The sequence below is a fragment of the Epinephelus lanceolatus genome, chromosome 11 (assembly GCF_041903045.1).
Source record: "Epinephelus lanceolatus isolate andai-2023 chromosome 11, ASM4190304v1, whole genome shotgun sequence".
NCBI classification, from domain to species: domain Eukaryota; kingdom Metazoa; phylum Chordata; class Actinopteri; order Perciformes; family Serranidae; genus Epinephelus; species Epinephelus lanceolatus.
The window spans coordinates 32687177-32758611 of record NC_135744.1 but is presented as its reverse complement, the minus strand read 5'-3'; the positions used below and the strand labels follow the sequence as shown (position 1 = coordinate 32758611).

At 41.3% G+C, this 71435-nt stretch overlaps 4 protein-coding genes across 5 annotated transcripts; 3 read left to right on the top strand and 1 right to left on the bottom strand.

The window, feature by feature from the left end:
* Positions 1-25736: 25736 nt before the first annotated feature.
* ubtd2 (ubiquitin domain containing 2) lies at positions 25737-38621 on the top strand. Its single transcript, XM_033610664.2, has 3 exons — positions 25737-25925; positions 28678-28914; positions 37206-38621. The coding sequence occupies exons 1-3, from the start codon at positions 25856-25858 to the stop codon at positions 37715-37717; spliced, it is 819 nt and encodes a 272-aa protein (XP_033466555.1). The 5' UTR covers positions 25737-25855; the 3' UTR covers positions 37718-38621.
* A 3615-nt stretch (positions 38622-42236) lies between these two features.
* On the top strand, positions 42237-47536 carry il12bb (interleukin 12B, b). The gene is made up of 9 exons (XM_033651266.2): positions 42237-42386; positions 44474-44567; positions 44707-44808; positions 44914-45096; positions 46176-46281; positions 46384-46553; positions 46701-46861; positions 46957-47075; positions 47176-47536. Exons 1-9 carry the CDS (start codon positions 42285-42287, stop codon positions 47201-47203), a joined length of 1065 nt encoding a protein of 354 aa, XP_033507157.2. The 5' UTR covers positions 42237-42284; the 3' UTR covers positions 47204-47536.
* Positions 47537-47655: 119 nt separating this feature from the next.
* ublcp1 (ubiquitin-like domain containing CTD phosphatase 1) lies at positions 47656-53914 on the bottom strand. Its single transcript, XM_033636860.2, has 11 exons — positions 53773-53914; positions 53143-53430; positions 52652-52743; positions 51740-51825; positions 51520-51635; positions 51055-51153; positions 50448-50485; positions 50164-50262; positions 49848-49964; positions 49619-49746; positions 47656-49354 (listed from the first exon to the last, which is right to left on the bottom strand). Exons 2-11 carry the CDS (start codon positions 53294-53296, stop codon positions 49327-49329), a joined length of 957 nt encoding a protein of 318 aa, XP_033492751.1. The 5' UTR covers positions 53297-53430; positions 53773-53914; the 3' UTR covers positions 47656-49326.
* A 1046-nt stretch (positions 53915-54960) lies between these two features.
* On the top strand, positions 54961-69191 carry LOC117267768 (RING finger protein 145-like). 2 transcript variants are annotated; one of them, XM_033643774.2, is made up of 12 exons: positions 54961-55137; positions 59050-59301; positions 62394-62502; positions 62796-62887; positions 63660-63895; positions 64070-64245; positions 64399-64539; positions 64642-64824; positions 65102-65249; positions 65522-65644; positions 66244-66477; positions 67046-69191. In XM_033643774.2, the coding sequence occupies exons 2-12, from the start codon at positions 59118-59120 to the stop codon at positions 67724-67726; spliced, it is 2307 nt and encodes a 768-aa protein (XP_033499665.1). In that variant the 5' UTR covers positions 54961-55137; positions 59050-59117; the 3' UTR covers positions 67727-69191. The 2 variants fall into 2 exon arrangements, with proteins under 2 accessions (XP_033499665.1, XP_033499673.1); XM_033643782.2 differs by lacking the exon at positions 54961-55137 and adding an exon at positions 57920-58041 and having other exon boundaries at positions 67046-67872.
* The last annotated feature ends 2244 nt before the right edge of the window (positions 69192-71435 follow it).

Sequence of the window (71435 nt, the reverse complement as noted above, 5' to 3'; positions counted from 1 at the left end):
ACACAGTTTGTTTGAATGGATGCTAATCTGATTCTTCCTTTAAACAGTGCCAACTCCTGCATTGTAGTTTTTTGTCTTAGCATTTGCACACACCAACTGAATTTGTGATTTGTCAAGTGGCCAGATGGGTTAAAAAACCAAATAGTGTGACAGGCCACGAGCTGCATGCTGTTGACAAAGCAGAGCATTTATCCAAAAACCAAATGTAATCTCATGTGGCATGTAAGAAATTAGCGTAACTCTGGAAAAGATGGAAAAACATTATTTCAAAAGGCTCTTTGTCAACAAATAAAATGAGATCAGGAAATGTGATTCTATTTGCACCGCAACTTTAACCTTTTAAACGAAGCCCGCGGAACAGAGACTTTTTGTGCTTGTTCAGTCAACCAGACTCGGCTTCCCTGTTTGCATTCAAGTTAAAGTGTGTGTGTGTGTGTGTGTGTGTGTGTGTGCGTGTGTGTGTGTGTGTGTGTGTGTGTGTTTGTGAGGCAGGATGTACAGTGACAGGTGCAGGCGGTCACAGCAGCTATCAGCTGCTGCAGAGGAAATACAATCAGCTATACTGCCTCAATACACACACAGCGTTACGGGTCGATGGGAAAACACACTGAGCGCGTCGTGTGCGTGTCTGTGAATGTGACTTGTTTCCAATTTCGGTATGTACTTGTTGCGTGTCATATGTTTGTTGTTTCTATAAGTGTCTTGTCTTTTTTTAAATTTGTGTTTGTTGTAAGTATTAAAATCTGCCAACAGATTGTCCTATGGATGTTTGCAAGTTCTGTGGATTGTGTCTTTCATTATTTAACACCAAGCACCTTTACTGAAGTCTGCTGCACCTGCAAGCTCAACCTCCAGGGCTGAAAAATGGAGCCAACATGGAAATGCCAAAAACGGCAGTTCCTTGAACGGCCACATGGGGCTGGCTCCAGAAGCGGGTCAATCCCCATGGAGTTTACAGCCTGGTACAATAAAACTGTTTTGGTCTCTACAATTAATTTCTCCCTTCATGACAAATTTATATTTCAGCCTGGTCTCTACTGCTAATTTTAACATTCATGACAACTGTACAGGGAGTGAACCTTTATATAGCTCGCCTGTTTACATTTTATTAAGGCTTAAAGTTACACATAATAAAGGGCCAGCTGCTTTGAGTGACAGGCTGCTGCCAATAGCCTCTTGCCTCTGGTTACCTCTGGCTCCAAAAAAACAAGATGGCGACAGCCTTAACTCGAGGCTTCAAAACAACAGTCCACAAACCAGTAGGTTATGTCTCAGTAGCTACATCCATTATGTTTACAGTCTAGTGTTCCTAAAACATACTGAGTGAACTTATACATCACTGCATCAACATGGAGTTTTTCAGCTGTGTTACATAACTCTTTAAATTTGTGGTGAAATTTTCTGCTGAAGTCTAATTGCTCTGACCTCAACTTTGGAGAGGATCTTGTGCAAAAAATCCCCCTCAGGAGTTTGATTACATAAAATGATTTTTCCTAGTACTGAGACTATTTTCTCTGAAAACGTTTATATCCTAATTAAGCCTTTAATTAAATCTCAGTGTAATGCTCTAAAGTTTTATTTGAATTTATAAGACTGAGGCTGCAGATTTTAAAAGGGAAAATGTCAATGTCCAATCAGATATTATGGTGTGCCTATAGCTATTACTTTGTTGGCCAAAACAGAGTCTGTACACATGAGACCCTAAAAAAGAGGGTGGATCATGGGTAATACCAGAAGTTGGTCCAGGAGCTTCACCTCAACAATGCCATCAACATGCCAAGTACTGCACTTAAATACTTCCACACCTGCTGTTTTCCACTGAAGATCATGTGGTTTTTAAAGTCTTATTGCTCTAAGTATCTATCAAACTGCTACCACTAGTTTCTCCTCTCTTGTTGGCCAAATGTAAACTTTTTGTCGTGACCACCACAGAGGCCCATCTCTCAAATCATCCAATTGGACAGTGGGAAAAAAAAGTGGAGATGACGTGGGGCGCTTTTCCGCTCTGAGTTGGAGTTTTTTCAAGTCGAGGAGTTAAGTTCGCAATGGCAAAAACACCAGGGGCCATATTCACAAACACTCTGAGAATACTCTCAGAGAACTCCTAACTTAGTGTAAAAATTTTTAGTAAGCTCCTGGCTTAGGAGTGATTTAGAAAAGTTCTCAGAGCAACTCTGAGCAAGGAAGGGACAGAAACCTTAACCTTAGTGAGGGGGTGTGGTCGACCCTGTTGCTAGGTGTGATGCTTGCTTTTAACAGATGTGATTGGTTGTCAGAGACACGCCCTTTTGTGAGCCTGCAAGGTGTGGACACTCAGTGGAAATGAAATGAACTGCTGACCGTGAAAGTGTTGTCAGTGTTAGTGTGATCACTGCTGATGGAAGGTTGAGACAGACCCAAGTCTTAACTGCTGCACCGTTGCATTTTTCCAGTTTTTCAAGTATCTTAGTGAGGTGATCATTTTATTTCTGCCATTATAATGATATTGTATTAGATGGGAAAGGCGTGCATGTCCCTAATTAGATTGACACAAATATTATCCCTGCACAATCTAATCTATGGCATTTCATTTACTCCCTGTCATTCAGTGTTTGGAAAATAATTCTCCGACCTCTTTGTGTTTCCACCATTTTTATTCCTCTGATTAAGAAACTCGTAAGCCTCTTAAAAATCCTCCTCCCTGCTCCTAACAGCTTTTCACCTTAGGAGCTCTTTTGAGGGCTAAGATGGTTTGTGAATAACTTTTATCTTTACAAGGACCTAGTCTTAACTTTAAGGGGAAATTCTAAGAATTTTCTTGGAATTTCATCACTAGGAGCAACTCTTAGTACTAGAAAGCTTTGTGAATACGGCCCCAGGGACCTAGAGCACAGAAATGCGAGGCACATAGCAAAGCAAACAGTTTAATTCCCATTTAAAACAATTATTAAGAGCCGCCTATAGCTGGTAAAACGCTTTCTGTGTGATCAGGGCCTAAAGCTTCCATGCGCAGCAGGGCTAACACACACAGAGCTTTGAGAGATGTTTAATTTTTAACATGAGGGACAGATCCAACAAGAAAAAACTACATGGCATTATGTTAAAAAATTCTGTTTAGAAATAAACAAAATAAATACCTCATTGTACCAGAGGCAGTGTGATCTAGCAGAGCAACCTGGTGGGTGTATTTACATTTTACATTATAATAAATCAATAATGTCAATGCATCCTGTGGTTAAAACGATCCACTTAATTAACACAGTACCAGTTGGCCTTTATGCTTCCAAACCTGCATGCACAGCTACAAAGATGGAGTCTGTGTAGTATGCTCCACCTGCCTACATGATGCACCACGTCTGTATTCCATGTACTTGGCCATTATGTCTAACTTGCGTCACAATTCAGTTATTCAGTGCTGTGTAAAATATTTTATTGTCTGTGTCCTCAGTTCAGATTTCAGTGGGCATATTCGCTCAAAAGATGCTCTGTGCTTTGGCGCTTCACATTGCCACTTTGGAACATACAGTATGACAAGACATGATGACTTGATTAAAAGTTCTCTTCAATGTTAACCTTTTCTTTTTCTTCTAAGGGCAATTTGAGCGAAGACACTGCCAGTCAGTGTTTGCTCTCAGCAGCTCAGGCTCTGGAAGGTCCCTGCCACTGGCAGGCCGCCGGCCATATCCTCTTGCACAGCTGATGCAGCCTCAGCTTCTCTCTGCTGCATTTCTTCAAGCGTATACTCTGACTAGAATAAATATGGGTGAATACATGCCAAAACATAGTAAAATGCCATTTGGGCTGTTGGTAGCTAGTTTGCAAAGAGAACAAAGAGTAACCTCTAGGTCTTTCTGCATCTAACTACGTCAGTGTCACATCAAATAACGCTGCTGGAAGCAGGGAGAAAAACTGATTTTGCAGCTCTCTCAGTCAATATAGCACACACTGAGGAATGTATTGCTTCAGTTGAATACATTTAACATCAACACTGAGTGGGCATCCACATTAAAGGTGGCAAATTTCCCTTTAACACATAGATATTAACAACAAGTACCATCTTTTCTCTCTGTTTGCTACTTAACCCTTAACCTTTAACCTAATTCAAACTCACATTGTTGCGCACATTTTTGCATTTAAATCAGTAAAGAAAAGGACCAATTTAAAAGAGGCACGCTTTAAATGTTTTACATCTTGCCCCCTCTCGTTTCTAGGTGTCAGTGTCTTCCCTCACTTCACTGTCAATTTATCTGGGTGTGGCTCTGTTTTATCCTGTTAAGGGGTGTTAACTGGCATTATATAGCTGACAGCTCATATATGCTGTGTGATCACTCAACCACAAAGATACAAGCATTTACATGCGAGATTACAAACACACACACACACCCCTGTTGACAGGCAGATGCAGTATAATCCATGTAGATCAAGAGAGAGACCCTCTGGGCTGTGCCTCAGGCCTCTGTACACAGCTCATAGGACTGGAGGTATGCCCTCTAGATAAACACACACACACACACACACACACACACACACACGTGTGCGCACTCCCCCCATCTGTCGAACGCATATACATACTTGTGAAAAGGCACAGACATGCAGAACAGCTACAAATGCACCATGCACACACACACGTGTAAGCAACAGCATGCACAGACGCTCGCTCAAGTCATATGTGCAAACACATGCAAGCACACGTTACCACACACACAAACACACACACACCCATGCATACACTGGCTATGCCGAATACACATGCACAGATACACAATGTCCTGAATGTGTGTGAGAGAGAAGTGCCAAGTGTATCTTATGATCACAGATAGTTTATAGAGGGTGAGCGTGTGCTGCTGCCTGAACTGAAGCCGACCCGACATCTCCTGCCAAAAAGCAAGAAAGACAGTGAGAACAGACAGATATTCTGTCTGTGTGTTTGTCTGTGTGTTGGTGTCACACACATACAAACACACCGCATTCCTCAGAAAGTGGTATGAGACCCAAAGGCTGTCTTGTATACTGTAAATGTGCAGTACATGATGTGGGGCTTTGCAACACCTGAACACAGCGACCCTTCTTCTCAGATGTTGACAACTGCACAGTATCTCTAGCTGCAGCACATGCACGTCTATATAGTAACTTTCCTTGAATGAGAGGGTCAATTTGTACCTTCAAATCACACAAGGAGTTGCAAACAGACAAGAAGAGGCTATCAAACACAGCACTAGAGTTTCATTGACACTAAATATAGCAAGGTAGGAACACTTCTGAGCCAGCTTTCCTCCCATTTCCTCCTTTTCAAAGAATGTGTGTGCAGGTGCCTGTAAGCAACTGTTTGTGTGTGTGCATCTCTGTGCACGTGTGGCCCTGGATGGCTGCTCTTCTACAGTAGTGGGCTGTTGTTTGTCACCGAGACATTACATTATGTTTGTCTGTCACTGGGTGCTCAGGAGGAGGGATCGTTGCTTGACGCAAGGGAAAGAGCAGATGCAGAGAAGCACTCGCAAAGCATCTGAGAAATACAAACAAATTTAAAATCCATAGTTAAACTTTTGACCTGAGAATGAATAAAGGAAATAATAATTAATAAAACCTTAGACACAGAGGTCCATGGCCTTTGAAATTCAACTTATTCATAGTTGTGCACAAGGCATAGGCAGCAGATAATTAAGGCTAGGATACCCTATGTTTCCCGTAGTTATATAGAGAGGTATATTTCGATGTGTGAAAAATGTAGCAGATATAAATCAACTTTAATTAGTGAGCTTTGAATATATTTGTGTATTAGCCTACGTTAGCTCACAGTGTTTTCAGCTCAAATTGGCGTAGTGCTTGTTTGAACAGTTTGTAATGTTGCTACTTGACAGGTTTCCCCCAAAAACTAACCTTTACTCTGGACTTCTGCTCGAGTGGCAAAATGAACAGCAGGCAGGTAAGACTGTGAGTGGTAAGAAAGACAGTGTGCCAACTCAGCCTACCCTGCCTGAATATTGAGTTTTTGGGAAACACAGATGGTTGTTTTCATCTTTTCGGCAGTTTATTAATATCAGCGCTTGTGTCAACAGGTGTATTAAAAAAGCCTTCAACTCTGAGACTCAAGGACACATGAGGACATGAAGCAGCCTACCCATGATAAGCCCTGCCTTGTTATAGTGGCTGCTGCAGGCTCCACGCAAGTGAACGAAATCCTGACCATATGTGGGATCATCAGTGAAAAAATTATTCTGATTGCTAAAAAAGGAAAGATTGACTAAGAACTCACAAAGTTTTTACACCAGGTGACGCTTGATCTCTGATTACAACCTTTGTAACTTCTCTCTACCTTACCTTTTTACCCACAAAAACAAGGAATCACAACCACGCACGTCAGTGACGGGAACAAACAGGACACTGTATCCAACCACAACATGACTCAACACTACACTGATCAGTACTGGTAGCTTTGGTCTATAAATAAGGCCTCTCTTATCTTGCTCACACGTCATTCTACGGTAACACACTGACCAGGCGGCTAACTGTAAATGAGACCCTTGAACTGGTTTTAGATCACGGCCCTGATCGTTCCAGCAGGAGTTTCTGTGGAAGTGAGGGAGCGGTGAGTAATTTTAATTTACAGCTAAAGCAGCTAGCAGATTTTTAACCAGTCAGAGCCTGACTAGCTGTGTCCCACAGCTAAGCTAGCTGTCTCCTGGGCCTCTAGCTTCTCATCTAGCCCTTGGTAAGAAAATGAGTGAGTGTAGGACCAATCCAAGATAGACACAATAGATGATAAACATAGAGAACATTGAAGGTTAAGCATGTCAAGGGACACTTATGCTGGGCTGCACCATATCTTACACACTATATGTTGCCTCAGCAACAAGTTTGATGATCCAGGTTGTTTGAGAGCGAGCTATGAAGCACTCCAGCTGTCAAGTAGGTTACTGAACACGCCGCAGACCATATACAGTCTATTGTACAAACAGACAGAAACTGCAGATCCTTACCATTGTTCAGAAGTAGAGATGAAATCCCAAGAAGTCTTTGTACTGCACAAATCCCTCACATCAACCATCAAACAAAGAGGAGCCCCGTGTGGATGGTATCTGGGGCCTTTGAGGTATTCTGGGACTTAAAAGTCAAACAGTCCTCAGCTCAACACGTCGAGCCTCCTATACCCTCTGTGTAGATTAACTTGACAGATCCATATGTTACTGAGGGGAGCAGGCGACCTCATCTGGCATCACAAGCTCACTGGGGAGAATTTTATACAAAACTCTGCGACAGTATTTTTATTTCACTGTGTATATTATATTCCTTTCAAAATGTTGGAGGCCCCTCAGGTACCAAAAGATTAGTTCTTTTCTTATAAAAATGACATAATAATCTGACTTTTACGTGCCCGGACAAATCTTTGAGAGCCATTTATGTGTTTTGATACATGTTCAGGGGAGCTGCTCCATTTAGCTGCTAGCTTAATCAGTTGCTACACTGACCACAAAAACATAAGAATAAAGATGTTGGGGCGCCCACCAGCTCACCTAGTAGAGCGGTTACCCTATGTACAAAGGCTATTGTCCTTGCCACAGCGGCCGCAGGTTCAATTCCAACTCTGGCCCTTTGCTGTATGTCATTTCCACTCATGCCCCATTTCACACTCACACTCACTTTTTTATCTAATAAAGGCAAAATTGCCACAAAAAAAGAATAAAGATGTAAATTTGCTGCCAATATGTCCCAGTGACCAACCAGGGAACTGACCCCCAAAGGAATAATAATAATTAATTATTAAAAAAAATACATCTGTAAAACTTTGACAGGACAGCTGAACGTGTAAACAAGATCAATCATTACTGTTTCTCTCTGATCTATCAAAGTTTTATGTTTGCGCAACTTCCCTAAAGTCCAGCAAAGCATAAATGACCTCATCCCAATGTCAATTCCATGAGCTGAATGATTATTTATCACATGTGCCCTATGTAAACAGAACACTGTTTACGGAACAGTATAAACATGGTGTCACTGCTTAAGATTGTGGATCTTGATGGCTTAGTCACACACTAGGTGCCACTTAATTGTTGAAGAGGAAAAACTGATATTTACGTGTACTTTCCTGTTGTTGAAACAGAACCTGCCTATTTCCTGAGCGTGTTCGATGCTTCTAACAGGTTTGTTGCAAACCGACAGAACACTTGTGGTGCTGCCAACGCTGCAACATATGGCATCACCCCAGCTGACTGTGCAGCCTTGGCAACAAGCTGCATGCCTGTGTCCGTGTATGTATATGCATATTCATATGTGTGCGCAACTATATTTGTAGCTTGTGACTACGAACGTGTGAGTGTGACACATGCAGCCACTGTGTGTGTGTGTGTGTGTGTGTGTGTGTGTGTTTGTGGTACAGGTCCAGCGCAGCACAGGAAGTTAAATATTCTTGATTGTCCTGCTGTCGATCTGCATCCTATTTGGCAAGCACTCTTGGCTGGTGCGTCGTCCACTATCCAGCAGAGATCTGACCTGCAACCAGAGGATCACTGTGATGTGTCCCTACTCTTCATACTTTGCCACTTGGGCTGAAACCCAGGGAGATATCAAAATGATGCCAGAAGAGGTCAGCAGTAACAAGAGTTCAGTAGTTAGGTTTAGGCATCAAAACTACTTTGTTAGGGTCAGGAAGAGACCATGGGTGTGCCTGAAAAACAACCAGTGGCACAAACACAGCAGAAAGAAGGAGTCAGCTGTTAGGTTTAGGCAACAAAGCCACCTAGATGAAGTGAGGAGAAGATGGTTGTTAACCCAGGTAACATGAGACAACTCACATAAGGGGGCGGCGGTCAGGTTTGGGCAACAAAACTATTGGGTTATGGTCAGGAGAAGACCAAAGATGTGCCTGCAAAAACAAGCAGCGGCACAAACACGGCATTAAGAAAGGTCAGCGATTAGGTTTAGGCAACAAAACTACTAGGTCATGTTTAGAAAAGGTTTGTGGTGGTTGCCAAAAACACCTGGCTTTGAGTGCCAGATAAGTGTCTGGAAAGGCAGCGGCATGTCACCAAAAAAACACCCTGTTCTGAGTGCCACAAATGCCCCGACCGATTTTGTTTTCTTGGTCTTAAACGCCACTCTCCAAAGTCGAATGTTTGTTGGACCTATCCACTTCCCTTAATGCCCACTCTGAGAGGACTTTTACACTCTTTTTTCTATGCCCGTTGCTCTGAGTGTCTAATAGTGATGAGGATGGGTTTACATTGGAGGTGGTGTAAAGTCCAGTTTGTCCACACAGACACTGATCTTAACTATACTGCAAATAACTGCAAGTATTTGTGAGTTTGATTTCATGGTCTTCTCAGAAAAAGATTCATTAACTTTCTCCCAGTACAAACTAAGTGATACAAATGAACCAAATTTTATGGTTATCCCAAACACCAGCTCTGAAGTGAGGCTCACTTTGACAAGAAAATAAGGTCTACCTAATCCTACATTTTTTGTTAATATTGTCAACAGTTTTCTTATAGTGAATGAATATATACCAAACTTACTAAACACTCTCTTCATGTTCATGTTAACAAAAAAAGGGGCCACTGGTGCTTACAACTCAGAAGTTTTCTGTCTTCAAGTCTAAGAAATCCAATCACTGCACATTAACAGCATCGGATTACATTACATCAATCCTGATTAGATCTAATCAGATTAGGATTAGATCGTCATTTAGACACCTTCGTAGCCTAGCAGACAAAGAGAAGCGAGACCCAGCCACTTTAATTCATGCCAGCTGTCTGAGGCTGTCGTTACTCCTGTCGTATTTAACGTGACTTTTATTACCCAATCATGCCAGGGCACATTAGGAGACGACTCTGATACAAAAATCGAATTTGACTCACACTGCTGCCGAACAATCCAAACAAGACATGGAGGTGTCTCACTCTCACGTTGTGATCACATTTCTGTGTTCCCTGGAGGCAATCCAGCTGTGACACACAGGATGGCAATGTGAACATGCACAAAGAGAGAAACATGGGAGATGGATTATAGCCATGGATGTATCATAGCCACTCTCAAGCCTCCTGTGAATCAGAGCTTAGAAAAAGTACATTGGAATTGAAAGGTTAAGACCTCCATCTTCAGAGGTATGTACCAAGCTACCAGTTGGTAGAATATCTATTTAATCCTCCCCTTGTCAAACAGGAGACTCTGCTGGTTTATTTCATTATGTTGCTAACTGCACTTTAAGCTTTGCCAAAGCCTGCTGGATTTTTCCACAACCAGAGTGCATTTCTCGTTACATAGGACACTTGTGGAGGTGGAGTAGAAACCACTTAGTAGAAATGTTGCGATATATTTCTCAAGGAAGGATGAGGATTGCATTTTGACCTCTAATTTTTCATATAATTAAAAATATGCTTAGACATGCTGGTATGAATTTGTTATGAATGCCCTATGAAAGCACTGAGTGCTATCTCCAGTCCTTCAAATCAAATTTCCTGCCTTTTCATGCGATGCACTGGCAATGGCAGAACAACATTTATTAAATGTTTAAGGCCGCTCAAAAGCCATCAAGATATGTGACATAACTATTGATATTCTATTTATTCCAATATGAAAATATACAGCTCTTCTCTTTGTGTCCCCGCTGATGGTGCCAGGAGCTCTACTGATACAATCAGGGTAATGCTGTAAAAGTTGAGCAACCACACAAAAAATTACTAAAGAACATGTCGGTTTAATGGCCAGACTATGATTACATTTGTGTCCTTGTAAGAAGTGATTTAATCGTCACAGCATGTTATGGCAGACTGGGCTGTTGGATCCATATTTCACAGTGCAGCTGCTGAGGTTCATCATGCAGAAACATTTTATCTGACAAACTGAAAGAACAGCGACAGACTGAAGCAGTAAAACGTGAAGTCATAATCCTTTTCTTAGACACGGTCAGAATCTTTTCCACATAAATGTCCATTTTCTAACAGTTGTTTACTGACCATTGTTTCAAACCGAAGTGTTGACATGTTGTTATGGAAACTGTTCTTTAAACAAAATGGCAATGGTAGTGTAGTGTCTGATATTTGCAGGCACAATAGCATGGAGCAATGGTTTCCAACTGGTGGGTCACAGTCTGAAAGTGGGTCATGGGTCCATTCTGAATGGACTGCAAGACTCGCAAACCTATCAAGTTTGTAAAAAAAAAAAACCAAAACACACACTTTATTTTAAAGTACAGTGAATTTCCAGCACAGAGCTTTTATGCTGAAGTGCTGTTTCCTGCTGTAGAGTGAGTGTACAACAGACAGCTACTTAACATAGACAGCAAACTAGCTTGGTGACATGGTCAAATTCAAGTTTGACACTAAATATATTAAACTGTGGGCCCTCAAACTACGAGTAAGTAGAAATCTGGACCTCGTGGCTGAACCAGTTGGGACTCACTGGTATGGGGCACAGAAGCTGCCAAAATCAAAAGTAGATGCACAAGTAAAAAGAAAATGTGTGAGACAATAAGAAAGAAAGAGAGAAGTTGGTGAAATAAATGGTGGGCAAACAGAGGGAATAAATATATAATAACAACTATAATGTTTTTTTGCAAAAAATAATTAATTTAAAATATATTAAAAAAATAAATAAATAAAAGGGATAACTAAAAAGAAAAATAAATTAGGAAATTAATACAAAGTTCAATAAATAAAAAAGCAAATTTAAACAGAAATATTAATTTATGTCAGATTTGATCAATTAGTCGATGCCTACTTTCATTTTTAATATTATTTTTGGTAAATTTAATGACATTTATTTATGTATTGACTAATTTATTTATTTTTTAAAGATTATCTTTGGGGCTTTTTGCCTTTAACGGACAGGACAGTGTGAAATGAGGAGAGAGTGGGGGGACGACATGCAGCAAAGGGTAAAGCTGGAGTCGAACTTGCAACCACTGCAGTAAGGCATCACCTCTATACACCTCTATCCCTAATTTATTTATTTGTTTATTTTTAATTTTGGTACCGTCTGTCCACAGCAATTATGTTTAAAAATAAAAAAGTAAAGCTGGTAAAAAAAAAATAATGGAGGGTGCCATTAATATTGTGTCTAGTTTGCTTTTATTTGTTGCAGTGAATACAGCACTACTCAACAAACCTGCCATAAATATTCTTCACACAGTGTTTTCAAATACAAATTTTTGACTTTGACCTAGAAATGCCACCTAATAAGTCATTTTCTTAACTTTCAGACTCAGCCACAGCCTAATGGTGACTTATTTGTTCCTAGTAGGAATGAAAACCGATACAATAGCAGATGTGAATTGGCAAGGCAAGGCAATTTTATTTATAGATAACATTTCATTAAAAAAGGAAGGAAGGAGCATAAAAACAACATGGAGCAAATGTCATGTAATGGCATACAATAAAAATAACATATGAATACATACCCATAATACCAAAACACACACGCACACAATTGTTCATAGGCCCGAGAAAAACACTTTACACATACACACAAGGTTTGCATGCACAGGCACACACACACATACACTCTGACATTAATCATAGGCCTGAGAAAACAGGAAGGTTCGTAGCTCAGCTTTAAATGTAGATACAGTATACTTACAGAGCACAGCTCATTAGGTAAACCATTCCAGAAGACAGGTCTTCAGCATCTTTACCAGCTCCAGATCTTGTTCTGGGTACAAATGAAAAGCGACAGTATGAAGACCTGAGAGGTCTGACTGTGGCTTTTTGATTGTACCCAGAATATTAAACAGGGCAATAGTCCTCACCTGGATAAAGTGTGAAATAAGACCACAGAGTCTACAGCAACACCAGTGGCACAGTGAGGCTGTATTGAGCTAAAAGCTAAAATTAGCACTCTGTCATGTTCCCAATTATACTGCTAACATAATATGTTAAGTAAAATGTTTACCATGTTCACCATCTTAGTTCGGTGTGTTGGTATACTAACATTTGCTGTAATTAAGAAGATATGCTTCATTAATCCCTGAAGGGAAATTCAGTTTTTTTCCCTGTTTGTTGTCGTATACATACTGTACACATGCACAAACTTGACCTGTACATGCATAAAGTGGAGAGATGTCAGAGTGAGGGGGCTGCCTTGGACATGCACCCTGAGCAGGTACCCCAAGCTGCCTTGACTGGGGGCACGTCAGAGCCCCAGGGGGCGAGCTGGCACCTCTCAAGCTACCAGTCCACGCTCTGTGCTTGGTCTGTACAGGGACTTGAACCGGTAACCCTCTTGTTCCCAAACCAAGTCCTTATGGACTGCCCCAACTTAGCATGAAACACGAAGTTCAACTAAAGCTGATGTAAATGTCATTAGATTTGCAGGTTCATTTGTAAACGAAAGTATTGGACAAATTGAAATTTTTACCTGATGATGGAGCTTGAGGAAAAGGTGTCACGGTGTCACCAAAGTCAGGCTATTACAACTCATCCTGAGGGGAATGTGAATGATTATCAATGCAACACAATCTATCGTAAAATTGTTGAGGTATTACAGTCTGGACTAAAGTGGTGGACTGGCGGACAGACATCGCCATGTAGGCTACACAAGCCTGACTAAAAACAATATAGTTGTGACTAGCATTACTATAAATGGGTTCAAAAAGAGTCCAAACTTTTATATCTGTCAGCCACATTCCTAAATAAAATAAATAAAAAGAGTCCTAGTCACATAATTGAATTGACCTATCATAACTCTTTTGAACACTTTGGGTCTTTCCCTGAGCCTTTTGCATTTATTTAGGGACAGTTTTGCTCACTGGGACATATCAGGAGGAGATTTGTAGGTTGGAATTTCACTGTTGAGTTCACTCCTTGAAATACTTCACTGTCCTAAATCACCAGGCAGAGCAGTGAAGTTATGTAACCAGATTTGTCTTGGACATCAATGATACGCCGGTTGTGAAGATGCACCGACAGTGGAGAAATGTATCGAGCGTAAAGGTTTACAACAAGAGAGATTATAGCTGTTTATAGAGCAAATGGAGCATACAGTAGGTGGTGTGCAACGCAGTCAGCGGACAGACTAATCTCCATATGACGGAGCTTTACCATAACAAGTCAGGGCTGTGTGTGGGCTTTGCTATGTGTCTGACGCACACACTCACACGCACACACACACACACAAAACAGAGGAGACAGACTCTGGAATGATAAGATATATGAAGCCACCAGTGCCGCAGCAGTAATGACCAAAATTAGTAAGACGGGGTCAGCTCTTCCATCTAACTCTCTCCCTCTTGTAAAACTGAGTCAAACACATTTCAGCTGTAGCAATTATGGTAATTTTATGGTTTAATTATGGTTGTGTTGATGTATTAGCACTGAGGTTCTCCAAAGGTCTCATGACTGAGGGCTACTATCCTTGTTGATGTTAATACAGATAACATATAGAGTAAGAGTCTAATAAAGCGTCCATTATGTTACATTACACCCCCCTTAGAAAGGACATAGTACACCTCTGAGTTCTTCTTTTGTGGTGCCGCAGCCTGACTTCAAAGCGGATTAAAGTTTAGATTCCTGTCAACACTTCACACAAAGAAACTCTGATTTACTAAGTTAAAATGTCGTAAGATTCTTATAAATCTCCTGTAAGTTAATAAGGTCTCAGCAGTTTAAATGCTTTGCAGAATCATCTTTGGTTTTAGCAAATCATCTGTGTTGGATTAGCCCATCTGGATTTTAAAATACCTAGATTATTCATTACAGATTTGTCCCTGTTTGGCCTAAATTTAAAAGGGGTTTCCATGAGCAGCTCATCATCTCAGTGAATAGTCGGCCCTTAGATTTTCAAAGGGATTCCAGTCTGGGCTTGGACTCAAGGACTTTAACATTCTTGTTCAAGAGCCAGTCCAGTGTTGAGCTGGTTGGATGGTAGGGTGGTTGTCGTGTTAGAACATAAATTTTGTTCACATTCATAAGCAGGTTCTACTCAAGAAGTGTCCTGCGTTTGGACTCAGTCAGTGAGTGCTTACATGGACATAGACAACCAGTTTATGAGGCTTTTCCCAGTTAAGATCATATTCCAGTTATGATATTTACATGAGCAAAGAGATACTGGGTGATTCATATTTCCTGTATATGTGAAAAATACTAGTAACTCGGTTACTGAGTACTGCAGTCTGTTTACGCATGCACTGTGACGTTTACAAAAACAAACTTGACAACAGAAGAAGAAAGCTACAGGAAATTTTAAACACTACACTGCACATTTACTGAGGGCAGCATGGTGGTGCAGTGGTTAGCAATGTCACCTCACTACAAGAGGGTTCCTGGTTCGATCCAATCCAGGGTGGGAAGTGTCAGCGTGGGTCTTCTCCGGGTCTCCGGCTTCCTCCCACAGTCCAAAGACATGCAGGTTAATTGGTGACTCTATATTGCCCATAAGTGTGAATGGTTGTCTGTCTCTATGTGTCAGCCCTGTGATAGTCTGGTGACCTGTCCAGAGTGTACCCCACCTCTCGCCCAACAGAATAAACGCTTGCTCTGAGCCCATCTACGTCCATCTCTTTACCTCTCTGTCTCAACCGCACACCACACCACAGTGATTGACCTAACATCACTCCTGAAAGCAGCTACGCTACTCTTATAACACTGTCCTCCACACAGGGGCCAGACCAGGCCCCAAGGATGTGGCTTTCAAGCCAATTTTTAGTGTCCAAACAGTGACGTTACATCCGTCACATGATGCCCTGTGGCAGACTTTTTCCTTCACACTTACATGGTGAAAGAGGTAGTAGTTACATTATTTTGAGCATCACAAACACAAATAACTCGTTTCACTATCCAGGCTATTCTTACAAACCCTTTGTATGCTTTCCTAGGAAAAGCAATTCATCCAAATTTGTACATAGGCTATCCCATGTTCTTTGAATGACTGCGATCCTGTGACCAATGCACTGATGGGAGTAAATAAGGAAGCAACCCCAGGCAGTAGGTTGGGGTGGTGGATGGGTCACAACTCTCTGAACAGTCCCCTGGGTCTTTCCCCTGGAGTCACGTGTTTGGAATTGTGTAAACTTCGAGCGAACTTAGAATCATTTTAAAGTATGTCCTCACCATGTGTCTTTTCCTAAACCCAACCTCATGAACCTTACTTACCTAAACCCAACCTCTGTAACATTATGTTAATAACTGTAACTCTACATAAAGGACGTAAACTCATTTGTGGGGCACTGATTTGTAGGATAACATACATGCATTTTTCTTTGGATATCATACGAACCATTCTACGAGACTATGTTTCACTATCAGAATTGGAACTACTCAGTCCAGTAACATTTGGAAAGTCTAGAAGAGCTGCACGATTTAATAATTTTATCCCCATTTAAGTTAGCAGAGCGCTAAACTGGAAGCAGCCAGCTAAGTTGGTGGGAATCTCCAGTGAGCCTTCTCTGTGGGCCGCACAGTGCAGAAACAATGCTGACCATGCAGGTGATTTTATACGCAGCAGTTTAACATTTTTGGCTTCATGTGCCACCTTTCAAGCTTTCATAGAAATGAATGCGGCCCCGCCTCCAGTGCTGTATCCACTTCTCTTTATACATCCATGGGTCAGATTCTCACTGTCACTGTGTGTGGACAAGGGGCAGTGGCGAACAATTTTCAGCCTCTTTTATTTCCGAAAGACAAAACTGTGTTTCTTCATTGCTCCAGAAGTAAAATGCTGTTGCAACCTACAATTTTTTTGTATTTCTGTAACATCACTTTGCTGAAGCTGCACCTGTGCAGGTAGTCGGCAACTCAATAACTGGAATAAGCATGCAACAGTATCCTGGTGTCTTTCAAAGTACAAGTACTTAGCATAATTTTTTTTCAGTTTAGTCATGAACAGAATAAGGGCTTATCCAGGTTTCTGAAAACGGGATATGGTGTTTACAAGCTCAAACACATAAACGGGATACTCCAAAGGCCCAATCATAATTGGGTTATTCATTTCTATGTAAACGCACTCCCCTGCAGGCTCAGAATTCCCCTTCTCTCCGCAGCTGAAAAGCCCACCGCCATGAAATGATGCTGCTCCCACACTTTACAGAAAGGCCTTTGTGTTAGATAAAAATGTTTAGCCACACATACTGTGCCTCTTTGTTTTGTTTCAATATTTAGCACACCACAGACTTTCGCTTTTATGAGGAGACTAATAACCTGTAGGTTATTAGTCTCCTCTCTGGCCAGGGTCATTCTTGCCAAAACCAGCTTTAAATCTTGGTAGCTCCACATTTTTTGCTGCCATTTGTGCTCTTGTAAAGTCTCAGCAGTCATACTGGTATGTTCCCACAACACAGCCAATATTGCCAGAAAATAAAACAGAGGACTTGATGAATATGTGCACAGATGCTAGGAATTAATCAGGAATGGGGCCGAAGCACATAAGGTGAGTTGGGGTCACTTGCCACTGTTTTCCTCATTCCTCCACATTCTTCATCAACATTTTTGCCCACATCGATTGCCATTTGGGATAAAGCATAAATGGCAGGTTAAGCTCAGCGCTGGTGCTATCCTGTTCACTTCACACTTTCACCAGTATTCCACAGAGGAATTTTTGTTTGATCAGGGACAAACTATGGACAGTTTTCTTGCTGCTTCTTCTAAATCAGTGGTTCCCAACCAGTCCAGCCATTGGGTTAGTCTCGCCACCAATCAGAGATCTCTGCCTTCTGATAGTCTGGGGACACTCCTTTCTAAAGTGTGTTTAACACACCAGCGAAAACGGCCAGCAACAAAGCAATGCCTCTTGCATTTTTGAAAAGGACACGCCCTCCCGGAAATGTGCGCTCCCCCTTTTCTCGTCCGCAAGGAAACAAACACACAGAGAGCTTGAAAATGGATGCTGAGAGATTTAACTCCGTTTTATCAAACGTGTGCTCAGTCCACAAGATTGTGGAAATGAAGGACTTACAGCGACTTGAGACATTTTGTACGGCTGCGTGTGTTTCTAGTCGGACTATGTTTACGAGCACAAGAGTTCAGCGAGCCACCGAAGGATCGCCCTGTGGATTTACTATTGGTTCTGCAACGTTGGGAGTTTCTTTTAACTCTGAAATTGTATCCGCCCATCTATCAGGGAGAAAGTCATCAGTCTTTAGTTAAGCAAAGCGTCTAAAGACTGACTTGTGAGTCTACCGTTGGGTCAGAATTTCTCCTTCGTCTGTAGTTCATGGTCCACACAGTTAAAGGTGCTGTATGTAAGAATGTGGCTAAAACGGTTACTGCACTCAAATTCAAAATACTGCCACGAGTCGTGTCCACCCCCCTCCCCTACAGATTTGAGGTTGCTGGACAGCGGCACGCTGGAGACTGATTTGTTTGCCCACGGGCGGCTGCCGTGGCAGGGCCGCGTCGCCGTGTCCTTGATCTTCAGTTTTCCAGCAGACCGTTCGAGCAAGTCCGGCTTCTCTACTGCTAATGCTGCTGCCGGGATACAGCTGAGGAGAAGCCAGCTGCTAATGCTATGTACCGGGACACTGCTAATGCTGCTTGCCGTGCTGCTGTAGCTCAGTCGTAACTGTAACTGATGCTGAGACTCTACTGACTGCGTGACTGGTAGACGGCGGTGGGTGGCAGGCCAAGACAGGCCAAGACACAAATTCAAAACATAAACATGATTTGCGGACTGTAAAAATGTTTTTTAAATGCGAATATTCTGGCTGTACTATTGTTGTCGGTGAGATCAGTATGTTATATGAACATTATTCCTTAGTCTCTGTGACATATTAGGATGATTTTTCGACTATTTGCTTTAGATTTCTTACATATAGCTCCTTTAAATACATTCAGCATCACACATGTGCTTGGCCATGCAGTCAAGCTAGTCTCTGTCAAGAAGCTGTGTAATAGTCACTCACTCTACAGCAGAGAATGGCATTTTAAAATAAATGCACTGTACCAGAAATTCACTGTACTTCAAAATAAGGTGTGTTTTTTACAAACTTGACATGTTTGCGAGCCACTTGCGGTCCATTCGGAATGGACCCCTGACCCACTTTTGGACCGCGACCAACCAGTTGAGAACCACTGTTCTAAATGGTCTTTCTTGTGCAACACAATCACCAGAATGTTGGCACTGTTTACGTTTGTGTTAACCACGGGCACATTACATTTGCATGTGATTAGGTAGCAGAACCACAGCACTGTGGTTAACGTGTGGTCAGGTCTAGGCACAAAAACCACTTGGAAAGGGTTTGGAAAATTTAATTATTTAACTTAATATAACTGGTTTTGAGGGCACAATTCAGGTAGAGAAAGCACTGATATCTTGGTGTAAAACAACCACTCCCCATAGCACTATTGCCACTTAGTATTCACACTCAGTGTTCACACTGAGAAGTATTAAAAAAATGCAGTGCACCATGAGTATCCGGATGGCGCACTCAAAACGGTCAAGAAGTTGAGTGTGGAACTATGGACACTTCTCACCCTCAATGGTCGCCATCGTGGCTACGTAGCGGAAGGGGAGGGACCACTTTTCAAACTGGAAATGGCGGCTGAGGACTGTGCGACCGTGAACGTCGCTGCATTGTACAAATACATGTGTTTTTTGCACTAAGCACCACTATACTGTTGTCAGGTATAAGCTAGCAGTATGTTTACTGGGTTAATTTAGCAGTCTGTAATGATTTGGTACCGCGAACGATAACACAAATGCTAATGCTAGTTTGCTAACTAGCTAATTTGCGGTTGTCATTTCTGGTGAGTGCACAATGGCCGTGTTTGGTTTGAGACAACACTAGCCATTTCGAAATTCGCGGACTACGCCAATAAGTACATAGTGCACATATGGAAGTGTACTAACGGAAGTATGTGATTTGAGACACAGCAACAGTCACACTGTAGAAAAACTATGTGCTCCTGTGCTAATGCAGCTCTCTCTGATGTAAATTACAAAATTAAAGGTAGTGTCATCACCAAAATTCAACATACATGCATTTTTGTCCTTTTACATTTTTATACAATATCTAAGTTTTATATCGTGTCTGGAAATGTATTTTGTATGATGAAAATTTAAATTTAAATTGACTTACACATTGTGGCTCTTACAAACTCTACTTGAGAACTCGTGGTATTGTGAACACTTTTTGGAATGTGATTTTGCAGATTTCAGCAAAACAAAAATTCAAAACCAGAGCACATACACTATGTGTGTGAAATAAAAGTATTTACAAATGCACACTCGAGGACCATAAAGGGGACTGACAAACATGTCCACACTAATGCATATTATTCTGGCAATGCACCTTTTTCTTTTGTCCACATCTTCACTATGGTCACAAAAAACCTTTTAACCACCTGAAAACTGGAACAAAAGCACAAGCTGTCATTTCTGTTTAACTGTTTAACATTTCTGTTTAATTTCAATTTGCAATAAAATTGTTAAATCTTAACAAATATGTCTATCTTGCCCTATGTCCGTGGATAATGTTTCAGAAATCTGCACAAATATGAATAACTGAATTGAGAGTCTCAGTGCACCAGGATGTGATATTATTTTTGTGTACAACACTGACTACATTTGTTCCACACCATAAATACAGATGAAAAGATGTCTAGAGTTAACTTGGAAAAATAAAATATAACAGATGGGACCAAGCTAAAAGAAGTGGCAAAGTGCTGAATGCCACTTTTATCCTCAGGGTCAACTTGACCTGAATTTCTTACAATCTGGCTCTCCTGTGTTTGCTCATTCAGATTTTTAGCCTTCATCTTTTCATCTTATTCCATCGTCACTTTGTCCCATTTCCAACAGCAGGGGGGTTGCAGCTTTGCTCTGACAAAGCAGGTAATTGTAAATCATTGACAGGACAATCAAGTGTGCGCTGTGTGCCAGCCTCCTTCACACACAGCTGGATGTGAATGATTTTAAAAGCTTCAAGCCGCCCAGTCTCTCTAGTCATCATCAAATACAGTCTGTGGTTATATGGGTTGAGGGGATAGCGCTTGACAGATAACAGTAAATCAATGGATCCACTAGCAGCCCTATCTTCAACACAGATGGGGCAGTTGAACATCTTCAAATGGCCAGACAATTGGGACCGCAGCATCAGATAGATAATAGGCCAGATGTAAGGCTGGAGACTCTGCGCCAGCGCAAGAGCCAGGCAGTTAAGAATAAATCAATGACAAGCCTATTAACCCCTGTGTCAGCTGTTCTGTTGGCAAGATGAAAGAGGAGGGAGGAAGATTGTCTGCTCAAGAGGAAGAAGAATAGGAGAAGAAAGGGTGTTGATAGTGAAAGAGATAGAGATAGAGATTAGAGAGAAATGTCGGATAAAGAAGGGTTAACTTCAAAAGTCTATGAAAGGCAAAGACAGGTCAGTGTCTGAAAAAGTGGGGTTTTTTTCAACCTGAAAAAGGAAGCCTCTTGTGTGATTGTTTGCCTGCAGAGCAGACAGACAGCTGAGCAATTACTGACCCGGGGGCCGGAGTGAACAACCAGTGTGGCTATTTTCTCAGTGTCCTGTTTTTCAAAACATTCACCATAATCATGTTTTCTTTTTCTGCTAAGGTGCATGTGTGCGGTGCCAAAAATGTCCCACAGAAATGCTACAGTACATGGACAACATCAGATATGATGACTGACAGAGAGTGCTGATAGTGACTGTGCTTTATTCACTCAAAGAAACTCCAATAACACAAATAAGAGAGCAAGCTTCTGTTGGACAACCATTGATGGTGTGTGATTACACTTAATCTTTAGCACACGGACGCTCCTGACCTTTTGCCTCCTTCACATCACACACTCAGTAAAAGTCGTGTCAATGTCTCTCTGTTGCTGTCTCTCTTTCACTGACACACGTGTGAAAACACACGCACACACACTCACACATGCACAGAGTATTTTGATACCACAGTCTACAGTTCAAACTCTCTGACTCCATCTACTGACTGGGCCGCGTACTACAGAAGACTGTACATGTATGTATTGCTGCAAATATATGTCAATCAATGGTTGACTGATGATTACACTTTAAAATAACAAGTTGCAACACACAACCAACTTTATAATTGATTTATAAAGAAAACTGGTCATATTCTTGTTCATAACATACGAGGAAATCTGCAGAAATCCATGCAGTCATTAGTGGAAAAATGTCCTTTTACTTCTGCTGTGGTATACATAACATTTACTGTATAACATTGCATGCACATGTAGAGATGTATCTGATATTTTCAACCAGACTGTGAGTCTAATGTGAAACATCCGGGACGGACATTTTAATGCTGCACAAATGTGCTTTCCTAGCCCAGATACAAGCACTGTCAACAACAGTGGTTGCCAACCTTTTCCTCTTTTGATCCCTGAAGATAAAGCTGTGTCATCTTGTGACTCTGCGTCGCGTGTTACAAATTTTACACTGTAGGGACCTCTCCTACTAAAAGAATGATTTTTTTTTTCTCTTTAAATTCTTTCATTTTATGAAATTACCCAGCAACTCATGAGCAAAATCACTGATTAGACAAAAACCTGAAAAATAATTTGGTGCAGCACAACCATATTTCGTCTGATTTCCAAATCTATTAGCTCATGACCTCTCAGATTTATCATGTGACCCCATGTGGGCAACCGACTCCCTGCAGCTGGGTCAGCCAAACTCTCTTCTGGTCTGATTTAAATAAGTTGAAGTCCGGCACAATTTTCCAATAGTTTGCATGAACAAAGCAAATATTAAAATAGCATCTAAATAAATTATCCTGTTTGGCGACCCCTCAGATTTATCACAAAAATAAATAATTTTGCCATTATAACATTTAATTCTCATCAGGGATGAAACACTAGAGGTCACTGCAGTTCCCAGAAATCAACTTGTCACACTTTCCATGTGTGTTTAGTCAACAGCCTATTCTTGCCTTGAACAGTGTGGGTAACATTTCACAGCTTGCTGAGGCTTCTAACAAAGCTGCATTGAACAAACAACAGTGAGCCTAGGACTTTAATTGGAACCATACAACCACATGTTTTTACAAGCCTAACGTTTCCTTTTAACCTTTTTAGGACATGTCCAATGTAACAATGTGGGTTTGAGATTTTATAAAGCCTCAGTAATCTCTGTATAAACTGCACTGCTTGGTCCCAAAAAGAGCAACACTCCTAAAATCACTTCCCTCAGGCGTCACACAGTAGCACCTCCTGAGCAAAACGCCCTCATATAAAGGCAGATGTTTAATGACTTGTGTCATGACGAACGGGAGTCTACACAGAGAAGATAGCACAAAAGATTGTGCTGAATCTCCTGCTGTGACCTTGATCACAAAATATGCAGCGATATGTCAAGTGTATTCTGAGCAAGTTGTTACATCATATTACGTCATTCAGACAATCAGAAAAGGGTTTCCAAGTAAGCTCTCCGCTGCATAAACATGGCTTCTCTCAGTTCCTAGCAATGGGAAATAATTGTAATTCCAGACAGCTTTGTTGTAAAATTACCCTCCCTATCCTGTTGCTATTGTGTGTGTTTGTGTCTCTGTGTGTACATGAACACATGAGTGCATGTGTGTGTGTGTGTGTGTGTGTGTGTGTGTGTGTGTGTCAGTGCCAGTGTGTCAAATTACACTCAAGTCTCTTAAGTCCTAAAGATAGTGACCAGGCATGAGTGTGTCCATCTGGTGTAGCATTGCAGCACTCGGATGCAGAAATAGAGTGAGTAGAAATACTACGACAGAGAAGATAGAGAGAGAAGAGAGAAGATCAGGCCTACAGTATGCTGAAATATTATGGATCAGAATAAAACTGCAAAAAGAGGAGAACAGATGAGAATAATAATTTAATTTCATTGTGTATCGTAAAATCTGAACAACCTGCAACAAATGTGTGTTAAAACCTAAAAACTATTGATAGCATAATAAAAAGCCCAGCTGCAATGGTGCACAATGACTTAATTTAATCTGCAAAATAAAATAAATCTTAAGTGTGTGTTTGTTTGAATCAACAACCTGCTTAATCTAACCACTGAGACCCAACTATGCATGAGAGGATAGAATACATTTCACTCTAGTATGATAAAAAAAAAGCCTCTCTGCAAGAAACACTAAAATAGAATATAATAGTCATCATTATGAAGTAAATTTCCCTCTATATTATAAAATCAATCTTCCTGTGATCAACCTCTGCAACAAATGCATGTGAAAACGAGAAAACTACTTAAAGCATAATAAAAAACAATGTCTCCAAAAAAAGACTAAAATAGAATAGATGGTTGAGATTTATGTAACAGACGATGCTCCTACACACATTCATGTGTATGAGCACATACGATTAGCTATGTGGGTATCATGGGTGTTGAAATCTGTGTGTACCTATGATATACCTAGTTGTTTTTAATTGTATCCTCTAACTTAAGAAACGTATGGGTCTATTTAACTATATCCTACGAAATAATGCACAAGTATTTAAGTTTCTTAAATTTATCATCATATATTATTGTCACTTACTTCCTATTATTGTACTATCTTTGTTTGTTTATGTTTTACGTAGGTATTTATGTATTTTCTTTTTTCTAGGTTACCCTATCTTGTTCGGCCTTTACATATGTTAAACAATCCTCAAAAATGCAATAAATAAATAAAAGCACAACAACTAAATTTCACTCAGTGTTTTAAATCAGATTTTTATCTGCAAAATAAAATTTAAAAAAAATCTAAAGTCTAGCCACTGAGACCTTACTACATGCGAGAACAGAATAGAACAATAATACCATTTCACTCTGCGCTGTGAAATGTGATCAACCTTTGCAACAAATGTGTGTGAAAACAAGGAAACTGCTGATAGCATCATAAAAGACTATCTCAATCTCAGACTCAAATAGAACAGAATGGGACAAAATTGGCAATAACTACATTTCACTCAGCGTTCTTAGTTTATCTGCAAAATAAAATTAAAAAAACCTAACGTCTAGCCACTGAAACTCTTCTGCGTGAGAGAACAGAATACAACAATAATACCACTTCACTCTGTGTTGTGAAATGTGATCATCCTTTGCAACAAATGTGTGTGAAAACCAGAAAACTACTGATAGCATAATTAAAATCCAATCTCTGCAAGAAAGACTACAATAGAATAGAATGGACTAAAACAAGCAGCACAATCACTAGATTTCACTGTGCAGTTTAAAAGCTGATTTTTATCTGCAAAATAAACAAATGAATAAATCCAAATTATGTGCCTGTTTGAATCAAGGACCTAATCTAACCAGTAAAAATCTGCTATGCATGAGAGAATAAAGCAGAATATAATAGAACAATAACACAATCTGATCCACCTGTGCAAGACATTTGAAGTATAGATAGATAGATAGATAGATAGATAGATAGAGTAGAGGGCCCTGCCTACATGAGGCCAGCAGTAACAGCAGGAGGCTTCTTTGACATTCACAATCACAAGGGTAAATTTGATGTGTCCTCTTCAGGGCAGCAAACAGCTTTTCTGAACACAAAATATAATAACACGTGTCACAGTGCATTATCATCATCATCATCATCATCATCACCACCACCACAGTCTACAGTCTAAAGGAAGCATTTGCTGCCCGAAAGAGGACGACATCCTTTTCTCTTTTCTTTGACAGTGCACTTCTTCTTTGTTCCTCCTCTCTCCCCCTCTCCCGGTCACCTTGCACCGATGCGAGCCCCCTATCTGTCTCTCCTTCCCCACAGATGAAGAGGAGGATGCCCGCTGCGCCCCGCCACTGCTGCTGAGAGGAAGAGGGGAGGGAGGAAGGGAAGAGGAACGGGAGAACGGGAGGGAGCGAGGAGCAAGGAAAGGACGGGAGGGGAGGAAGTAAGGGAAGAAGGGAAGGGGAGGAGGGGGGCAGAGAGAAAACCGAGAGAGAGGGGCTAGTAGATGTAGCTCTAGCAGTGGGCCGGGGGGTGAGCTACCTAGCCCGGGCTGCTCTGCCGAAACATCCATGGGTGGCTGTGTCGGGAGCCACCACGACTCCTCGGGCAGCTTAAACGAGAACTCGGACGGCACTGGAGGTAACTTACACGGCTTATCGGCGTCTGTGAGTGCGCACACGCTCGGCTTTTTATTCAGGGGGGGCTTCCTGGAGGCTTTCTGCATGTTGTCCTGGCTGGAGGTCTGCTGCTTCCCTGTCTTTATACTCGAGCCAGACAGAGCCGGAGACAGACACGGCAGCCCTCCCGGGTATCTCCCTCCACACAGCGGGCCTTGAAGCCAGAAATGACGCCTCTTGGCTACTTTATAAACTGGGGGATATTCACTGTGCGACGATGCCTCCCTTTGTTCTTTGGGTTTTTTACTGAGCTAGCCGGCTAAAAATGTAGCCTAGTTAGCTTGCTAGCTTTTCTGCATAACAAATATGGGTCACAGACGGCAATGGCATGCAAGGGAGTGATACAGTCTGATTTTAATTATGTCCTGACTCTCAGGCGAGGTAGAAGACACTGTTTTCCCAATGCAAGCTGCACTTATGATTATTGTTCGGCTGTTTTTTGTATGAACTGTTTTGTATAAGCGAGGTGTTGGGGCATGTTTAGTGCTGGGAAGTGTTGGGGGGGAAGAGGAGGAGTAGGAGGTGTCAAAACTTAAAGGGTGCTTCAGCGTTATGATAAAGGAAGTGTGTTTTGAACAAGGCCCGAGTGCAATGAGCACCATGCTGCCCATCCACCATGAGCAGACCACAGTTGAAGGCTGAAATAAATTGGGTTTATTGTATTCAATCAGCAGTAAACAGTATTGCATGCAGTGCCTGAGATTATGGAGCATGATAAACTGTAAAAAAAAATATTTGTGTAAGCTGTTTCTGGTGATGCTATAACTAAAAAGTGCATTGAATGTGGAGGATGTGCACTGGTGCAGTTATGTAGTTTACAGGAGACACTGTCAGTGTACAGTAGATGGCAGACAGAGATGGCTATGTCATGCAGAAGTGCCCCTGGCTGGATTTGAATCAGCGATGTTGTGCTTAGATCTCAACCACAAGGCCCCTCTTGCAGAGATCGTTATCAGGCTGAGGTGCTGTAGACAAGTTTGTACTGTAGTTTCCTGCTTTTCTGGTCCAAGGAGGGATTCCACCACTGGCCAGTGAGTTACTGTAAGCACAGATGCGGAGATGGGGGGTGGGGATTGACCACTTAAGAGATGCTGAGATACACCCTGGTTTCCGTAATGTCTTCCTTTTTGCCGTTACATCCCTCTCGACGACTTCTTCGGACTTCCTGGCCGTTTAGATGTCACATAAACAGGTTTCAGAGATCCCTCTATCTGCGAAGGAGTGTGTGTAGTAACAAGAAGCTATGCAGTGTTAAAACAGATGCAGACCAGCAGCTGTTACTCGACACCCTTTTTGATGAGGAGAGAGACGAGACAATTAGACCCAAACACATGTAAATTTATCTGCAGGTGTTAGAACTAGGTTTACTTAGTCCAAGCATAGTGATATTTTTTTATTATAAAATCATCTTTTTACACATACTGACCCACATAGGGAATTACTAAGAGTATGAACACATGGACAACTAATCAATTTGGTGTTAGCATACAAGTACGTACACATGAATCCACGCAGGGATCTCTGTCCGATAACTTTTTTGAAGTACATTCTGTTTTCGTTTGAGTCAATATGAGCTGCTGCTGCTGCTGCTGCTGTTGTTTACATAATCACATGTGTGGTTAATGGTGTTTATATATGCTATTATCTGTTTGAGTTAGACATCTAAATTTCCCCACAGGCACCACTACGGTTTGTCTTATTTTGTCAAACCAAGGACCTCATTTACCTTCCGTCCCTTGATTAAGTGTCATAATCTGCTGGCTTTATGAGCCATTTTAAAAACAGAAAACTCTTATAGCAGCGTATAAATCTTGTATACAGGTGAATCATGACATTTTCCACCACCAAAGAGGGAAAAAGTCAAAGTAAGCGTAAACAGTCTGTCTGTTTGAGCACGTATTTACTACAAACAGTCAGTTGAAGGTTGGTGTTATCGGACTGTGCCATGTGATCGTCGGAGTACATGTGTACCAGCAGCAGGTGTAACTCAACACCTTGATCCGTCATTCTCTCCTCTCTCTTCTCCTCTGTCTCTGTGTTGCGCACACACAAACATACACACACACACACACACGTACGCACCATCCCGTACCTGTTGTCCCCTTCGGTGTTGATCCAGATGGTGTTATTCATCAGCCATTCTGCTGCAGATGGAGCACTGTTAGATGCTATAACCCTAACCTTGTAACTAGGTTTAGTAACACAACACTTCTAGCTTCACTTCTGCTCAGTCTGAGTGTGTGCTCTGTGTGTTTGATGGTGTAGGCTCATGTTTTATTTGTCATCTGAACTTAGTTGTGTACTTACGCAATCTTACAAGAGTGCTACTTTGTTTAAGATAAACCCTAACTCTTTGTATTCCCCGTTTCAATTAATTTCCACCTCTACCTCTCATTTTCATCCTCTGTGTATTCCCCCGTCATCTCACTCTCTCTATCATCTTCCACACTGCCTCTGTCTGCTTTCTCTTCCCAACATCCCCATTTGTTTCTGTTTTTCTTATGTCCTTATCTTGATTATCCCTTCCTTCCACCCCCACATTTCTTTCTTTTCTCACATCCCTCCATTTGCCCCATCCCCACTCTCATGCTCTGTGTATATTTGTCTATCTTTCCCTTCTCTGCTCCTCTTCTTCATCTCCCCTCCCACCGTCCTGTCTTCTACCTCTCTTTCTTCTCTCTCCATCTCTCCTTTCCTCTCTCTCTTCCTCCCAGTGGCTCTAGGGCGTAACCAGCCCCTGAAGAGAGAGCGGCCTAAATGGAAAAGTGACTATCCGATGACTGAAGGCCAGCTGCGCAGCAAGAGAGATGAGTTCTGGGATACGGCGCCAGCATTTGAGGGCCGGAAGGAGATCTGGGATGCGCTGCGGGCTGCGGCCAGCGCCTTTGAGAGCAATGACCACCTGCTGGCTCAGGCCATCCTCGACGGGGCCAGCATCACACTGCCGCACGGTAACACACATTTCCACAGTGGTAGATGTAGCAGATACCTCTCTGAATACTCTGTTTGACTTTATGTAGGACATTGCAGTTGATGATTACCACCTCAAGAATTTCAACGCCCTCTTTCTCAAGAGAAAATCAAACTCAGGATCTCAGCTGTAGAGAATTTCCTTACAGTCTCACACTCTGTGTTTTTTTTGGGTTTTTTTTTTGGTGAACTTTTATTTTCATTTTTTCTGTTATGATTAGGAAGTAGTTGATTGCAAGTTAATGAGAGTACAGGAAACGACAAGCATGCATTCTAAGAGAGACCAAGCAAGGGACTGAAAGTAGAGACAAGCTCGGGCAATTCAAAGCAAGTTGAAGTATGCACGGTGTTCACACTGTAAAGAATTACAAAATACTGCACACTCAGAGCTCCTTTATTTTTCGTTATGCTGGTGATGTAAATCTGAAACGATTAGCAGATTAATCGATTGCTCAGTCAACAGAAAATTAATTAGAAATTAAATAGAATAAATTTAATAATTGTGTCAGTTGTTTAGTTAGGCAAAAAATGCCAACATTTGCCAGTAACGTCGCACATGATGAAGTAAATTGAATACTTTGAGTTTTGGACTGTTGGTCAGGCAAAACAAGACATTTGAATACAGAACAGAAACATTTCACCTTTTTCTGGCATTTTACAGACAAAACTGTTAATTGAGAAAAGGTTAATTTCACTCCAGGAGCAACTCAGAAAGCTACAAAAAAGGCAATTAAATGTTTGGAATACCAAATTTTAAAGCAGATTTGTAAAGTTTAATTGGAGCAACATTCACACATTATTTGGTGCATGTAGTGTATTATTTCTTGTTAGTTTAAAACAGGAAAGTGTGTGGATTTTTTCTAATTGCAAAAGAGTATGAGACAGTTTGTATGTGTTGACTTTTAACAATAGGAACGTACCAAAACAAGACACTGATGGACGAACAGGATGAACTTGTTTCAGACACATCCAGTCAGTGATCTGTTTATCTTTGGATTCTGCAATCCATTTATTCACAGTTCAAAATACATACGCTCGCTATAGCTTAGGTTGATTGTAGCATTGTGCATATTCGACTACAGTGATGTTTTCATTCAGCAAATTCAGACTCAAGCACGGCAAGCTGACACACTGACATCCTTACACGTTCAAAACCTGTTTACTGTTCCACACTGCTGTTAGGAGTGCTTGAGGGCTTTCTACCAGAATGACTTCTCTTGGTTAAGGTTAAGAAAAGAGTTGTGATTTGGATCAAAATGAATAAATTTCAGTGAGAAGAATGCCTACGAGGAAACTTCTCCCATGTGCGTTCCACACTCCACATTACCTGTAGTTTAGCTATATGCAGTTCCTTTATCAGTGCTCCACCCTGTGTTCAGTGTCAGAACTGCATGTGTATACATGTAGCCACCTCATGTTTTAGATAAGGATAAATAAAACAAACAGAAAACTACATTATGGCTCTAGCATTTAGAATGTACTATATACAGTTAGTGTGAAGTGTGAAACACTTCCTTTCCACCTGCCAACTATCAGTCACAACTGTTAGATTGAGACGTGGATAGGAAATGAAGCATGTTGCTGCAACTGCACAGACAATCTCTTGCCTCAGACATGTTCAAAGACTGATTTCGGTTGATAGTTTCAGAACAGCCTTTATGTTTCTCTGGCTTGAAAGGTGTAAATAAAATACATTCATCTCAAGCTGCATCTTTGGCCCTCAAAGACCACAGTAAGAAACGCAAAATTAGTGAGGTGGCTTTGCCAGGCCATGACATACATTCCTGCCACCAGACGGCATCCGTTACCACTGGGGGGCCACTGACTATCAGCTCCCAGATATTAATAGGTTACATCAACAGAATTCGAGTTGAGAAGCCAGAGGATGTAACAAAACTTCCTCTGGAAGTTATCTTACACATCCTCCGTGGTTTCAAGTGCCATCTGATGCTGAAGTTACATAAACAGGAAGTAAACCTTGCCATACATGACTTTACATTTCTGTTTGGGTGAGTGGCTTCTGCACGATAATTGAGTGTTTAATGATTCCAAGCAGCTATAATCATTTACAGGATTCAGCCTGCAGTTAAAAAGAGTTTCAGATGCTAAACCTCTAAGTGTATCTCAATGAGCACATTGTGATGTTTAGACTTTAGCTATTAGGAGGTATATGCTGTATGAGGAATCAATAAATAATAAATGAAAGGGGGCGTGTCTCTGCACTTTTGAAAGTAAGATTTAATGAAGTAATTGCTTACGTTTATATAAAAACTTACTGGAGTGCATTCTCACAGAACAAATCAATAAAACTGGCTCAGATTCAGGAATCCCAGCAACTCCACACAGTATTATCAGCTGCTTGTGCAGGCTTTTTGTGGATGTGCGTCATTCTCTTGATTCCTAATTCATATCACCTCAGAGTCATATTACCTCAATTGCGGAAAGGAAAGGTTACCTTTGTCCTGTTCAATGATGTCGTGGTGAGGTTTGGATGGTGACACATCATTTTGTCTCGATGATGGCGTTCTCGGTTTCACCTGACTCTCCAGACTTTTGTGTAAGAGTCTAAAAGTGTGTTTTTTCGCTTTCACCTGTCTCTCTAGACTTTCATATAAGAGTCCAGAAGTGTGTTTTTTATGTATCAGTGAAAGTTAAATCATTAACTGATAAAACATAAATTCTCATTGTGTCGAAACTACAACTGCAACAGTTAGTTAATTAATCAATCGGTTGACAGAAAATTTATCAGCAACTATTTTGATAGGTTTTTTTTTTTTTTTTTGGTAGTCTTTTTGTTGGCAAAAAACCCATTTGCCAGTAAATATGGGAATTTGGTGTTTTTATTTGTCATACCTGATAATGAACTGAATCGCTTTGGATTTTTGGACTGTTGGTCGCCTAAAATATTATATTTAAGTCTGTCAGTTTGGGCTCTGAGAAATTACACAGGACGTGTATTGTGGCTATTTTCTGACAGTTTCTTGACAAAACAATTCATTTAGAAATCAAAGGGCAGATGAATCAGTAATGAAAATAGGTAGTTTCGGCCAAAGTCAAAGGAAAACAAAGGTGGACATAATTATTCCGTTAGCAGGCCAACAGGGACACTAAATCTCAAGGTCAGCTCAACCTGAATAAGATTTGGGTATATCAGTTACGAACAGACAGACTTATTATGCATGTAAACATAGTCAGTGTCTTGTCCTGCGCCATTCCCTTTAGTAGTTTGGCCAGGTCAGATCAGATCCCGCTGGGCTGCAGCTGTGGATTCCCCAGGCCTGATGTCACCATTTCACTAATCCAGCACTCCAGTACAAAGAGCAGCCAGGTCACTTAAATATTTTTATTACTCACAACTTTATGCCTCTCCATTGCTCAGTTTCTTTGCTTTCACCATTTCAGTTTCAATTTGGTACTTATGATGTTGCATTCACATGCTCTTCAGCTGATCCAATTTCCTGAGTTGGAAAAGGGTTCTTCCAACTGCTGTAAGTCGTAATGTGGAATCAACGTGGACGCTACAACAAAGATGTGTTGTATTTTATTGCTCAGAGCATTTAAAAACACATTGATAACAGTTTGAAGCTTTATACTACAAAATGATTATTCCCAGATTTGTTGCTGCACCAGTACATCCCCTAAAACTATTAAAGTATTGCTTTACCTGAATAATGCTAATAAATAACTTATCCAACTGATCTAGGTCTACGTGGACAGCAACTACAGCTTACAACGTAATACTGTCGTTCGAATTGCATGTGAGCAAACAATTGGCTCACAATAGGTGCATTAATAAAATGTTTTCCATCAACCGAAGATTTACTTTTGCCCACCCTGTGCTCGTATGCCAAATTTTTTGCTCACTTTTCGAGTTGTTGTCCTGACTCGATATGGTGTTCGTGTGAATTTTTGCAGTCAGGACCTTATTTTTCCAATTATTCCAACACTACACAAATGCAGGGATGGGCACAGTGGTGCTTTGAGCTAAAAGCTCAGCATGCTAACATGCTCGCAGTGACAAGGCTAACATGCTAATAGTTAGCAGGTTTAGTGTTTACCATGGTCAGAATGTTAGTTTAAGGTGTTAGCATGCTCACTTTTTCTCATTAACACAAAACACAAAATACATCTGAGGCTGAAGAAGAAAAGTCAGGGTATCAAAGAGGACATGAATGTGTAGAGTTTCTAAATTTTTAATGGCAGTCCATTCAAAAATTGAGACATGTCACTCACAACCACAAATGTGGTGTCCACATGGTGCACATGAAGTCAGTTTATCTCCAAAGTTGATAGGATTCATCCTCTGGGGACTGAATATCTGTAAATAAAGTTTCATGGCAATCTACGCAATAGTTGCTGACATTTCAGTCTGGAGGAAGGTGAAAAATATTATGTCACTGTGGGACTAGTCGGTTAAGTCGCGGCTTTCTAAGAAGCGATCCTGCAGATTCTTTTAACTGCTTGAATTACCTCCATTACTGTACTAACACATATTATATAATGTAGACTTTGTTGTGGCCATTTAGAAAATGGAACTGGGTATTTAAAGTTCTTTAAAACTCCCACTGCATTCATAATAGAGACTTTTCGATCATTAGGGATGCATCAGTTAATGGGCTCCTTTGTCCGTGTGTGTAATTAGATTGGAGAACAACTTGATCTGCGGTCTTCAAAAGTGACACTGTGAAGCAGAAAATGGGAGCCATGTAGGATTCTATCCAGCCTGCAACAAATGAAAACGTCATGTTCACTGATTCACATTATTATTATAGGCTTTATGTTTTCAACTGTAACCAGTCAAACTGCTTTTTGGGTGGCCATGCGAAACAGCACCAAAGCATCTCTCAAATAAACAAATGTTTTCTTGTTTTGATCATAAAATTTAATCTCTTAAATTCGGTGCAAGGCTGATCCCTTCTCTTGCAGGGATGTTTTTCCAATCTAAAGTCTTGTTTAATGAAATCCCACAACCAAAGGCATTAGCACCACCTGGAATCCATTAGCATTCTGCAGCTGAAGGATAAACACTAAGGTGGAGCCAACTGGAGAGGAATAAAGCAAGTAAGATACACAGGCATCGAGATCCGTATCCAAATTGTGTTTATTGTTTGTCAGTGAACCATGTGTAACATTTATCTTGTATTTACATTAGCTTTCTGTGACATTGGCTGGTTGTAAGCACCTGGCCCGTTTGTTTTGGAGAAGAAGAGGCCTCTGCAGATAATTTGGTTCCTGATAAAAACCTATCAAACAATGAACACTGAAGGAATTCTAAGCGGGATAAGTTTCAGGCGGTTGCTATGTGCAATTCTGGCCACTAGATGCCACTATTCCCCCCTAAAATCGAACACACTTCTTTTTCTTTTATACATTTGTGATTAAACTGGTCTACAGAACAATTGGCACATCCGAATGCAGTGAGGTGTGCTGACATATCTGAGATCAGATAGCTCATCTGAAGCTGGTGAATCCGAATCCCTGGATTTATTTGCACATGTTGATATTTCAGTTATGCTACTGGCAAGCAGAGAGAGAAGATAAACCTTTATTGATCGTCAGAGGGGAAGTTTGGTTGTTAAAGCAGCACAAAGACAGCAATAATACAGATAAATAGAGAGTAAAATAATACATAACAATAGGAGCTTTAATACATTAAAAACATGCTTACCAGTGATGTCACTGTCAGTATGCCACCAAATTATTTGGCTGCATAAGTTTGAAGAGTTTGCCTTTGCAAGTGGTTTTTGGTGAGTGCAGTTGTTACAAGGCACTGCACACTTGTTATCCACAATACTACACATTTCAGTAAGTGATGCTCTTTCTTTCCGCCCCCTACTCTCTCTCGCTCTCATATTCACTCTGCTAGACCGTGTCCTGTGATGCAGCGTTGCCTTAATGTCCTCACCTTGACCACAGCAGTCATCATACAGAGCAGAGAATAGCGTCCTGTGGGCTTGTGCTGACTCAACTCACTCTCACTTACCACAAAACTCATTGTCTCTCTCAAGCGGCTCGTGCCTCCGCTCAAGTCATAAAACAACACGAGAGCGGTGCAGTGACCTTTCAAGCGTTGTTTATAAAAACGACTTTAGAGGGGCCTTCTTGGGTTTGTGGGGAAAGTTTTCACCTCGATCTTTAATTGTTTGGATCTTATTTTAAGACTGTCTTCAGAGAAACATAACCATCCTTTAAAAACCATTAAAAACACATAACATTGGGGAAAAATTGGCTGTTCATGGATTTTACTCATGGTTGTATTTTACTCTTAAGCTACCCAAAGAAATAGCTAGGCCCCTGAAAGTGTCCAGTGCTTTTTATTGGTGTTTTTTAAATTCATTTTTGTAATGGTTAAATATAACAAATAGAAAATGAAAAGGGACTGATACCATTTTTATAGGAGGGGTTAGGCTACATTCATTCTTGGAACCCATCAGCTGTATTTGGCGTCTGACTTCCGGCAGACGGCGATATAGCCTCTGGGGGCAGATCCCCGATTTTTTGGCAATCAGGTTTGATTTGGGCGGAGGAGGCGAATTTCCGTTTCCGACTTCCGTTTATATATAAGTAAATATGCTGAACCATTGCGATGGATTCAGAGTTTGCAGTGACGCCAATTATGTTCCGCCTCGTTAGTTCACCGCACGGACCGTTTAACCTGGCAACAACTGCAGCTGGCTCAAACGTGATCGGTCAATATCACGCGGACTACAAACAGCCTACAACCGGAAACCAGGGCTCTTCCGCTCTTCTTCCGGAGGCAAGATCTTCAGGGTTTGCCTACAGACTCTACATTCACTGAATGCAGAGTCTGTATATAGAGACTAGGCTACATTTTACAAAGGTAACAATACATACAGTGTTTATTTTGTTGCTTTAACAAGTAATAGTGATTATTTTGGTTCAAAATAAAACGTGGTTATCATAGGATGAACATGATGATCTCTGGCCTTCATGGCACCCTCACATCCCACCCCAGTGGCTGGGCCCCAGAGAGGTTTCCCCTTCTTAGCCACCCATTACCACAAAGTAGCTGGTGTTTTCAGGTGTGAAAAGTATTGACATTAAACTATTGTGCACTGGGGGACCTGTCTGAAATCCCCTTGAGGATCACTGGGGGCCCCCCTGTGAATACCACTGTATTAAGTTTCTGTCTGTGGAATACTATGACCTCTCCACTACATCTTATCCCCCCCCCCCCCCCCCACTCTCCACCAACTCCATACTCTGGGTCTGAATCACAGCTGGTCAGCAGTGACATAATGTCTTTGAATGTAGGACTCCAACAGGAGCATGACATTCCCTTTTCTCCTGGTTTCACTTTTGTATCCTTACAGTCTTTGTTTTGAGTGAGTCTGTCTCTCATTTCTCCATTTCATCTTACAGGGAAATGTAAACTGAAGGTCCTGTTTTGGTTTTGTTATATGGTAAAATGACAGGGCTTTAAGTTTATGAGTGCAGTAATGAAAACATACAAAAGAGCATGGCTATTTAAATACATTATATGAATGTGCCAAAAAGTTGTCAAGCTCAAGCAAAACAAGGTACCAAAAAACATGACTTAGACAGACCTGTTGTTTGAAAGTTAAAAATTAAGTGAAAGGTTGAGGGTTTACCTGAAATGATCACTTTAGTTGTTAATCGCTTTGTATTGGAACTTCCCAGTTAAACATTTACCTAGTGTACTGAATATAACTATGCGCACAGTTATGTTTACATAGGTATGCCAGTCACAGAAAGCTGCTGCAGATGATGGTTTATAGCTTCCAGTATGTAGACATGATAAGAAGTGTGTATATAGCTGTGGTAAGTCCAGCAGACCATTACAGCAAACTGAATCCTGACGTAACATGGCGATGTTTCGCTTCACTTTTCACTGTGAAATGTGTGGTTTACATTAATGGGTTAAAATAGACTTGTTAAAATGTTCTGTGTCCCACCAGACTCTTGATGAGTACGTTAACATGGACGGTAATATTCCGCTATTATTCTGAATGTGAAAATATTTTGAATTTGATACAGACAGCATATTTCATTTGAATATTCCAAATTAGGCCTTTTCCTGAATGTAGCATTTGCCAATTCAGAAGTGGGATAGGTTGGGGCCCTAACATGTTAGGGCATGTTAATCGGAGTATACACAGATTTGTGTAAATGGGAATATTAGTAGAATATTGTTTTTCATTACCCAGCCTAGTAGGAATATTACCTTTTTTTGGAATAAATTAAGTTGTAATAAAGGTAAAAGTATTGACATATTTTCCCATTCTTCCAGGAGCTCTGACTGAATGCTACGATGAACTGGGGAATCGCTACCAGCTGCCAGTCTACTGCCTCTCTCCTCCCGTTAACATGATCGAGGAGCGCTCTGATGAGCCGGACGGTTCAGATCCAGACTCCGGGGCGGCAGACCCATCCACGGGAAGCGCCAGTGACCCTGGCTCAGGAGGGGAGTGCCAGCTTCGGCTCCGGCTCTCCACGGGTCGCGACCTCCGCCTGGCGGTCCGTTCCACGGACACAGTGGGCATGATGAAGCGTCGTCTGCACAGTCAGGAGGGTGTGCCTGCTGCAACCCAACGCTGGTTTTTCTCAGGTCGGCCGCTGACAGACAGGCTGCGCTTGGACCAACTCAACATCTCCAGGGACTACGTAGTGCAGGTCATCCTCAGCCAGCCGCCACAGCCAGAGCCGGTATCAACACCAGGACACACACCAGAGGCCTGTGGGCCAGTGGCAGTGGAAGGAGTGTCTGCACTGCCGCAAGAGCCCATGCCGGTGGAGAATTAACTCTTCCCAACCTGGCGGCCTGGAGGTGGGCAGTATAAAAGAAGGAGGATAACAAGGGAGAAAGAATGAATGAAAGATTCTGACTTTTTCTCTTTTTGATTTACTCTCTTCTCTTTTCTTCTCTTCTCTTCTCTTCTCTTCTCTTGTTGGCTGTCTGCCAGAGCAAAAGGACTCTTGAATTGAGAAAAAGACTCTTAACTTTTGGTTTTACACGTTGAAATTTTGACCTTTTTGAAGTATTTTTAACTGTTCCTATGGAAACCAAACAACAAAAAGAGAACTTTGTCAGGTGGCGTAAAGGGTTTTCTTAGCAACACTGATGTTCGAATGTTTCTGTGTTTCAGTTTTCGTTCAAGTTCTGCTATCTGGCAAAGCTCGGTCAGCAGGAGTCAGTTTATGGGGCTACAGGGTTATACATACATTTTCATTACAATACAATTCAACACGGGACGTTCAGAAAGGAAGGAATAAAGATAGTTTAACAATCACGACAGTTACTCAGACAATTCTTCCTAATTATATGTGAATCAAATCAAGAACACTTTCTCACTCGGGGGTTCAGTCAGTATGCTAACAGCTGTAAAGCAAGGTTGCTAGTTAGTTAACAGATGTGTTCTCCTGCCTGTCAAGAGGTTGCAGTCGGGGGATAGGACAATGTGTTAGCAAGCTGCCGCTGGATTAAACGCTTTATTTCACTCTGCTTCACAGAACAATCATGTAATAAACATTAAGTAGTCAGTGTGTGTGTGCGTGCGTGCTAGCGAGTGTGGATGTTCATATATGATCAAGACACAACCACACTTACTCATGTGGCAAAAGGATGGAGCATCAGAAACACAGTTGCATATTTTGATTAAAAATAGAATGTTTTTAATTAAAATTGATCATTGTTTCTATTCCTCGATCTCTGTCTAGTTTTTGTTTTGGTCATTTTCATATTTTGATGAAGAGGCAGGCCAAAAATCATGGCAGTATGTCACAATACACTCACTGACCACTTTATTAGGTACACTTGCTAGTACTAGGTTTGACAACTTTTGCCTCCAGAACTACCGTAATTCTCAGTGGTATAGATTCAACAAGGTGCTGGAAACATTCCTCACAGATTTTGGTCCATATTGACATGATAGCATCACACAGTTGCTGCAGATTTGTCGGCTGCACATCCATGATGTGAATCTCCCGTTCCACCACATCCCAAAGGTGCTCTACTGGATTGAGATCTGGTGACTGTGGAGGCCATTGGAGTACAGTGAACTCATTGTCATGTTCAAGAAACCAGTTTGAGATGATTTGAGCTTTGTGACATGGTGCGTTATCCTGCTGGAAGTAGCCATCAGAAGATGGGTACACTGTGGTCATAAAGGGATGGACACGGTCAGCAACAATACTCAGGTAGGCTGTGGTGTTTAAACCATGCTCAGTTGGTACTAAGGGGCCCAAAGTGCGCCAAGAAAATCTCCCCCTCACCATTACACCACCACCAGCAGCCTGAACCGTTGATACAAGGCAGGATGGATCCATGCTTTCATGTTGTTTACACCATGACACCAAATTCTGACCCTACCATCTGAATGTCGCAACAGAAATTGAGACTCATCAGACCAGGCAACGTTTTTCCAACCCTCTGTTGTCCACAGGTCAGCCTGTGTGAATTGTAGCCTCAGTTTCCTGTTCTTAGCTGACAGGAGTGGCACCCAGTGTGGTCTTCTGCTGTTGTAGCCCATCTTATTGCTATCAGAGTTACTGTTGCCTTTCTATCATCTTGAGCCAGTCTGGCCATTCTCCTCTGACCTCTGGCATCAACAAGGCATTTTCGCCCAGAGAACTGCCGCTTACTGGATATTTTCTCTTTTTCAGACCATCCTCTGTAAACCCTAGAGATGGTGGTGGTGAAAATGCCAGTGGATCAGCAGTTTCTGAAATACTCAGACCAGCCCGTCTGGCACCAACAACCATGCCATGGTTAAACTCACTTAAATCACCTTTCTTTCCCATTCTGTTGCTCGGTTTGAACTTCAGCAGGTCATCTTGACCATGTCTACATGCCTAAATGCATCAAGTTGCTGCCACGTGATTAGCTCATTAGCTATTTGCACTAACAAGCAGTTAAACAGGTGTACCTAATAAAGTGGCTGGTGAACGTATGCTCTTGCAATATCGATTTACAGTCTCAAAGACTTTCAATGCAGGTTTGTGGCTGGTAATCACTGTTTAAAAGGCTGAAAATTGCAGTTATCTGTGGTATCTTGGGGCACAGTGTCGTACGAGAATCATGTCATTCACTCTAATTCAGACCAGACAAAATTAACTTATCTAAGATTAAGATTTATCTTTCTTGCTTGGAGTTAGAGATTGACACCACTTTCATGTCGTTACAGTAAATATGAAGCTGTAACAAGCAGCCAGATAGCTTAGCTTAGCATTACGACTGGAATCGGGAACAGCTTGCCTGGATCTGTACATAGGAATAAGGGTAAGGCTACCTGCACCTCTGACACTAACTAATCAGCGCAGAATATCTTGTTTGTTTTTTCCATACATAAACAGAAATGTTAAAATGGCAGGTTGTGGGTTTTTTGTGCTAGAACAATTTCTTACTGTCAACAGGCCACTATAGGAGAAACCTCAGGATGATACCAGCCAGGGTAAGTAATAGTCCCAACACATACAGCTCAAATGAGCTAGTGGGTGGATTTTGTTACCTTTCGGACAGAGCCAGGCTCGCTGTTTCCCTCTACTTCCAGTCTTATTGCTAAGCTACGCTAACCATAAAAAGTACAATCAATCTAAAATTAAAACTATTCCTTAAAAAACCCTTAATCGATATATATCAGCTGACAAATATACCGATAAATCCACAATAAGCTAATATTAGTCATCAATAATATCAAAGCTGATTTAATCTTGCTCTTCCTTAAACAGCATTAAGCAGAACAGTCTCCATTTTCCTCTCTCATTTCCTTATTTCACCTTCCTTCTTTTAAAGCTGCTCATTCCCACCAGGCAGAACATGAAAAATTCCTTGAAAAGAACACAGTGATGCAAAGAGGCCATCCAAAGAGAGCAGAAGCTGCTATAAGCTTTGTGTTTGAAGTGCTGTCGTCTGGTATTCCCAAATGTGGAAACGTCATTCAGCCATCAATGGAATGAGGAAGGAACTAACTGGTCTGCTAACAATCCGTTGTGTTAACTTCTGTAAAGAAATGTCCTTAGAATTAAAGTAGAGGAAGAAGGAGCGCTAATGGTCTGTTTTCATGCTATTAGACGTGAAAGGTCAGGCTGTACGTGAGTGATGGGTAGAGGGGAAGTGGACAGAAGGTCAGTGTGGTATTAAATCTCCAGTACACCACAACTGTGGCTTTTTTTGTAAAATAACTCGATACATCACACCTGGTCTCAAAATGTTATTTCCTCTGTTTTGAGACACTCCAAACATTTGATAGTTTTATTGGTTTGGGGGAGGTTTGTTGGAAGTTTCCTTGATTTGTGAAATGTTTAATATGCGACAGGTATATGCTATCAGAGTAGGTGAAATTAAATGGCAGTTGTATGCAACATACAAGTAAAACTATGACTATATAAATACAACAGTGATTTAGTTCGAAAGCAAAGAGCACACCAGCCTTGAGCAATAGTCATCTATCACCTTTTTTTTCAAAGGGCACAGCAATGTTGAATCAAAAGGAACCTCTATAACTATAATTAAGCTGGAGGTGTACTTATAGGAAATTGTCTGCTGGCTATCATTACACATACTAGACCTGCGCTGGCATGGTTGAATGTTAGTGGTTAAAATGAGAGTAGAATGAATAATGGAAAGTCCTCCTGAAATCATTATACTCTGTACAGGTAACTCCCCAAATGAGTTACTTAAACATTTAGTTTTTCACCAAACAACATTTTATTCACCAACCTGATTCATGAAGTCATCCATGGGACTTCACTTATAAAAGTTTCATTTTATCCCAGTGACTCTATTCTCTTTTCCACTTAAATTGTTCTATCATCACTGACACTTTTGCTTTCTTGCTCTTGTTCCTGAGAACTCTCATGACCATTTCCCAAGGTACCTGTTTCAGTTACCATTCACCATCACACAGCGTCATGTGCAAACACTTGAGCTTATCCAGTTCCCTTTCCCAGAGGTTTCTGTGTTTTTTCTTGTCCCTGACTTCCTCCACAATGGTCAGTGTGGGTGAAAATTTTACAATGGAATATAGTATCTTATGAATTGTACTTTTGTCCTCAGCTATTGTCATTTTCCACATGACTGCATAAACTGGGCTAAAGAAATGATGAAGAGTCAGGTGTAAAACTGTTGAACTGAATTGTTCCTTTGTTTCTTATTCACTACAAATTGTCCTGTGTGGGGTTTCCACCGGTGGACTAGATCATGATTTACTTAATCACCCTTGCATTCTCAGGTAATAAATCACACACATAGTGATCCTTGCTCATACACACTCACATGCACACACATACACGCACACACAGGGCACTTCCTTTTCTGGGGTTTTCACCGTCTGCTTCGGTCCTATATAAATACTAGCAGCATGCTGAGTTCATGCAGACAAACTCAACACATACTCTGCACAGCCTTCGCACCTCTCCGGCATCCTTATCAGATCAGCCTTGTGAAAATTTTGGATCAAGTCCAGTTGTTAAGGTAAGTCATCCTTCCTTTTTGTGTTTCCTCCGGCACTTTATTCAGTAAATATTTATTCTAATATGGTGAGGTTAACTCCTTTTCCTAACATGGGACTCTTTTAAAGCTCCAGTGTGTAGGATTCAGGTGCGTGTATGGGTAAAATAAAGAAATAATTTTTCATGACTGTTTTCATTAATTTAGATTTACCTCTAACTAAGAGCTGCTGTGTTATCTGAGAAGGAGCTGTTTATATCTACATACAGTAGCCCAGAATGGACAAAGCAAACACTGGCTCTAGATAGGACCTCACCGCTGCCACTAAATTCTACACACTAGACCTTTAAGTTAGAACTTCATTGACAGAAACTGGCAGATTGTTGATATGAAATGAAAAATTCAATCCAGTCTTAACTTAAACACAACAGAATTTGACAATTGTCTCATTCAGCAGGAACACATTTCCTTACAGCATCATCAGACCTACTTTTACTCTAGAAGTACTCACTTACATGCCTCACTTCTCCCAAGAAGGTTTTGCAAAATGAGTCTGAGGGGCCGCAAGATGCTTGAGAGCAAATTAACCGTGCCACGCGTTTTGTTTTTTTGTACATCACTGTCTAATTTAACTTCTTCAGCATCCTAAGAAATTATTCAGATTAACAAAGAAATTTGGGTAAACTCGTCACACCTTGTGGGTACACACAACAGTACAGAGAGGTCGCAAGCAGACATTGCTTCACTTTAATGGTCATGGGCAAAAAGGTTACTGCTTTATTTGAGTATTTCCATTTTGGAATATTTTTTCACATTTTGGAGAAAAGTATCATACTCTTTCCCCCACTGCATTTATTTTAGGATTGTAGTTACTTGTCACTTTTCAGATATATAGAATGTAATCCTACTATATAATGATGAAAACTCTGTCTGTGGGTGTGTGTCTGTTCCACATTTTTCTCCTCACTGACTTGGTCAATCCGTGTGAAATTTGGTACAGTGGTAGAGGGTCATGGGAGGATGCGGATGAAGCAATATTACATCAATTGGCTAAAGGGGGGCGCTATAGCAACCGATTGAAATTGCAAACTTTGAATGGGCATATCTCATGCCCAGTATGTCATAGAGACATGAAACTTTGCACAGAGATGCCTCTCCTCATGAGGAACAAATTTGCCTCAAGAACCCGTAACTTCATGTATAGTTTTTCCGCCATTTTGAATTTTTTGAAAAACACTTAAAATCAATCTCTTCCTAGGAAGTTTGACCGATCTGCATGAAACTGGGTGAACATAATCTAGGGACCAATATCTAAAGTACCCTCTTGGCAAAAGTTGGAAAACTTACTAAAACTGAGCTTCTATAAGGCAATGAATATTGCGGAGGGCGTGGCTCATCACATAAAGGTGTATAACATCTCAAGGGTTTCACCGATCACCACGCAACTTTGTAGGCGTATGACCACACATAATCTGAGGGGACCCCTCCATTATTGACCCCATCAAACAAAATGGGGGCGCTAGAGAGCTAATTTCTTATCTAGGCCTAACTGCCATATTGATTTTTACTAAACTTGGTAGATATGTAGAACAGGACGCCTCAAGGTGACTGGAGAAATTAAGTAATTTAACTCTGATTGGCAACTGGGTGGCGCTATAACAACAGAAAAATGCTTAAAAATGGCTAAAATGCGACCGATTGCTGTCAGTCAGTCATTCTGTCTGTCCCACGTTTTCCTACTCACTGATGTGGTCAATCTATGTGAAACTGCACATAGGCATTGAGGATTGGCATAGGTAGAAGGTGACAAAGCTACCAATGGGTATGGACTAGCTTTTATAACTAAGGAAAATACTCTTGTCACAACTGGATAGTCCTGCTGGCCGCTCTATTTCAGGGGAGTTTTTTGTCATCATATTTACGCCTCATATTGAAGAGTGACAGTCTTATAAGTTTTAAGCAAATATGCCTCCCTCTGCTAATGTACACGCCCCACAATGAATAACCGGTAATAAAAAGAAAATAAGTTTGGTTCCAGTAAAGTGGATTTTTACTCTTGACTCTTGACTTGACAGTCCCTGTACTTCGCTAACTTGTGTCTTTTCTTCCAGATGCGTTCATTGATTCTTATGGTCCTATGTGCTGGACTGTGCTACGCCAGCTCTGACAGCAGCCAAGACAATGTAGAGACACTAATGCATAATGGTTGGTAACTCCTCCTTTCTCTATTGGATAGTCCATTCTCTTGCTTTGTCTCTTCACCTCACACACAGTAAATGTTGATTCAAGCAAGTCTGTGTATATAATATAGTATGTGATTGTTTCTTGTCTATGATTTAACTAGTTCTGGTCCTGAGGGTGCCTTATGGTCAGGGCACCAGGGAATATGTTCGCCTGAGCTGTGGAGAAGCGTATGAAAACCAGCCTGTGGTTTGGAAGAAAGACGGTAAATAAACAGTTTCTGATACAACACAATATATGTGATACAATTTTTTTCTGGCATTTTAAAGCATCATTGTTACATCGACCCATGTCCTTGTCCTTGTCTCAGGCGAGGAGCTGGAGACACCTTTGCAAGGGAACCAGGTCGAGGTTCTGGTGGAGGAGATGAATGGAGGAAACTACACTTGTCACCGCGGGTCAGACGGAGAATACCTCAACCACACTGTGATCCTGGTCCAACTAGACCCAGACAACAGGACTGTCATACTGGAAGAAAAATCCCCTGGAAAGGGTGAGATAAGACAGATGGAGGGAGCAAGGAAGGAAGAGAACAAAGAAGGCACACACTGAGAGAAAAGACAAACAGAGAGAGATAACGATTTTTTTTGTGTGTAACTGGACCTGGCCAAAAGTATTTCACTGCAGGAGACATAGGATATATGTCAGTGAAGGGCTGAGATAAGACAGATAGTGGGAGAGGGAGATAAGATGGGGAACAAATAGACAGAGGCTGTTGCCCAAAAGCACACAAAACTCAAAAGATAAGATGAATGGTGGGGCACATGTAAAGAGAAACTCAATTAGAGTAGAGGAATGATGTGACAGGAGGATACAACTGGACAGGAAGAGGGGAAAAAGTATGAGACAACATGACTGTGACAAAGGGAGTGGGGAGGAAACATTAAAAAGAGAGGGAAAGGACGACAGTACTGTGTCTTTGCTAAATTCATGGTTATGCTTTGATATAATTGCCATAGCATAAACAAACCACACCAGGGCTGACACAATGGGCAGGTTTTATGCCATACCCAAACACATATTGTTAGTCCTAGTCACAAACTTGTTGCCACTGGTCCGCAAAAGTATCTTGTTTCCCAGATAAAATCTTTTCGTTTTTGCTTTACTGAAGAAATTATGACATTTTAAAAGTTTTTTTGTCACTTCTCACTTCTTGCAATTTGTGAGAAGTGACAAAAAAACTTTTTAAATTATGACATTTTAAAAGTTTTTTTGTCACTTCTCACAAATTGCAAGAACCTGTGAAAGCTATAAAAGCTTTGGGACTGTTTGTACTGAAAGACATCATCCTTTCTCCTGTTTTGTGCCATAAGGCGACGCTTTTTGTGCCTGATTTGATGGCACAAAATGTGAAATGTAGTGAAGAGGCTGATATCTCAGTCGGCTTGTTCGCAGTGATTATTATTACTATCGTGACATTAATCTTGCAGTGATTTATTGATGTTATAATGGAGGGACCTTCAAAAGAAAGTGCTCTTAAACGCAAACGCTGGAGATAAATTGCTTACAAGATCATTAAACACAAAGGGAGGCAGAGATGCAGAGTGCTCAACAGTGTTTCTGTTCCTCCAGGTCACATCCACTGCTCAGCACCCAACTATAAAGGCTCCTTCCACTGCACCTGGAAAAGAACAGCGTCCAGATCCAACGCTGCTGTGCTCCTGGTGAAGGCAGAACGGTGAGGACAAAATCTAATGTCTCATGCAAAATCAGGAACAGATCAAGCACTCTGCATCCTGTTCTAGATAGTATTTTACCAACCATTTTGTCTTCAAACTAGTAATTCGGAAACGATTGCCTGTGAGCTGGATGCTGATGGATCAGGGATTCGCTGCCAGGATGCCAGCTGCCCATACAAAGAGGAACAGCACCAGATCTCCCTCACCATCTACATACACATCGACTCTCGCCTTGAGGCATACACAAAGGCTTTCTACCTGAGAGAGATTGGTAAGTGGTTGTATATCTGGTAGTCTGAGTTATGAGGCCTTATTTTCATCCATCCATCCTTAAAACCGTCTATCTGGTATTGCCTACTGTTGCAATCCTTCTACATCCTCCTCACTATACTGTTTCCCTCCCCTCCTCCCCGTCTAGTGAGGCCAGAGGCACTCCCTAACCTGCGCATCAGTAACGGGAAGGTGTTCAGCTGGAGCTACCCCGACTCCTGGGAGAAGCCCTGCACCTACTTTGGCCTGCAGTTCCAGGTCAAGGTGGTCCAGAAAGGACTTTCCTGTCACAGTGAAACACACATATTGGTAATTAACACATGCATGATGTAGATCAGATTCACACTTGCTGACTTCCAGTTAAACCGCATTGTCTTTAATGTGTCGTCTGTTCTCTTGTGCAGCTGAACACCACTCAGGAGACAAAGTACGAGGTCAACGTCAAACACAATAAGTATGTTTTCTGTGTGCGAGCTCAGGACAAATACACCAATGGGCCATTTAGCCACTGGAGCCACTGCACGTAAGTTTATTACTTGGACCACTGGGAATAAGAACACCAAGTCATGTATCCAACATTGATATAATCCATATTGTTTTATTCCAATCTGTCCTACCTCCAGGGTGGATAAAAATACCGTGGAGTGCTAACTTCTTTCACTGGACTGCAGCCATGAATGAAGGAAGAACACAAGGATGCAAGACAACATCTCTCTAACTCCCTTTTTTAAAAATATTTCAACATTTTTAAAGCAATGCACAAAAAGCTGTGCTGTGCTTTAGGGGTGAATGTCAACCTGTACAGTATTTATTGATCACTCATTTAAGTTGTCTGTATGGAACTACATTATATTGTTAAAACTATTAGTTGTGATACGACTGAAATCAACTCATTTCTTTATGCCCTTTGTAACTTTTATTTATAAAACTCTTGCAGAATTGTTGTTAAAATGATTAACATTTCATAATAAATTGATGAACATATTACTTGACTGCACCTCATTTTTTCTAACATCTCAGTGGCTTTTATTGTAAAAGATACCAATATTTGCAGGTCATTAATCATTTTAAATGACTTAAAGAACAATGGACGACACAGGCAGTTTAGGTACAAAAGAAGGTTTATTGTCATATTTACAGCCAGGATGTCAGGGACGTGATTAGGAAAACACAAAAAGGCAGATCTCAAGTAATTATCTCAAGAAATGAAAAGGAGTTGAATGTCCGAGGGAGCTGTAAACCCGACAAAATCTGGAAAAAAAAAATCACATCCCTGATGTTTCCAAAAGCTCCAGGTGCTACTTGTTCATATGGTAGGACACCCCTTCCCCCGACACTTCCCCTTCTTCATCCATAACTTAAAATCAACGCTGACAATAAGTGCAGACATAGTTTCATTAATGGAGCAGCTACCAAAAAACAAAAAACAAACAAACAAAAAAAACTGACAATGCACATATTGTGCTGTCAGTTTCTTGCACCTATCACCATCCCTCATCCCAACTTTGTTCATAAACATTTAGATTTCCCTAAACAACTCTAAACAAAACATGTACTAAAGAATTCTGTATCCCAAAATACAGTACCAATCCTTTGCATGTAACTGAGTGTGTGCGTCCAGCAATGCAACAAAGCTGGAACAGAAAAACATTAATACATTTCTGGGCAAAATATGCACACACACCCATCCACCCATGGAAAACTGACTGTCTGTGTGCCTACAGTATGTACAGTACATGTACGACATCCTCCAGCCCGCAGGCCTGTGTCCAGTGACCCCTGCATACAGGAAGTTCTCCAAAACACGCACGACAGTCGACTGTTTTGATTAAAGTATTTTCGCTACAACCTGTCTCAATCTCTGCGGCTGTTAGTGTCACAGTAGCTCTGAGGATGAGGATTATTGCATATTATTTATTACTATATTATTACGTCAAATTGTGTAGATTGCAGGCATCAGTCTGATGCTTAAGGACACATTTTATTATTCCAATTTGTCACTTCAGTAAAACATATTAATTCCTGTTGAATTTCACCTTTAATTATGTCTTTCTCATACATGTAAATTTAAGTGTTTCGGCTTTTCGATGGTTAGTCTCAGTCTCCAGAATTTGCAATATGTAACATCTCAACTTTGTACAGGGGTGGGGGACACCACATATTGACCTTTACCATAGTTATTATATTTGTATCTATTTTCACTTGCTTGGTATTGCAGAGAGGCTTGATAGTCAGAGCAAAGTGTGCCGCCTTTTTGTGGAAGACAAGCAACTTCACGCTACCTATAAAGTAAAAATACTGTAAACCCCATCCATATGAAGACCAAGCAGATTCAGAATGTTGCAAATTAGTTCATCAGACTTCAAGATGTATTTTAGACGCCTGACTGAAGTAGGTATGTTGAAATTTGTGGGTCAAGGTGGCTCGTGGCATGTGGCCTCAAACCTGGGAGCACACATGTATTTTATTAAAAGATGGGTGGTGACTGTTGTTATTATTGTAATAAATGCAAAAAAACAATGTGCGAGATTTGGGAAAAAACATGCAAATATGTAAATTGGGAAGCCCATCTCAGTCCTGAGCTTTTGAATGTTGGTGGCTGCAGGGTTAGTGTGGGATTTGTAGTAAGGTTTGTAATAAAGGGCTTGTAACAGCCAAGTTTGTGTGTGTGTGTGTGTGTGTGTGTGTGTGTGAGAGAGAGAGAGAGAGAGAGAGATCTGGATGATAGGATGGTAGTGTCCAGCCCCAGATTTTGCAGAGGATGTCATCCCTCCTCAGTGATGCTGCCTCTTAGATAGGTACCTAAACACAAACACACACACACACACAGTCAGTACACATAACACTAATATACTTGTTCCATATTTTAGATAGATTTTGGTGAATTTATATGGATTTCAAACAGTGTGTGTGCCCTTGAGTGTATGTTAAGCTACAGTAGCTACTTTGGCATATTTGTTTTCATTATTATTTTGTTGTATTAGGAAGTTCTGACAGGTGCTACAAGCATAATGTCACTACGACTATACAATCATCCTTATGATTGTTTAGCATGTGTGTACCTACCTCTCCCAGTGTTTGTGGTTGAGTCCACTGAAGTCATCAAGTTTGGCGATTTCTTTTAGGTACTGAGCCAGTTTATACAGCTCCCTGTCCTTCTCTCTGTTAAGGTGAGCCTTCATGAAAGGTCGGATCTAACACACACACACACACACACACACACACACGATAAAACTCAGCAAAACATGCGCATGATGCTGAGGTCAAAATAACAATTATGGTGGCGGCTGCCTACCTTTAGTCCATTCTGTGGGTTCATAAGGAAGTTTCGTCCTATGTCATCAAACATAATGGTGTTCTTCCTGTTGTAAAATTCTCCGTACTTCCCCCATATCACACCCAGCGGCTTCACCTGGACACGCAGATACAGCACAAATAAAGGTACAATCCCTTACTGAGATGTAAACAAACAAACAAACAAACAAAAAGCCCACCATGCTACTCCACGACTAAATATGAGTATAAATGCTTTCCTCTGCTGTAAAAGAATTAGTAATGTGTAACTGCAGCAGTGAAACAGGCCAGTATCTTCAGCTGCGTGTAGTACCAACCTCCACGACCCCTCTCTTTGGGGTATGTACCGTGATCATTGCTGCACTGTCCAACATGAATGTAATCTTGTAGTTAGGGTTGTCTGTCACTCCCAGCTCCTACACACACACACACACACACACAGAGGCAGTGGTGTTACATTTTGTTCCCCTTTAAATACAAATACTGTGGTTTAAATTGATTAACACTGCCACCTTTAGGCAAAAAGGGGTACAAGACAGTAATGGAAGCAGAAGTGTAGCTTCACCAACACCACCAAAAAGAACACAAGTGGAGCACTTACTTTCATTTTGGCATCAATCCACTTCATACTTGTAGCAGCTGAGGAGAGAAAGCACATGTGTAAGATAAATAAAAAGCCTAAAAATACCTTTAAAACTGTTTTACAGTAAACGATGCATCCTTACAGTAACGCAGCCATATAATAATATAAGAAATATTTCAACAACTATATCCCTCTACTTATCTGGAGAAATGCATGCCTTAAGAGACTACCTTTGATAATTTCTCTTATTCTTGATGAACTGAAGTAAACTACATTTTAAGTCTTCGGCGTAAATATTCTCTAGTACCGACAAGAAGCACACCTGCACTGTTCATGCTAAGTGTTGTAAATAGTATGATTGATATGATGAAAATGGATGTGTTTGGGAAGTAATGAACATATGACTGGATGAATGAGACTTGAATTATCCTGCATCAGTTGTGTGAGAGTTTGTAAACAGATCTTTTTGTCCGTTTTTGGATTCTTCGTTCACCGGAGGCAAACCAAAAAAAGCAAAGTTTCATTCCCAAGTTCAACGTAACACAAGGTGAGTAAGTAATATACAAATGATCACTGGGAGGGCGTCAAGTATTCCTTTAAGAAGAAGATAAAAGAGAATACATACACCAAATGACAATGTCATAGTCCTCGTAGGCTGATGTCAGAAACTCGTGAAGGTATGGTCTCATCAGCTCCTGACCCGTTTCTGCACACGACTTGTGATCTAAACACATATAGGATGCAAACATCAATGCAAAGGTCCTAGATTAAAGTAGCAACTGACAGGCTGACAGACAGTGACTGATTTACAGAAGGAGCCGTCAACATTAAAGAATCCGTCAACATTTTAGATTTGTTCATAAAAGTGTTGACCCTGTGAACTTCTCTGAGATTGAACCCAACATATGCATGTGCACACATGAAGAGAGGTAACAGGGGAGACACAGTATTAAAGTGAATGTTTTGTAACGTGCAGTTAGAGTTAACACAGAGTGGTCGCTATATGCATGCTATGATTTAACAAGCCACACAGTCAGCGGTTTCCCAGTCATGTTCCTAAAGAGCAAATGATGATGTCACTGTAACTCACCAAACAGTGTGTAGTCCACATCCAGGACCAGAAGCCTCTTGCCTTCTCTGGGAGGGTTCATCTCCTCCACCTTATAGTCTTTCACTCGGCGGGCAATCTTAGCCAGGTTCTCCTCTCTGGAGACACAGAACAACAATTGTTTGATATATTTACTCACGTCCTCTAGCAAATTTTATCTTACCTCTATACAGACACATATAAATCTCACAACATTTCTTACCTGTTTTCCACTTCAATGACCTCCTCCTCGATGTCAAAATCATTGACCACATCATCATTCTCTGGGGGAGGGGCTAAAACCTCTTCCTGCACAAAATGAAACACATGCATGTTTAAAGTGGCCAAATGAAACTTTTAAAGGGAAACTACGCCTATTTTGAAAATTTATGCATGTTGTTTCATGGGTCTAAGACAGTCCAAAAGTATTAATAAACGTGGCCAACCCAAATCCAAATGCTAGAGTGCTAAAACTCAAATGTGTTATGTCATAGGGTATAAAGTCTGGCGCTGCTCCACAGACAATGAATTGGGATAGATAGATAGATAGATAGATAGATAGATAGATAGATAGATAGATAGCACTTTATTGATCCCAAAGATGTTCTAGATGACACTGAGAGCACCCAGGGGGATGTTCTGAGGGTACAGTTTCTGTTTTAGAACTGAGAACATTAAAAAAGAAGACAAACGTGGTGTGGGTCCACAAAATCAGGCTCCCATCATGGTCTATGGTGCAGCTCCAGACTTTATGCCCAATGACAGCACAGGTTTGAGACTTACTTCTCTGGTTTCTAGCTTTAAGAGGGCAGCACAATTTCACCAATATTTATTGAACTTTCCAAGGCCATGGAAAAAACGTAGTGGAGTTCCTAATTTAGGTGGTGTTCCCACAGTAAATAAGCAAATGTTAGGACTTCAGATGTCAGAGAGCAATCAGATCATCACCCAACCAACCACTAACTGACCACAGTTAGGGACCCAGTATCTTAAATAACAAGCAAGAAAACTTGCTTAGATTGTCTCTCTTTCAATGACTACCATGTTTGATAAAACTGCAAATTAGCCGATCACTCAGGCACATAGCCAGTTGACTGAGCAACTTGTCCTCTAGCCATAAACATCTACCACCTACCAGACTCTCCTCTCTAGTGCCCATCATCATGATCTTAGTGTTAGGCTTCAGCTTCAGAGAGCCCAGCTTCACCTCATCCTCTGCAGGTTTACCTAGAAGCAGGAATGAAAAAGAGAAAGAACAGAAGAAGAGTGGAATTCAATTAGCTAAAAACACCACATAAAACAGAAATCACTGATGAACTATTGTGACAGATGGATTAAATTGACACTCAAGCAGGTAACAGACCAATAAATTGATATGTTTGTACATGTAAAACATCTGCTAATTATGAATATGGATTGACATGGCCAAAGCCTAGGGCAATGTAGGGGTGAATTTTTTTGATCAGAAGCTTATTTCAGAAGAGGAGACGTTTCTTATGTGTAGTTACAAAAATGCAAAGGCACAAAGGGAAATAAAGTCCCAAAATCTTGTCCACCTGGTTTGGATATCATACTGCTTTACCTACACTAGCTCCCCCAGGTATAACAGACGTGATGCCCTCTCACCTTTGACCTTGAGTCCCAGTAGTTTCTGTCTCTCTGGCAGCACCCCAGTCAAGGTCTTAATGGACTGTTTCAGGTCCATCACTGTGTCCTCCTCAGACAGAGAACTGATGGAGTACTCCTGACCTCCCCACTTTATGATCACTGATACTGACATGGCACACACGAGCTCTTCACACACATAAACACACTCAGCTGCAGCTGGAGTCGGGTATGCACGCGCACAGACGGGTGCACACACTTTCAAGCTAAAGAAATTCCAGCTACAGCATCAAACATGCACACGCACACCTTGCAGAGACAGAGAGAGGGATGGGCAGAGTAACAGGAGAGGTGTCAGGATGCCACACTGGAACTGGCAGTAGCTTGAGCCAGACATGGAAAGTAGCTAATAATGACACACAGTGAGCAAAACATGACATCACTATTGTTAAGCATGTGTTGTTTTGGTTGGCTAATTCAAGACACAGCGGCCAAATGCCACCTAATCAGAGCAGACACTTTGACAGTCCCTGATGTTGATATTTTTAGCATGAGATGGCTAACACTGGTTAGCAACAATCTAAACACGCGAGGTAACGAGCCAACTAGCTAACACTAGCTGACTGAGCTACACAGTTCGGGTATCCTTACCTGGTAGAGCAAGCTAACATGTAATGCTCGTTAAACACTGTTTAAAATCGTCCGAAAGTTGAATGAATGAATGAAGTTTGCCGTTCAGTTTCATTCATCGAGTGGCGCACACTATGCTCTTCCTGGCGTCCGGAATCCTACCGGTAGTGGCGTAGGACAAAAAGCTTCGTTACCATAGTGACCATGTTGCTAATAGTTTCCACTTACTTCATGTCATCTAATAAAGACAAGACAAGAAAAAAAAAAGGAAATAAAGAAAATTCAACATTAAGTTTAGCTTATTTTATACTTGTTTGCATTTTTCACATGCAAATAGTTCCTGTAGCCTATGATTAAATTAATATTAGATAATATGATTATTACTGGAGAACTTTTATAGGAAATGCATTTTGCATTAATATAATTTTCCACTGGACAGATACCATTCAATTACAAATCAGCACTAGTAGGCTTGATTGACAGACGGTGCAGAGCATTACAAATGTTTGCTATATTCTAATTGTTTTATTGTTTCCATTTAACACATACTCTGGACATCCTGGAAAATAGCATCTATACAAAATGTATTATCCCAGTGAAATAAATTAATATGAATCCTGTGTGTGTGTGTTGCTTTAACAAATACACAGATATCTGTGGGCACTTAGACGGGGGTCTCTGCCAGTGAATGAGATGGGGTCACATTTTACATGCTGATAAATTGCATGACACGTCATAATTTCTTATTAGAAAGCGTTAATGTGACAGCAGATAATCCCCAAATTGCACTTTGACAATATCAATTTCTAGTACCTTAGTGTTTATTGTTAGATCCCAGTTAGTTATTACTACTCCTCATGCGGTCTACATTAAATATGCAGTATAATGAATATATATTCACTCTTACATTATATACAGTCAATAAAAGCAGTTATAATATAATAAAAACAGGGGAAATGTGCACTAAGCATAACTACACACTGGTTGGTGACTGACCTCAGCCCATCCCAATTTACCTGATCCCATTCATAATTCACAGAAACGAAGAAAGCCAAATATCCTGGCCTAGTATGGAAAATAATACAACATAAAAGCAAAAGTACATTCCACAGAGCCCCACTAGCTTTACTTTCCACTGTCGGTAACAAGTACGCGGCCAGCACATTTACTGGGACAGACTATATTGCGCATGCCCAGTACATCCTCCTCGGTACTTTAGGGTAATGGCTGCTAGGTGAGATGAGCGGATCGGCCGCATCCTTTGAGTGTGAGGCGCTTCCATTGAGAGGACCGTTAACTCGGGCGGTGCCGAGTTAAAATGGTCGATATCCGACCCGAAAAGCATCCCGAAACCGTTGTACATATTGCGAACATCGTCCTTCTATTGTAAGTTCCCTTTTTTCTTACTAGTCTTGGCTGGGCGCCATAGCTAGCTCAGGATCTACCAGTGTGCTTGCTAGCTAAGCTAACGTTACAGTTGGACTTAGTGGCTAAGGGGGGGCTGTTTGTACTAATCTTCAAACGGTTTAACGCTGTCTGCATTTACGTGAGTGTGTATGGACGCTGGTGTCTAAAGTGGCAGGCCCGAGCTAACGAGTCGGGTATGTTTTTTATTTCCGCTGTGTTGGAGTGAGCTTGGTTGTTGACAGTAGCTAACTGACAGCGATGCTAGCTGACTACGTTAGCTTGAATTGTTGGCTCTGTGCCTGCTGCCTGCTCGATGCAGCTCATCATTGCTACTCAGCACGTACACAGTTACAGCTATTTTACCAGCCTGACACAAAACACATGGAGAAAGTGAACCCGTAATTTGGTTTGTGGGACACATTTTATACTTTATCATACAAAGCAGCCTAGTTAGCAAAGTGTTGCAGTCTTTGCGGCGTAGCTAAGATATTTTTTTCTTCCGTCGAGACAGAGGGGTTACTAGAGTTCATGGCGTACCACAATCGATGCAGCACTCACTCATCCATAACGTCTGTAGTGCTGATGTTTCAGTTAACGGGGCAGTGGTAAAAATACACCCCTTTAGACCCAAAACAACCACACCGGGCCCGGTAACGTTAGCTATTAATGGATTACGACAGATAAAAATACAGTGGTAGACGGTCGCGTTATATAAGCTCGGATTCTGCGAAGTGATCTCTCTCTGGCCAGTGATAGTCGTGGTGAATTCAGTTATGTAAGTTATCAGGGTCCTGTCCCGGGGTGTAGGAATATTAATGGATGGAAACTCTGCTATTGGCAAGTTTGAAGTAGCCCGGGGTATCATGAAACGATTGGAAAATTGTCTTGTTAGGGCCACATCAGAAACATGAGGTGGAATGATTTCCTCAGATTTTCCTTTTGTGGTTATTGTGAGTTTACAGCAAGCTCCAGTGCTGCTGGGCGAGAGGCTGGTTAGCAATGATTGATTCATTGGAGGTCCTTAAGTCTACAGAAAGAGGTTACAGCTGGTTTATCAATGATAGTTTCAACAGAGAAGCTACATCAGGACCTTAACATAACCTGACAGAAACAATAACTTAGATTGCCGTAGGCTAACTGTTGATCAATAGAGAGGTTGTTAATCACTTAAAGGGTTGAGTTTGATTGTGGCACAGTGATTCTATTATGTGTGTTTGCTTTACATGAAGTTTGAATCCCTTTTATTAATAAGGTACGCTGATGCATGAGATGAAACTCTTTTGATTTAGTGGTCTTTTGTTTTGATAGGGAATTTTGTGTTGCAGTAGCAACTGTAATATAATCTAGTAGGGGAAAGAAAGTTGACCAGAAATGCAATCTTTTGTGCAAAAGATTGCATTTCTGGTCGACTTTCTAGTAGGGGAAAGAAAGTTGACCAGAAATGCAATCTTTTGTATGTAAACACAATAAGTAAACTATCATGGAATTATGTTAATGCTCTGCTGACTCAAATACAGTGCAGTAGATTACAAAAGTGGGAAGTAACATCATGTATTTGTTCACATATAGCTGGTTAATTTTCATTTATAAATATGGAATATGTGGTTTACTGTATGTATGGGCACATGGATGTAACCAAACATAGGTCAAAATAAGTATTTGCTCTTTGTGTACATTTATGTATGAACAGTGTTGTGGTTCTGTAATGTTATATAGATAGATAGGTACATGATACAGATAGTGCATAAAAAAGTATGTCCTTTTTAAACACGGGCATACAAGTGGGAAAACTGCAGTAAGATTTGCAAAATGAATGTAATTATAAGTTGAAAAGATAAATTGTGCTGTGCTCAAAATTAAGGAAAATGTAATTAAAGTCCAATTAGCGAGTGCAATAAGAACCTCAGCAGCCTCCCGGTACGTCCATACTGCGGCAAGGTACAGTGAGATGACAGAAATGTTTCCATACCATTTACATACTGAGGTATGCACCCCCTAATTATCTCTGATTGTGTTAGGCCTTTGCAGCAGGGTAATGTTGCAAATCAATGCCCAGGACACTTTTATGGCAATATTGGATTTACAGGATTTTTGCATCAATATGATGAAGTACATCAGCACGGAGTTTTATTTTCAATACTTGATTTAAAGACATCTCCATCTGATTAATAAATAAATGTTTCCTCCATTAAATCTTTTCATATTGTGATATACAATCTCACATACTCCAGCCCACATTGCCTCCCACTAGACAGTGTTGTTAAAAGAAAATAAATATAAATGTATGCTGTAAATATAAACAGAACAGTGTGTGAAAAACTGAGGAAGCATACTGCATATGTGAATAAGCAAATTTGCAAGTGTGCTGAATTTATCAAGTCTGACGCTCAGTTGCACCTGCAGAGAACCACCTGAAAGTGTTCCCACATAGTTTATTCTCACAGTTGCTTTTGCAGTACTCATGTTAAGCTCTGTGCAGTTGGTGAGTGTGTGGAAGTAAACAGAAAGGCCTGGATCCCTGTGTATGTATTTAAGTATGGGCTGATTATTGACTGATTGATTTGATGCACTTCCTGCTGACAAACCTTTGTGTACTGTACTGTATATAATACTTTCAGAACTGCAAAAAGATTGTGGTATTCCTGTGGAATCTCGGCAGTAACACTATGGTGTTGTAGGATTTTGTTTTCTACATTCCTGAGTGAGCAGCAGAGAGGAACACACGTAGATGAGGGGAGGAAGACAGTCAACAAACAAACTGAGTTGTATTTGGCAGTGAGGTAGTGTCTGGTTTTATTGACTGTCCTACCTCACTGATCCACCCTGTACAAACACAAAAACGCTGGGGAAGCAACAAGACAACACTTTGTGAATGTTTTGCAGGTAATTAACGCAACACAGCACGCTTAAAATCATAATTTTGGTTTCAGCACCGACTCATAAGTCAAAGTGAAAGGTTTTATCTTTATATCTGACGTGGGTGGATTGGTTTCAGGGTTTAAGTGAGAAAATGCCGAGTGTTCCTTAGTCATGTGCAGTTTTAATCACGCTACCTGCAGGGTGTGACTTTCACCATTACATCACTTTTTGAAACATATTTGTGAATGCCATTAACAGTGTATCCATACTTGTGTTTCTTCTTATACTAGTGTTTGCCTAGTAGTGCGCTTGCAATTATTATATGGATGTCTGTTCATTACATTATTTATTATTTATTATTAAAGCAAAACTATATAGGCTGTTTTACTAGCATTGGGAGGCTTTAAAACAAATATCCCACCACTTATATTATATTTGTTTTAAAGCCTCCCAATGCTAGTAAAACAGCCTATATAGTTTTGCTTTCTCATATTATGCAAACATTTATCCATGACTTCATTCAGTTTGTAAACTGTCTCTCAAATAAGTATCATTTGTATAACTCGTAGTGTTGTCAGTGATATTCTGCAGGTAGGAATACAAAGAAAAATATCAATAGACCCGTTAAATGTTATGCATAATAATTGTTATAAGGGTGTGAATGTAACACTACCCACCTGCCAGATGCAGGAACACGTTGGCTATTGCTGTTAAGTTTATCTGTAATGCCAGCCACAGTAAAATGTTACTATTTAGATAAAAAAAAAGTGACTTTGGGTCACAGAATAGTTAGCGGTTGGTGTGTTTAACATATACTTCAAAGCTGTTTTTTCTTAAAGTTATATCCCTCCCGGTACCTTCTGCACTTCCTTAAACTTTCTCTCTGTACCTCCTTGTGACCTCTCTCCACTCCCATTCCCGGTTCTCCTCCTTTATTGCTGGTTGGCTTTCATCTTTTTCCTAATTTCTTGCTCCCATCCTCTGTATCTGCTGTTAAACTTCTTTTTGTGCATTGTCCCTCTTTTTTTGCAGTGCATCCACTTTTAACATCCCGTCTTAGTGGTCAGTTCTGCCTGCCTATCAGAGTTTAAGCTGAGGCCATGGCAGTGAAGGACCGTGTCGAGGCGGTGCTCAATGTGGGTCTGCGTGTTCCCAGCATCATGCTGCTGGATGTCTTGTACCGCTGGGATGTCAGCTCCTTCTTCCAGAAGATCCAGCGCTCCAGCCTCTCCAACAACCCCCTGTTCCAGTACAAATACCTGGCACTTTACCTGCACTACGTAGGTCAGTGTTTCACACACATACACACACACGCACAGCCTGCTCCAGTACAAATACATTCCCTCTGTATTAACATTTCTTAGGAGATTAGTGTAAAACAAACACATTACACAAATGCTTTGCGCTGTCTGCAATATATAGTGTTTCACACATTTGATAACGTAATGTGTATAAAGAGCTGTAGCCGTGGGGCTGTCAGTATTATCAGTTAAGTTATCATGGCCTGTAGTAGGTGAATTGTGTGGACTATTTGACTGGGCTAACAGCTTAAGTGGCTCCTGTTCCACAGGCGTTAACAGTAGATCAAGACCTAACAGTCACGATGTTAACCTGGTTGGATTGCATGGTTTCTTTTATTTTTTCCCTTTAGCAAAGTCGCCTCTCTGTACCCAACTCTGTCAGTTTCAGATTGCACACACATGGTGGTAGGCAGTAAGCCACAAGGCTCTGCTTTGTAGTGATTTCAGGACTGTCAGGAGGGATTGTTTGGCATGACCACAAGTGGAGTGTGACCAAAATTATCTGATTTATCCGTCGGTAACATGAAAAAGATGGATGCCGCCTGAAACCAATTCTCCTCCTCCAGCTGTGCGCTTCTTGCCCCAGCAGTGGCATTCTGGCAGTGTGAGTCAGCTGTGCCAGTCAGAATTAGTGTGATACCAGTGTCAAGTGTGTAGGTAGCTCAGTCAAACACAAGCAAAAGATTTCGTTGGAGCACAAAAACAGAAAAAATAAAAGAGAAAGAGGCTTTCTGGGAGTGCCAACCTTCATCAACACTTAACTGTTATCCAATTTTTCCTCAGTGTTTGGTTGGCCAGCTCCCCATCCACTTAAGTTTATTTTCACCTGCCAGTGAAAAGCCTCACAAGAAGAGAACAATGCGAGTGGGAGTTAACACCATTTCCTCCAGATACCTAGTAATACGAATTGCTAGTGCAGTGACAAAGACAGTCACCGGCTTCCCACCAACCTACACCAGCCAGAGCAGATGCACCACTGTCTGGAGTTGAATGGTGGGGATCTGAACAGTCCATTAGAGCTGTCCCAAATGATTATTTTTCTAGTGATTAATCTAGCGATTATTTTTTCGAGTAATCGACTAATCTAACGATTCATTTTTCGATCAGTTTAACGATTATTTTTTTGATTGTTGATTATTTTTCCATTGTTTGTTTAATGAGGCAATTTAAACAATATGAATACCAAAACATTTCTTTACATTACCATTTATTGAAACATCAGTGTTTCCCCTACCATTATATTAGGCCCCCCCCCCCCCCCCCCCCCCGTCACCCCTTGAAGGTCAAGTTAGTTTTATTTAATTAAATTTTCTATGTAGCGCCAGATACCTTGTCTTTTTATTAAACAAACTAAATAGCCTTATGTTATTTATCTTAAGTCATTTCTGTCTCTACATGGTCGCACGTTTACAATTCTCCTCTGCTCTCTGTAACATGCACAGTGGAGTTTGGCCCCGATGCACACACAGACACACACAAACACGCAAACACGGTTTGTGAGAGAGCGGTTCAGGCTGCATTTTCCTGACCGAACCCAACCTGAGTGAGACAATTATAACTGAGCCCGGCCTGAACCCGCAGCACAGCCGGCACTGTGCACACAGTAAATGGAGCGGAGCCTGTGTTGCATTCAGGCGTTGTCACGTAAATAACAAATTCCAGCACTTGAATAGGCCATAGCACAATAGTACAGCACTGTAGCTGCTTCTGCACGGCGCCATTTTTTTTGTTTGAACCGACACATTGACGCAAATAATTAGTGTCGACGTATTTACATAGTCTGTGACGTCTATGACGTCGACGCGTCGCCCCAGCCCTAGTGTCCATAATAGTGGGGCTCGTGTTCAGGTGAACTGTAAGTTAAAATGTGATTTCCAAAATAATCAAGACTTAAGCTATACCTCTTGGTCGTACAGTTCAACTTAAATGCATTAGTTGTGTAACAGCGGAAATCCCATTTTTGGTTCACCACCAGAATTCCTTCTTGGGTCAAAGTCCATTCATGCACCAAATTTGACAGAAATCCATAACAAACTGACATATTCTGCTGAGACAGTCAAAACAGACAAGCTGGCATAAACCTCACCAGTTAAAGCAGTGAAATGATGAACACATTCCCCAAGTGCACTGCGTTGTTAAAAACACTCTTTGTAGTTGTGTCCCTGGATTGAACTTGAACTGGATGGTTGCCATGTGATCAAAGTTATGACACTGTCTTTTAACAGATGTTAAAAGTTTTTTCCCCTTAAAATAATTACTCAAACCAATTAATCAGTTATCAAATTAGTTGGAGATTAATTTAATATTGGCAACTAATCAACCACAGACCCAATCTGGAAATCCATCGTTTTTTTTTTTTTTTTCTTCTTCTTTTCTACAATGTAAATTGCAGAATCTGTCTTGAGAGATTACCACAGACCCAACCAGGAAGACATAAAACAAGGTCTCTGCATTACAGGGAGTCAGTCAGGTGTATTTCAGTAACACAGGAGCACTGAGAGACAGTAACAGTGATGTGAGGGTGATGTTGACTCAGCAAACACTGACGGTCAGACTGTGCTTGTCTGTTTTCTTTTAGCTAGGTCAAATCACAGTGTTGAGTTTTCTTTGTGTGTTTTTATATGTCCGTGTGTGTGTGTGCCGTCAGACTTGGCTGCAGTTGGTTAATGAGCCAATAGGCTTGGTATGTGCTGATGAGCGCTGTGGGTGGACAGACAGAATGAAAGGGGGAGAGAGAGAGAGGCAGTAAAACCAAAGTAACTGTTGCTATGCACTGAGGAGTTTTTTTGAGGGGCAGGGTTTTAGGAAGTAGACTGTTGTGCGATAAGCCTATTGGCAGCAGTGACGGTTTGATTGACTGTCAAAACTGCAGTTACATAAGAAACTTCTGTCTCGCAAACACACACACATAAATTAAATACTATGTATCGCTTTTGTGTTTAGATAAGCAGCATGGCCCACAAACAGGGAGCAACAGAGATGCTTAATCTGTTGTCAGTTTTTACTTCAGTACTTTATGCTGTTTTTCTTGATTGTCTCTCACTAGTTTTGTCTGTGTGTGTGACTTCATCGCAGGTTACATCCTGAGCTTGGTGCTCCTGACTCTGCCTCGTCAGCACCTGGTTAAACTCTATCTGTACGTCCTTACGGCCCTGCTGCTGTTTGCTGGTCATCAAGTCTCAAGGTAGACACGCACAAACACAGACTTAGATTCACTAGTAGACATGATATGACACAGCTGTCCTGACTTCTGTCACTGTGGTGAATGCCTTGAAAGATAGAGAATGTCTGTGTATTATGTTCTGTATCTTTTTCAGGGCATTTACCCACAAAATATATTAATAGCTACTGTTAGGTTTCCTTGTGCTAGTTGAGATGGATGGCTAGAAATCTTTGTCTTGAGCTATAGGTTAGTGGTTTACAATACATCACAATAGAATTCCCTCTAAACTGAGCATTTTGGCCTTTCTTTGCTAGGGATTATGTCCGCAGCGAACTGGAGTCTGGCCATGAAGGACCTGTCTACCTTGAACCTCTCTCCATGAACAGATTCACCACTGCACTCATAGGTATAATATTACACATGAATGCACAAAGACACACGTGTACAATACACATTATGAGGCATGGTTGCAAACATAGGCAGCTTGATGTAGTTCAGAAGCTCCTTTCTGAGCTCACAGGAGACTATTCCTCCTTTTCACTTTGATCACTCTTTCCCTTTCCTTGGTGATTGCCCGTGCATAGATCTTCTGTCACTTGTAGTGCTGCAGTACACTGAGAAACTAATTTTAAACCCAAGTCTCTGTGACAGCAAAAATCCATCCTCCGTAAGGAAGGCTCTCAACTCTGGAGTTGAAGCTCTGTAACTTGTCTGTGCCTCAGTCTTTCTGTATGGAGGCTTTGGAAAAAAATCATAGTCAGTTGAGTTTTTATAGGATATTACTAATAACTGCTTGACTGTATTAAAACGCATCTCTTTAAGGTCACATCACCTAGCTGCTCTTGGCATAACTCGTACTGATCACCAGCTTCTACCCGTCATACTGTGAAAGCTGATCCATGCTGAAATGGAAAATGTTACGAGTTGCTATGTTCCTGGGTCCATAGGACCTGGTTTCATCTTACTGAGTGGGTATGGAGGTTCCTGTGCTATAAATAGAGCATACAGGGTGCTGATTTCACTGCACAGTGAAAGCCCAAGAAAGCAAAAATAATATTAAAAGTTACAGTGACAAATACTGCCGCAGAGAGAGGGGGGAGATTAAAGCTGCTAAATATGAAAGTGGACATTTTTTGGCGCATCTTCTTACAGGTTCATGTTCTTTCATCTTCTTACAGGTCAGCTGGTGGTGTGTACACTATGTTCCTGTGTGATGCAGACCAAGAGGATTTGGCTCTTCTCTGCTCACCTCCTCCCTCTGGTGGCCAGACTGTGTCTGGTCCCACTGGAGACCATCGTCTTCATCAATAAGTTCTCCATGATCTTCACAGGCCTCGAGGTCATTTACTTCCTGGCTTCTAACTTGTTGGTACCATACAACCTGGCCAAAACTGCCTACAGGGAGCTGGCTCAGGTAATAAACTAGTTACGTGGCCTAATGTTGCAGTGTTTTTTATTACAAGATTTCAGCTGGAGTGGTCCTGAGAGATTTCGTCACATGTAATATTAATGTTATTCTGTCTTTGTGCCAATTACCTCCATCTCTCCTCTCCTCTTCTCTGTACCTCTCTCTTCCTCCGTCCCCCAGGTGGTGGAAGTGTACGGGCTGCTAGCTTTGGGTATGTCTCTGTGGAACCAGCTGGTCCTCCCAGTTCTCTTCATGTGTTTCTGGCTACTGCTGTTCGCATTGCAGATCTACTCCTACTTCAGCACCAGAGACCAGCCTACCTCAAGGGAGAGGCTTCTTTTCCTTTTTCTTACCAGGTAGGATCACAGCACTGGTCAGACTGTGTGGGGCATCATAGATTGTACATCACAGAGTCTTTAGAGCGTGTTTTGTATATTAGCAGGTTATTGTAGAGTTACTTGGAATACTTACTACTACTATACTTAGTTCTCTCCTCCCTCTGTTCTCAGTATTGCAGAATGTTGCAGTACCCCATACTCCCTGCTGGGTCTGGTTTTCACTGTATCCTTCATTGCTTTGGGAGTTCTCACACTCTGCAAGTTCTACCTGCAAGGTTACAGAGCCTTTATGAATGACAACACCATGCACAGGTCAGTCAGCACGAATGTCTGTATGTGTGTGTTTATGGGTTCGTATAGGGTGTGTGTTGATATGTGGTTACTCTTCTAATCACTTTGCATGTTTGTTTCCAGGGGGATGACAGAAGGCATCACCCTGCTGATCCTCGCTGTCCAGACCGGCCTCATCGAGCTTCAGGTCATCCACCGAGCCTTCCTCCTCTCCATCATCCTCTTCATCGTTGTTGCTTCCATCCTGCAGTCCATGCTGGAGATAGCTGACCCCATAGTCCTGGCCCTGGGAGCATCCAGAGACAAGTAAAATAAATTTACCATGCAACTTTTTAATATATATTTTAGTTAAGTTCTTATTTGAATTTAGTAGTCTAATCCTCAGTCTTATAAAAATGGAGTCACACATGTCTACCAAAAATTGATTTCTGCTGAGAAAAATGCCAAGTGCCAACTCTGTGTGTTTTGGCATTTTGGCAACACAGTTAAAGGTCAAAGCTGAATGTTTGAAAGCAAAATGCTGCCCATGTTAGTACAGCTGAGGCTGATCAGCCTTCTTCTCCCTCCTCTATCTGTCCTTCAGGAGTTTGTGGAAGCACTTCAGAGCTGTGTCTCTGTGTCTTTTCCTGCTGATCTTTCCAGCCTACATGGCCTATATGATCTGTCAGTTCTTCCATATGGACTTCTGGCTACTCATCATCATCTCCTCCTCCATCCTCACGTCACTGCAGGTAACACACAAGTAGAGAGGCACACACAGAGCACACACATTCTGTAAAAAGTGCACACCACCTCTTGGACTTTCTTAATTTGAATGTCTTGGAACATTAAATCGCGATAGATGTAACTGCACCTAATTTGTCTCAATTAATAGAGACAGCTCGTAATAGAAATCCTGTCTCCAAAACTCTTGTGTTTTATCCACTGCGCCTGAGGATCCTGAAACATCCATACTTTGTGATTAATTATTAAATGCTGAGACACTCTCCTCCGTCACCTCCAGGTCCTTGGCACTCTGCTGATCTACGTTCTCTTCATGGTGGAGGAGTTTCGAAAGGCTCCAGTGGAGAACATGGATGAAGTTATCTACTGTGTCAACGGGACCTACAGATTGCTGGAGTTCCTGGTGAGTGTCACACATGCACACACTGTGTACAGTAACATGAGGGACATACAGTACTGCATGTATGGCATTAAAGTATAGGCCTTTTTCTGAATTAAGCATTTTCTGATTAAGATGTGGGATATGCCGGTGTTATTTAGGGTTTTTTTGGATATGTATACAGCGCATTTGGCATTTGGCATATGCATCTCAGTTAGGGTTCAGTAAGGTAGCACAGTTTGTGACACGCAGCCTGTTGCCTGTTTACAGTCATCTCTGTGCATTGTCATTGGAGATGTTGTACACAAACCAACTCGCCAACAGTTTGCAAGGCTGGTGTAGAGCTGTATGCCCAAAGAAAAGCCCACATTTCTGGCCGGAAGTAGAAACACACCTACTTTTAAGCATTATAAAAGTCTTGGATATCAACAAGTTTTTGGATACACGCAAATATGTCAACGCCGACTGTTTCAAGAACATGGTTGAAGAAATGAAAGCAGGAGGCTGTGTTCGTATGGTCAAACAAGTCTGCCACCAGTGAGAAAACTTTCAGAATAAGGGTAAAAACAGGACTTTTTGTGCATGTAAACACACTCACTGTTGCTGTTTTCCTCCCCTGGCAGGTTGCAGTGTGCGTGGTGTGCTACGGCGTGTCAGAGACAGTATTTGGGGAGTGGAGTGTGATGGGCAGCACCATCATCCTGGTCCATTCGTACTATAATGTCTGGCTCCGAGCCCAGCTGGGCTGGCAGAGCTTCCTGCTCAGGAGAGATGCTGTAAACAAGATCAAAAGCCTCCCCACGGCCAGCAACACACAGCTGGAGCAGTATAACGACATCTGTGCTATCTGCTACCAGGTATGAGCTGGTTTTTCCTGTGTGTGTGAGTCTAAGGAGAGTACATGGCCAAGAGTAATTTCAGGCTTCAAGTTAAAACTCGACTAATGTAAAATCTGATTTGATACATGTGAAAGGAAAACTTCATCGACCAAAGGACTGTTTGTATATCAATAACTCACCGTGTGTTACACCGAAAGTGAAGCTTATCTGTGCTCTCTTTAAAAAGCCGGACACCATTGGGGGAACAAAACAAAACAAAACGAAACAGTGAATTCGCCTCACTGAACATGGGAGCTTCTGGTCTACCACTGCCTTAATCTGTAGCTTATTTGTTTTTTATGTGTCCTTAATGAATCTAAACGAAACCCCAGAGCGACACCATAAAACAAACTAACTAACTAATTTATTGGGGCAGCGGTAAACCAGCAGCTCCCATATTCAGAGGGCTGAGTAATTGATATACAAGTGGTCATTTGGGGAGTAAAGTATTGCTTTAACACTGAGCAAAGTGGTTTTGAGACAAATCAAATGTCAAAGGAAACATAACAACACTGAGCGTGTTTGTTTCTGTGCTCGCTCCCTCCAGGACATGAGCAGTGCTGTGATCACTCCATGCAGTCATTTCTTCCACGCTGGCTGTCTGAAGAAATGGCTTTATGTCCAGGAGACATGTCCCCTCTGTCACTCGCAACTCAAGAGCCAATCGCCAACCACCACTGCCCCCAACCAAGACGCCCCTGCAGCCAATCAGAACCCTGCAGGGCAGGAAGAAGCCGCATCCAATGAGAAGCAGGAAGATGACACTCCTCCAGACGATAGGAAGAAGGAGGAAACGGGAAAGCAGGAGGGAGATGATGGACCTGCCGTGTCAGCTGGAGAAACCTCCTCCTCGTCCTCTGATGTGCCCTCGACTCCTCATCACTTGGCCAAGACTCCAGCAGCCTCATCATCTTTTTCTTCGTCGTCTTCTTCCCCACTTGTGACTGAATCTCAGAGCCAGTTGCTCACAGATCATCCCTCTTCGTCTTCCTTCTCTTCCTCTAACACATCGGACATGCACCCCTCTCCTTTATCTCTCTCCCACCCTTCCTCCTCGTCACAGCCAATGGTCCAGGCAGAGGTGACCCCTGCTGAACCTGAGCCCGCCCCTAAGGAAAACCCTGGCTTCCTACTGGACAGCCCGACGGCATCCACTGGTCCATCATCACAGTTTGACCAGCCCACTTCCCATTCTGAGGAACAGTCGCCTCTTCCTTGCATCCTCTGAGCCCCATCATAACACACACGTCATACGTGCATGCACACATAAACACACAATCTAAATATTCCATCTGCCAATATCCTGCATATATTCTACTTGTCCAGCGGTTGGCTATCCCATCATGTCTGAAATTTAGCTCTTAACCTCTCCCTATCCACTTTGAGAGGAAAAAATCCAAAACAATCTCTAAGCAGATATTCACCACTCAGTTGTTTGGAACAGTTCATCTCAAAATGTTTCCACGTTGAGTTGAACTTTCACGCCAGCAATGATTTCATTTTCCATTCAGCACCAAAAGGGGAAAGCAGTAATCTCATCTCAAAAATTATGAGTGGTTCTATGTCATGTTGACAAAATGTGAGATCCTGAATGAAACTGAAGTACCACATCACTCCAAGCTTGTTACATCGATATCAGAGCTGTGATGACATTTCTAAAATCATGCTTATGTCCATCTCATTTCATGTGATGGTTGCTCCCATCATGCCTTTGTTTGTGCAGCTTCACTCTCCCAGCTGTACATCCCATAGTATTTAGGTTCTCTCTATCGTCCTGTATGTGCCATGATCTAATGAGGAATGGGGCGGAGGTTTATGGTTGCATTTTAAACGGCGACAAAGACGTAACGTTTCATATAGTCTACAGATATCTCCATCGGTTTTGATAACAATTTTCACTGTTGGATGACAGTAGTTATGTGTATTCATGAGCATTAACAGAGACTGAATGTTGTTTCTTGAGGCCATCACGTGACCTGAAGCCTGGTGCTAAGCAGAGGATACATGGTGTGGTCTATTTAAGTGTTACAGTGTGAACAAATCAAAGGGTTCACATGAAAGATCTCATTCATTTCACGTGTCAAGCTTTCTCTGTTGAAGTGCTTCAATATTTGAATCAAATTTGTTTGGCTGGTCCCAGCAAAAACAATTCTATTCCTCATCGCCAAACTTTTGTATTACTGTTAAAGAGATGTTATTTTTAAGATAATTTTTACATTACTGCTTTATCGGACAGCCCGCAGACAGATTGAAAACTCGGGAGAGGCAGACAGAGGAGGGAGATATGCAACAGAGGCCACAGTTTGTGTTTGAACCTTCAGCGTCGTGAGAATGTGGAGTGTAAATTAGCCCGCAGTGCCGGCAAGGAGGCCAGACTTCGTTTTCGTTGGCTTCACTTCATTTGTGGTACTCATCCGCACTCATCTTCCCGAGCTCAGCTGACTTTACGAAAACATTCAGCCAGTCACATTTAACTCATCCATCCCGAGTTTTGCTATCGAGCCAGCGACTTTTGAGACTCTTCCATAGCAGGAGCCAGTCACCTCGCTCCATCCAGCTCCTTTATAAACCAATCACATCAAAGCACCCTGTGTTTTCTAAGACCATCATTATCCTCCTGCTGCTCAGTCACTTCACTCCATGAAATGTTACTACCAGCAAATTGAGCCGTTTGATGGGAAAGATTTTTTTTTTCCACACACGCTAGCACACACTCACTCTCAGTCTCAGTCTGCTCATGTGCTTTGGCAAATTTTGTCCGACTGGGAGAAGTGTGCGTGTTGAAGATTGTGAGTGTTTATAGCAAGACTAAAACTTGAGAATGCGGAGTTCTGATGCATGCTTATATGTAGAGCTTGCACGCTGCCACGGTTACCATAGCATTTATTTGTTTGTCTCCAATGTGCTCTAACCTTGCTACCATTTTTTTTTTCCTGCCATTTTTCTTTTTTGGGGGGGGGGTGGGGGGGTTGCATTTGCACTAATGTCATTTATACTAGCAAAGCTCCAAAGCTGTTCTGTGGCTGTCAGCAACCAAATACCCTCTGATGTGTTTGTGTACGAGGAAACAGCCCAATCTGTTTGTGTGTAATGTATATAAATGTTGCTCTGTATGGCATCTATATTAAACCAGAGGAGTGTTGATATATAAATAAGATCAGGGCTTGGTTTCACCGCAGCTTCCCAGTGCTTCGATTGTTCTTTGTTACTTTACATGCCCGTGAACAAAGGCAAAGATTTGGCTGAGAAGCTTTCAGGGGAAACCAAGCCCTCTGATCTGTGAGACCAGCCAGTGTTACTGCTTCTCCAGTCTGTATGACGCGTCCTCAAGCTGGTGTGATCACTCTGGTGCCCTCTAACTGTTAGGAGTGGGATCAGCATGGCGCAGACGGAGCGGAGATGCACTAGTTAACCTTCAACAGTATTACTTACTACCACTATTACTAAAGGTCTTATTACTATGAATGACTTAAATGTTGACATTGGAAAGCGTTGGCCACGGGGCTGAGAATGAATACATAATCCATGTAGGATCAAACCGGGCCAACGCTTGTTTAACTGTGTTCTTTTCTTTTTGTTTTTTTTAAGAGATGAAATGTAGAGTTTGATGTATTTTGCACATATTCCTCTGAAAGGTGAACATAAGGACTTTCTGTATTCTCAAGCAACACATTCTCATTTTATTATCAGCTCCATTCCTTCAGACTGATGAAATGGTTACAAAGATTTACACAGCCTCATACACACTTGAGTTTTTCTTTCTTTTTCTTACTGTGGAGCATTTGAGCTGTGTCAAGCAGAGAGATCACCTGCACGATACAGCGTCACACGATACACAAGATGAGACCTGTCATTGGCAACTGTATGTGAATTTGCATTGGAGTATTAAGTGATAAAGAGAAGCCTGTCAGCTGTTGATTCCAGATGTTTCTGCTCAGTTTATACTCCATGTTGGAGACATTGCAGTTGTTGCATTCACTCTCCAGGCTATGAACTGTGACATCATCTTATTTCAATATTTCATATCTGATTGGACAACCTATTTATCTGTAGAAAGCTTATGGACATTACATATTTTAAAACTAGGCTTTTCAATATTTAAATGAATTATTTGCATTCCAGTGCATCTCTGAGATTTCAGCTGTGGAATTGACTTCATGTAAAATGCATCAGTGACTGTTTAGGCAAGTTGTCTCTGAGCTATTGTGCCAGACAAATTCTTAAACCCGTCACTGCAACATTAATGTTCACCTAAAGGCTGTAAAGATTGAAAACTGTACATTTTCAATCAATCCATGTCAGTTAACACAAATATATTATCGCTCTTCGTTGGCTTACTGGTGAAATAACACAAAAACAAGCCAGTGTGACCTAAATATTCCAGTATTTAATGCGCATTAATGTAAAATTGCTGTCATAGAATTCAATGGTGTAACTAGGAGTAACATGAATACCTGTTGAAGTCAGTCTCCCACCTGGAATCTAGATGTTTCTGAGGCTCAATTAATCACAATACTTTGCAAAATCATTCTAACACTTAAAATGTAAGCAAATATTTAAATGGAATCTCTAGCTGCCACAGCGCTCTCTGACCACATTTCTCTCCTGAACGCCCCTTTAATGAGCATTAGGAGAAGACCAGCTCTGCTGTCCCGTACTGTTGCCTCTGACTGACAGATGTTAGTCGATCATGTTCCTGACAGAGTTTTGTCTCATTCTTCTTTTTCTGTCTGACACATTTTTCCACACTCACATTTAGGACCTGCTCTGTAAAACCTGACTCTGAATGCCAGTTGTGTTCTGTTAACTTCACGGTTGGTTTTGGACTTTCTGCCTGGCATTGCCTTGGTTATTTTACAAAAATTGAATGTCAGAAATAAAATGAACCATCCACTCTGGACTCAGTCATCATTTTATTTTGATTTACTGTGTATAAG

Bases quoted from the DNA above. Each gene is read 5' to 3' on its own strand.
- ubtd2 (XM_033610664.2), top strand. From the start codon at position 25,856: ATGGGTGGCTGTGTCGGGAGCCACCACGACTCCTCGGGCAGCTTAAAC. The intron at 25,926-28,677 runs GTAACTTACACG...TCTTCCTCCCAG, and splicing joins GAACTCGGACGGCACTGGAG to TGGCTCTAGGGCGTAACCAG. The intron at 28,915-37,205 runs GTAACACACATT...CCATTCTTCCAG, and splicing joins CAGCATCACACTGCCGCACG to GAGCTCTGACTGAATGCTAC.
- il12bb (XM_033651266.2), top strand. From the start codon at position 42,285: ATGCAGACAAACTCAACACATACTCTGCACAGCCTTCGCACCTCTCCG. The intron at 44,568-44,706 runs GTTGGTAACTCC...TGATTTAACTAG, and splicing joins AGAGACACTAATGCATAATG to TTCTGGTCCTGAGGGTGCCT. The intron at 46,554-46,700 runs GTAAGTGGTTGT...CTCCCCGTCTAG, and splicing joins TTTCTACCTGAGAGAGATTG to TGAGGCCAGAGGCACTCCCT.
- ublcp1 (XM_033636860.2), bottom strand. From the start codon at position 53,296: ATGTCAGTATCAGTGATCATAAAGTGGGGAGGTCAGGAGTACTCCATC. The intron at 52,744-53,142 runs GTGAGAGGGCAT...TCCTGCTTCTAG, and splicing joins ACTGGGACTCAAGGTCAAAG to GTAAACCTGCAGAGGATGAG. The intron at 51,636-51,739 runs GTAAGAAATGTT...CTGTGTCTCCAG, and splicing joins GTCATTGAAGTGGAAAACAG to AGAGGAGAACCTGGCTAAGA.
- LOC117267768 (XM_033643774.2), top strand. From the start codon at position 59,118: ATGGCAGTGAAGGACCGTGTCGAGGCGGTGCTCAATGTGGGTCTGCGT. The intron at 62,503-62,795 runs GTAGACACGCAC...TTTCTTTGCTAG, and splicing joins GCTGGTCATCAAGTCTCAAG to GGATTATGTCCGCAGCGAAC. The intron at 63,896-64,069 runs GTAATAAACTAG...TCCGTCCCCCAG, and splicing joins CCTACAGGGAGCTGGCTCAG to GTGGTGGAAGTGTACGGGCT.